This window comes from Cetorhinus maximus, chromosome 14 (genome assembly GCF_964194155.1).
Source record: "Cetorhinus maximus chromosome 14, sCetMax3.hap1.1, whole genome shotgun sequence".
NCBI classification, from domain to species: domain Eukaryota; kingdom Metazoa; phylum Chordata; class Chondrichthyes; order Lamniformes; family Cetorhinidae; genus Cetorhinus; species Cetorhinus maximus.
In genome coordinates, this window is record NC_135892.1 from 68,918,242 (window position 1) to 68,975,115 (window position 56,874).

The following is a 56,874-nucleotide window of genomic DNA, read 5'->3' on the forward strand; positions in this document are numbered from 1 at the left end:
AGGAAACGTTATGCCAGCATGATTTTACGGTCCTGCCAAAGTCAATAGAGTTTAGAATGACTCGCCGCATTTCACAGCCCGGTCCCTGCCACGATAGAGTCATAAAATTCTGGCCCATATTTTCCTAGCCTTTTAACGTGTTAACTAATTAATTTTATGGAATGTAGAGCCAGGATTTTAATTCCCCGGCTTCAACTGTATGGGCCCTGTCAGTCTTCCACCTCAATCCAGAAGGAAATGTTGGCTTCCCAATGGGCTGGTGGGGGTGTATTTCAGGCAGCAAGTAGTCGAAGCAAAGGGCAGCGACTGTCAGTAAGTGACGAGAAGGAGGCCAGAATGCCATCATGGGTGAAAAGGGTGGGGAAGCTTGGGCCAGTGAAAGCTCAAGGTTTCCTTGCCAGGCCTAGAGGAGCACTCCTGTACCTTCTGGCCCATAAGGAAACAGGAAGAAATTTAAGTTATTTACCTTTCTGTGGTTCTCCTGCCCCAGATCCAATTGCATGCCCCACTCCCCAACACCTCCCCTCACCCCCACCCCAGCCGGTTCACCTAGTAAGAAAGAAGAAAGCCATGATGGCTTCACTGAGCAGCCTCGGGTTAAAATTAGTCAGCCTTTGTTCTTCATCCCTTGCCCTAAACATAAGATATGCCTGCGTGATACATGATGCTGTTCTACTTGGATGTCATTGAGAGGAATGTGGTCTACAATTATGGGTTCTTACAAAAGTGATTGTTGCAAAGGGGATCCTTTTTTAAAAAATCTCCTTTTCAGCTGGAATGACCCATTTCTTACCCCCAAGGGAGTGGCAAACAACTGTTTTGAAATTCCTAGCTTCATGTGGGCCGGACATTCATGAAGCATCTAAATGGTGTGGTCATGCGCACTCCCCTCTATATAAATGGCTTATCCTCTGGATTTGGGACAGTCTGGCAGGTATCAGTCACACGTTTGTCAACAGAGCAGGGAAGCTGAGTGATGTGGATGTAAGGCTTCCAGCAGTGCATGAGGAGGAGGTGAAAATATAAATATGAAGTATGAGGTGTCGTTGATTGTGTTGGTATTCTTGAAAGAAGTAGGGTAGTGAAAACTGTGTTAATCCAGTGGTGCAGTTGGTGGGTATGTGACATTTACAAACCTTGAACGCTCTTGTGAAGTCATTCATCTTCTCACAGCATGGAATCCAGGTCCTTGCAGCTACACTGCTGACATTGGCCAGCTGTCTGCTCTCATCGTCTTCACAGTATTGTGACAGCTGTCTGTTCACACTGCCTTCAAGCGCCTCCTTTGGACAGAGGACCTCTCTCCTTCCATCCCTCTCTTGCACTAAGGCCTCCAGTGCTCTTTTTAATCCTGTTAACTGGTTCCAGAATGCTGCATGTGATTTGGTTCAGTATCTTTTACACTTAAACTAGAGTAATAGACCTGTGTGAAAGTTTATAGTCTGTTAGGCAATGTCTACTGTGGCTGGTATTTATCTTTCCAGGTAACCTGAGGCTTATTGGAAATCCTACCTGCTACCTGGCATCAATAGAAGTTCTCATTGTTCAACTGAGGCACATTATTCCAGACAATTTTCCACACAAGATCATGTTTCGATTCATAGAGTAAGAGCTTACCTACAGAAGTGAACTTTGCATTAGCTACAAAGAGAAAGTAAATATCTGGAATGAGCATGAACTCTAACATTGGTTTTACCTTATAATGTGGCCTGGTGGAAAACAATGTTCAAAGACAGAAAACTCCTTGCATTGCTCATCAGGAAGGGCAATTAGAGAATGGATTGCACCATGAAACCTATATTAACCATATGTACAGAAGACCCATTTATTTGGACAATCTGTGTCATGCCACAACTGTGGTCTCTTTCACAATTGCTTCCTAGGCTCTCATTTCTTTTTTTTTAAAAGTGAATCTGTAACTGAGAGACAATTATTTCAGTTTGTGCTATAACAAATTCATGTGGTTCTGGTTGTGTGGGTGTCTTGCATCATGTTGTGAAACTGAGTCCCGCCAGAACTACGTGGATGAATGGAATTTGCTCTACTCGTTTAGTACCACTGTGCAGAGATAAATTAATCTGATAGTAGCCTGTCAGACCTATGAATTTATGGCTTCCAATCAGAAGATAGCACCTTTAAATGCTACTGTTGGCAGTTGATGGCAGTCCCTTAACATAAAATGACGATAAGAAGCATTCTTCACCGACTGCTTGAGTGAACTGGTACTCTGACTTGCATTCTTGAGAAAGTTACACAAAAGGATGACCTCTCCTTTATGTTTTTTGACGTGTGACTTGAAATGCCAAGGGGGTTGAATAGTAGCATGGACTGTGTGAAGGATTCAGCCCGGACTGTTGCAATAAATCTCTGCTGTCTTACTGGTTCCAGAGTTCTACATGATGCAAATTTTGGCAGTCTCAAACCAGTTCCTACAGCTTAACTTGGCCACCAGAAAACTGATGTGAAAAATGGAAACATCTTACTCAAGTTACAATATCTTCCTTCTGAGGTTAAAGATGAACATAGCAACACAAATCAGTCTTTCAGTCCATGGAGCCTATTCTGCCATGCTTTATCTGTATTTCAGCTCTGGAGAACAGAGGGGGCTAAAACCCCCGAGAAAAGCAGTGAGAGGTTGGGGAGCAGAGGGACTAAAAACCCCCAAGAGAGAGAAGCGGGGAGAGGTTGGAAAGCAGGGGGACTAAAACTCCTCGAGAGAGCAGAGGGACTTTCAGCTGCCTCTGCTGCTGCTCCTGTGGAAAGTCAGAGCTGCATTCAAAAATAGAAATCAGGGAGTGAAATCACATAAAACCCGTAAACTGATTGGCTGGCGAGTATTGCTGTTTAGGGACTGAGTCTCAAAAGCTGGCAGATTAAAAATGCTAAAAATAACAAAGAATAGGCTGAATAACTCAATTTACCTTTGTACCATAAACCTCGATGGACTTACCTAACAAATCTATTGATCACAGTCTTTAAGCTTGTGACTTTTCAAGCATCCGTTTGGGGAAGATAATTCCATATTTCTGCTAGCCTTTGTGTGAATTAGTGTTTCATTTTTTGAATAGCCTAGCTCTAAATTTATTACACCCCTAATCTGCACTTCCTCACCAAAGGAAATCATTTATCTATATTTACCCTATTTGAATTTGTAAATACTTTGATCATCTGTCAACCTTCTACGCAATACAAGCCAAGGTCATATGGAACCAGGCCTCACAATTTAACCCTTTAAGCCATGATATCATTCTAATGAATTTCAGTTGTATCCCTTATAAGGCCAACATTTCATTCCTACTGCTTGGTGCCTAAAACTTAACGCAAACTCTTGATGGGCTCTGTGCACTGAGACATTACTTCCTTGCTTCTGATTTCCAATCCCCTAAAGACTAACTTTTCATCTGGTATTGAATAGTCCTCTGTTAGTAAGCTCTATGCATGGGAATGCTTAAGTGTTTGAATGCCATTTTGTCAATTCATGTACTCTGCAGATGCTCATGAAACAGGCACAGCTATGCCATAATAAAAATTTTAGTTTAATTTATGGCCCATATAAGCTCATTCTTTTTAACTGCTCCACAGTTCCAGTTTCAGACCAACACCTCTAGGACAATAAGCATCTTAAGGCACCTGCTGGGGCTGGTTGATGCTGCTGTTAGTTACATGAAATGACAAATTGTATCTGTGATATAACCAGATTCCAGCATCAATCCATGTTAACCATTTGACACCATAGATCAATCAAATCATTGAAGAAAAAAATATAACATGTACCAATCAGGATAATTCCAAGCTCATTGCAATATTACAAACAAGATGTTTAATATATACTTGGGCCCCTGTAATGTTGTGGTGATTTTAATCTAGCAAGAAGCTAAACCATTCAGATCACCCAAGGCGTGATGTCTGGTCTTTAATGTGTGCAGCTCAGCCAGGGTATCTACAGGAATGCTACAACAAGCCTATGCTCCTTGGGTTAAGCAGGAAAATAGTTAGGTGAGGGCAGAATGAGATGCAATTGTCCCACAGTTGAATAACCTGTCAAGACTAATAGTCAAGGCAAACACATAAATAATGGAAACTAATAGCAAGAACATAAGGAATAGGAGCAGGAATAGGCCCATCAAACGTGCTCCACCATTCAATAAGATATGGCTGAATTATTACATCAACTTCACTTTCCCGCCTTATCCCCGTACCCCTTAATTCCCTTAGTGTCCAAATGGGAAGGCACTGGTAGGTAATTGTCCATGTAACTGCTACCGAGTCTGAAGTAAATTATGTTCAGGACAATGATAATTGGCAAAAGAAAGAATCCATCCAAAAGAATGCATCCATGACTAGAAATCAATTAATTTAATACGATTTGACAAAAAAGAGAACCTGCCATTAAAATCTGAAGTCAAAATTATCAATATAGATACAGTATTATTCAAAACACATATTTTTGTTTCTATTTCTCCTTCAATTTTTTGTGGACTTAGTTTTAGCTGATGTTCAACAAAGATTCAGTATTAAAATATCTACAAATAGCTTCTTCCCTAAATTACATAATGACATCATCCGTTTTGACAACCGCACTCTCAGATTCAATCTGTGTTGCTTCCACATATGCAACATTGCTCATCTTTACCCCATTTCAATACCACCAGCACCAAAATCTTTATACATGCCGTTTCAGATTTGACCACTAATGGTGTCCTGTTACAAATTTCAAAATGCCCAAATTTTCGCTGTTCACATCCAGTACAAGGTCCCATTTGTTCATAACCACTGTTATCACTGGTCTTCACTAATTTCCTGTCCCCCAGGGTACTAAATTTTACATTCTGCTCTTGGGCTATAGATCTCTCTACAGCCTTGCCCACTAGACAGCTGAAAGCTCATGCAGCTGTATAAGTCCTCTCAAATATGTTGTTTCTCTGAATCATGCCTCCCATTCATCTCCTGCTCATTTCCATTCACCATTGGGTTCATTGATTTTACTCTCTGGATCTCTTTACCTCTCTATCTTTAAAAACCTCCTTAAAATCCATCCCTGCAGTAAAGCTTGCTAACATTATTTCTTATAAGGCCTTTTATTTCTCCTTTACATGCTGATGCATGCTAACAGCATCTGAAAATGTACCAGGTTCAACGTACACAGCTCTGTCTCATAATCACCAGTGTTCCCAAGAAGCTATGCTGCCATGCAGCAACCCAAAGTTGTCACACATGTTGTATTCAAGTCAGTCCCTATAAATAGCAATGTGCCCTCTGAAAAAACCCTAGAGGGAATGTTATCTTGAACCTTGGGCTATCCATACGTTGTCTGGCTGCTTGTTCAGCATCCAGCCTTACAGCATAAATTTACTCATTAAATATTGGAAAGACTGAAGCTATTATTTTTAGCCCCAATCTCAAACTTTGCCATCTAGCCATCAATTTCAATTCCCTTCCTGGCTACTGTCTCAAGCTGAACCAGATTGTTGTTTGGTAGTACAGAACTTGAGTATTGCTGAAAAAAGAGGCATGTCAAAGCTTTTCATCTTGCACTCATCAGGCCACTTAGCAAGCATGCTAACATATTGGGGAAACAACAATTTAAACTGTATGAGAAGAGAGTACTGATTGGTTGGCAAGTGGACTCTGATTGGTAGAGATGTTGCCATGGGGAATGCACCAACTGACGGTGTCTGACAGTCAACTGCCAAACATTGTTTGAATTTTAAACAAAGCAGCATGACCCTGATTGGTCAAGGCATTGCCCTGAGGAATGAGTCAGTGAATTATTTTATTTATTTTGTTTAGCTTAAACAGGCGCAACGTGTGTACAAGATGGCAACTGGGGAGGTAGGTGTAAGGTGGGGGTGGAAGGTGTAAGGGAAGGAGTTCGGAGGGGAGAAGCAGTACCAACAGGGGAAGGAGTCCAGGGGGAGGAAGGAGTGTGGAGAGGGGAGGGTGTCCAGGGGGAGGAAGGAATGCGGAGAGGGGAGGGAGTCCGGGGGGGGTAGAAAGGATTGTGGAGAGGGCAGGGAGTAAAGGTGGAGGAAGATGTAAGGCTGCATAAGGGAGTCAGGAAGGGGGAAGGAGTAAGGCTGGAGGAAGAAGTGAGGCTGGAGGAAGAAGTGAGGCTGAAGGAAGAGGTAAGGCTGGAGGAAGAGGTAAGGCTGGAGGTAGAGGTAAGGCTGGTGGAAGAGGTAAGGCTGGAGGAAGAGGTAAGGCTGGAGGAAGGAGTTGGGAGAGGGTGAAGGACTAAGGGTGGTGGAAGAAGTAAGGGTGTCTGAGGGAGTCGGAAGGGGGAGGGACTAAGCGGGGGAGGAGTCCAGTGGGGTGGGAGGGCTAAGTGGAGGGGGGAAGGAGTTCCTGGGAAGAAGGGGTCCCGAGTGGGGGGGATGTCCAGGTGAACATGTGAGGGAGGGGTCTGATGAGTCCATAACTACCTCCTGGGGAGCAAACTGAGGGTGGGCATGGTAACAGGGAATGTTGAGAATGGCAGAGGGCAGATTGAGGCAGTAGGGTGGGAGGGTGAGGGTTCGACAGTAGCGGTAGGAGGGACGGTGAGGGTGTTTGGTGGGGACCCGGAGACAGACATGGACCCTGGGAGTGGGAAGGAGGAGGTCAGGGAGGTGAACGTAGATGGAAGTGGGTTTTACGGGAAGGAAGGGATCGTGCGAGTTCACCTGGACATCCCCGAAGGAAAAGGGTTATGGCTGGTAGGTCACGGATGGGAGGTGGAAGTTGATGCCCAGGGTGGGGGCCAACTGTGATGGGGGAAAGGAAATGGGTGACTGGGGGAGGGAAAAAGATGGGGACCACACAAAAAAACCGAATCCAGTTGTCCAAATTAAAAGTGAAATGATAGTCATGGTGGGCGAGATCAGGTGCTGCACGGGAGTGCGTTCAGTGAGTGGGTGGAGATGCAGGTCAGCTCAGATGGACAATTGAAAGCGCCCCCAGCAGGCAGCATTCAAAATGCTTAGGAAACTGAGGTGAGTTTGATACGTGAAAGGTCTGTGTGCGTATTAGAGTGCTTGCACGAGGCTCCAAAAGGCTCTGCCACACACACACGTCTCCCTCCAGAATCACTCGTTGACCAGCTGCTCCCTCTGTGGTGACAGAGGATGAGGTTGAGGGGCTCAGAGGCAAAGGGGACTTGGAGGGAAAGGACAGCCTCTGAGGTTTGAGGGAGGTGATGGCGTAGTGGTATTGCCACTGTACTAGTAATCCAGAGTGCCAGGGTAATACTATGGGACCCAGGGTCACATCCCACCGCCATCCCGCAGATGGTGGAATTTGAATTCAATAAAAATCTGGAATTAAAAGCCTAATGATGACCATGAAACCATTGTTGATCATTGTAAAAACCCATCTGGTTCACTATGCCCTTTAGGGAAGGAAATCTGTCGTCCTTACCTGGTCTGGTCTACATGTGACTGCAGACCCACAGCAATGTGGTTGACTCTGAAATGGCCTCTGAAATGGCCTAGCAAGCTACTCAGTTGTAACAAACCGCTACAAAGTCACAAAAAAAGGAATGAAACCGGACGGACCACCTGGCATGACCTAGGCATCAGAAACAACAACGGCAATCTCAGCCCTGTCAACCCTGCAAAGTCCACCTTACTAATAGCTGGGGGCTAGTGCCAAAATTGGAGAGCTGACTCACAGACTAGTCAAGCAACAGCCTGACATAGTCATCCTCACGGAATCATAACTTACAGATAATATACCAGAAACTACCATCACCATCCCTGGGTATGTCCTGTCCCACCGGCAGGACAGGCCCAGCAGAGGTGGCGGTACAGTGGTATACTGTCGAGATGGAGTTGCCCTGGGAGTTCTCAACATTGACTCTGGACCCCATGAAGTTTCATGGCATCAGGTAAGACATGGACAAGGAAACCTCCTGTTGATTACCACGTACCACCCTCTCAGCTGATGATCAGTGCTCCTCCATGTTGAATGCCACTGGGAGGAAGCACTGAGGGTAGCAAGGGTGCAGAATGTACTCTGGGTGGGGGACTTCAATGTCCATCACCAAGATTGGCTCGGTAGCACCACTACTGATTGAGCTGGCCGAGTCCTAGATGACATAGCTGCTAGACTGGGTCTGTGGCAGGTGGTGAGGGAACCAACAAGAGTGAAAACATACTTGACCTCATCCTCACCAACCTGCCTCAGGCAGATGCATCTGTCCATGACAGTGTCGGTAGGAATGACCACCAGATAGTTGTTGGGGAGACGAAGTTCCAACTTTACGCTGAGGATACCCTCCATCATGTCATGTGGCACTACCACCGTGCTAAATGGGATAAATTTCAACAGATCTAGCAACTCAAGACTGGGCATGCATGAGGTGCTGTAGGTCATCAGCAGCAGCAGAATTGTACTCAAACACACTCTGTAACCTTACGGCCTGGCATATCCCCCACTTTACCATTACCATCAAGCCAGGACATCAACCCTGGTTCAATGAAGAGTGCAGGAGGGCACGTCAGGGACAGCATTCCTAAAAATGAGGTCTCAACCTGGTAAAGCTATAACACAGGGTTACTTGCGTGCCAAACAACATAAGCAGCAAGTGATAGACAGAGCTAAGCGGTCCCATAACCAACGGATCAGATCCAAGCTCTGTAGTCCTGCCACATCCAGCCGTGAATGGTGGTGGACAATTAAACAACTAACTGGAGGAGGAGGCTCCACAAATATCACCATCCTCAATGGTGGGGGAGCCCAGCACATCAGTGCAAAAGATAAGGCTGAAGCATTTGCTACAATCTTCAGCCAGAAGTGCTGAGTGGATGATCCATTTTGGCTTCCTCCAGAGGTCCCCAGTATCACAGATGCCAGTCTTTAGCCAATTCAACTCACTCCACGTGACATCAAGAAATGGCTGAAGGCACTCGATACTGCAAAGGCTAAGAGCCCTGACAATATTTCGGCAATAGTACGGTAGACTTGTGCTCCAGAACTTGCTGCCCCCTAACCAAGCTGTTCCAGTACAGCTACAACACTGGCACCTGCCCAGCTATGTGGAAAATTGCCCAGGTATGTACTGTCCACAAAAAACAGGACAAATCCAACCCAGCCAATTACCACCCCCATCAGTCTACTCTCGATCATCAGTAAAGTAATGGAAGAGGTCATCAATAGTGCTATCAAGCAGCACTTGCTTAGCAATAACCTGCTCACTGACGCCCAGTTTGGGCTCTGGCAGAGCCACTCAGCTCCTGAGCTCATTACAACCTTGGTTCAAACATGGACAAAAGAGTTCAATTCACAAGTTGAGGTGAGAGTGATTGCCCTTGGCATCAAGGCAGCATTTGACTGAGCGTGGCATCAAATAGCCCTGGCAAAACTGGAGTCAATTGGAATTGGGGGAAACCTCTACGCTGGTTGGAGTCATACCTAGCACAAAGGAAGATTGTTGTGGTTGTTGGAGGTCAGTCATCTCAGCTCCAGGACATCACCGCAGGAGTTCCTCAGCCCAACTATCTTCAGCTGCTTCATCAATGACCTTCCTTCCGTCATAAGGTCAGAAGTGGGGATGTTCGCTGATGATTGCACAATGTTCAGCACCATTTGTGACATTGAAGCAGTCCATGTCCAAATGGAGCAAGGCCTGGACAATATCCAGACTTGGGCTGACAAATGGCAAGTAATATTCGTGCCACAAAAGTGCCAGGCAATGACCATCTCCAACAAGACAGAATTCAACCATTACTCCTTGATGTTCAATGGCATTACCATCACTGAATCACCCACTACCAACATTCTTGGGGTTACCATTGGCCATAAACTGAACTGGACTAGCCATATAAATACTGTGGCTATAAGAGCAGGTCAGAGGCAAGGAATCGTGCGATGAGTAACTCACCTCCTGACTCCCAAAAGCCTGTCCACCATCTATAAGGCACAAGCCAGGAGTGTAATGGAATACTCCTCACTTGCCCGGATGAGCGCAACTCCCACAACAATCAAGAAGCTGGACACTGTCCAGGACAAAGCAGCCCTCTTGATTGGCACCACACCCACATTCACCCCCTTCATCGCCGACGCACAGTCGCAACAGTGTGTACCATCTACAAGATGCACTGCAGGAATTCATCAAGGCTCCTTTGACAGCGCCTTCCAAACCCACGACCACTACCATCTAGAAGGAGAAGGGCAGCAGATAGATGGGAACATCACCACCTGGAAGTTCCCCTCCAAGGCACTCACCATCCTGACTTGGAAATATATCACCATTCCTTCACTGTTGCTAGGTCAAAATCCTAGAACTCCCTTCCTAACAGCATTGTGGGTGTATCTACACCTCATAGACTGTAGTGGTTCAAGAAGCCAGCTCACCACCACCTTCTCAAGGACAACTAGGGATGGGCAATAAATGCTGGCTCAGCCAGCGAGCCCACATCCCGTGAATGAATAAAAAAGAAATTCCTGAGCGGATGACCCAGGGGTGACCAGCTGCCACTCCTCCTCCCTTCGGGTGTCGGGGGCCCCGGCCTGATTCCTTGAGGGCAAGAAGCACCTGGAGGGACACTGAGGAGCTCTGTTTCCCTCTCACATTGCCACTGTAGTAACTCATTCATGGCTCCAGCGATGGCGTGCAGGTCTGCACACATCTCCACGTTCTGCTGGACCAGTGTCTCCATCGAGTCTGCCATTCTGCCCATGGAGACCTCCATACAAGTACATGTGGGCACCACTTGATCAGAGAGCAGGTGGACGCACTCCACTGATTCACGTGCCACGCTGCTGAGGGCTTCCAATACCTCTGCTTGATGCTCCCACGCCTTCTGCTGACTCTCCAGGATGAGTTGGAAGGCCAAATCTAGAGGCTCGTCATCTGACTCGGACCTCACAGATGCCTGATCTTCAGCAGTCCTCTGAGTGCCAGGAACCTCAGCCGAACCTGCCTCCTGCTGCTTCTGACACGTGTCCGTGCAGTGATCACCAGATTATGAACCTGAGCCTGCTGTAGATCCAGGTCCCACTGAGGTGTGTCTCTCTGCAATGATGGAGGGTGTGGGTAATCACTGTGACAGATCTTCTAGGCTGCTTATTTCCAGCCCTTCAATGGAGGAGGTGTCCTCTTGGCTGGAGGTGAGAACCTGGATGGAGCTGAGGGTGTCAGTCGCTTGGCAGAGCTCCCTGTGAGCCAAAGTAGAGATAAGTAGTGCATGGCGGCAGAGTCAAAAGTAGGAGAGAGAGCACTCACATTTGTGTTGAGAGAGAGATGACGTGGTGCAGGATCCTTACAAAGGTGTTCACCGCCAACCTCACCGTCGCCGCAGGCATGGTCCATGAACTCACCAGTCAGCACGATGACACGCTCCTCAATCCGAGTGAGGGGCCTAATGTGGGCTACTCCAGCTCGGGTCTGGGACCTCTTCCTGCCGATGTAAGAAAGCTTCTATTGCATGAAAACAGATGGAGAGTGTGAGTAGGACATACGGCATTTCATGGAATGCTTGTGCGGTGAGTGGAGCCTGGATAGGATGAGGACACGAGCTTGGGAGGGTATGAGCCTGAAGGAGATGTGAGGGTGTGTGTGAAATTTAGTGGTGTTGATCCTTGAGGTGTGAGATCCGTGTGGATGTGTGAAGGGTTTGTGAGTGCATGAGTTGAGAGTGGTGAGTAGAGTGAATTACCTTTGCAGAAAGTATCAGACCCTTTATCCTGTAATGGTACTTTCCTCTTTTGCAGGACATTGGCACTGACCACAGCTGCCACTGCCTCCCAAGCCAGATTAGTGAGGTTGCTCACCATCTGCAGTCAGAGCTGGTGTAGAGGACATCATGGCAAGCTTCCACTGTGTCCAAAAGGCGCTCGAGGGACATGTCGTTGAACTGAATGGCTGTAGTCTTTTTGCCTTTCAAGGCCATGTCTTCTTTGCAGCAGTCATGGGCTGGAAGCACTGAGAGGTGTGCGCGCGGCTGGAACTTAAATATGGTGCCCGGCGTGCTGAAGCGGCAAGGTGACTGAGAGCCCGCCAGCCATTGAAATGGTGTGTTTCCTGGGAATGCATAATTAATGCGGCGAGTTTGGGGTGATATGGTCTGAAAAGCCACCGGTAAAACGTTACCTGCTCGCTACCACCAGTTTAGATTTTTTCCTCCACTTTTAGATTGAAATTATGATAATGGATTAAAAATCTGTTCATGACCTGAAGTTCAAGTTGCCAACTATTCATGCAATAATTCTTTGATCTATTGCAGCAGATACTTGCCAATCGTAAACTTTGTCAGATGATAAATTCTTTATATTTTAATAATATTAGGCTAATGGCATAATATGGAGCCTATTAGAGCATTGCAGTTTGTTAACATCAGGAAACCAAGTCCGAAAGAAATGCTTGTCTCAGCTTGGACAAACAATAATTGCAGTGATGGACATCCATACAAGTGTACTTTCCATCACATTATGTGAACAAGCAGGACCCTAATCCTTTTTCCTGTCCTCAGCCCAGGGGAGCTTAGACCAATTATAATGTTTCAACTGCAATCTTGATCAGCTAATCTGAGGCAGACCAAATTACTTGGGAACCTCCTAGTCTGAATGACTCAGCATCTCACCTCCAGAACCTTTGTAGAAAGAAAGATCCTTTTGTTGTGCTTCAATAAATTATCTCACTATAACTTGCACTTGCATAGTGCCTTTCATGATCTCAGGATGCCCCAAAGCATTTTACTGTCATTGAAGTGTAGCCACTGTTTTAATGTACAAAACATGGAAGTCAATTTGGGCACAGTAATGTCGCACACACTATAATAGATGACTAAATTATCTGCTTTAGGTGTTGGTTGGCGTTTAAGTTATTGGACAGGATACTGGTCTTTAAATAGTGCCATGTTATATTTCCATCCATCCGAGGGCACACAGGGTCTCTGTTTAACATCTCCTCTGAAAGACAGCACTTCCAACAATGCAGCACTCTCTCAGTAATGCAATGAAGTGCGTGCCAGCTTAGATTCTTCTTCAAGTCTCCAGACTGGGCTTAAACCCATGACCATCTGACTCAGCGGCACAAATGCTACCATCCAGCCAAGGTTCATACCTGAATAAGATCCTTCATCATTGGAGAGAAGCCCACAGACTTCCTTGGTTTTACTGAGTCTGGTCGAATGGATGGTGATATTTTCCTAAACATTGAGGCTACCCCTTCAAGTTCCACCTTCTATCACGCCTTTACTCTAATTTCTGTGTCAATCATTTTCTGAAGTCTCTTGGTATTTTCCTCATTGAAATTTAATTATTTCTTTCTGCCCTCAGTCCCTGCCTGTACGATTCCTTACTGTGGGAATTCAACCTTCATCTCAACTCCTCCTCTCTTACCTCCAAAAATATATTTGCCTTCCTCATGTCCCTCAACCTCACCCTCCATAGCAGCTCCTCCACCCACACAGACAGTCACCTCAATTATGGGACATTGAAATCCCCTAGATCTCCATCAATGATATAATGCTCTGGCTACTTTCTCTTCTTCATTTTATATACATCTCCTGAAAAACCAAACCTCCTCCACTTTTATTTTCTGCACATAGAAAACACAAAAAATATAAGGAGCAAATTTCCACGGAGATTCTGCTGTGCATTCACTTCGTTGAAACAGATACAGAAACTCCAGGAGGCATAAAAGCCTGTATCCTGGCATTAATCTGTAACTATCTCCTTTTGTCAGTTTCCTGCATTAAGATTGGAACTGTCAATGTATTTTTTGAAGTAACCTAGGATGCAGTCATTCATATAGTGCTACAAAAACAAATGGCTAGATTCCAATTTAGTGCTGGGAATAGTTTTAGTTAACATTCTATAGGACGAATTAGTGGGAGGTGATGGGGACGGGGGGGGGGGGGGGGGGGGGGGGGTGTAGTTCATGACAGAATAGGTGAGTAGGCAAGGCAACTTGCAGTCTCAGCTGACCTGACTCAGCCTTACCCACATCCTCTCTGTGCCATTTACTGCCCTATCCGCTCCCATGTCCAGCTTCAAGTTTGCAATATTCTGTCCACCTCCCCCCAACCAGGTGTTCCTAAGTTTCATTCTGCCCAGTCGTACAAAGATCCTGTCCCCATCCCCAACCTGTGAAACTCTTTGTCCTATCTCCTGCTTGCCAAGCTGATACTTTGTCCTTGGTATTTCTTCATCACTGTGTTTGTTGCCTAGCTCTAAAACAAGCTACTCTTGCTCGTTCCTAACCCTAAAGGATTCTGATAACATTTTAATATTAATTCTATGAAATTGTGCAAATTATGTGTTTTTCCCTGTCTTTGGACACAATGAAAGGTATCCCTCAAGTTTTTGAACTTATACATTTGGACTAATTATTACTGTTTTCCGCAACAGTAAATATTTATAAGGTGTTGTTACATATTAAAAATTTTATTGAAAATAAACCATAAACTTTTTATTTCCAGTTTTTGGACAGAATTTTATCAAAAGTGAAAAATGATACACAGTAAAAATTTTGTACCCCACATAATACATAATTCCGGATCAGATACTGAACAAGTGCAGAAGGAAGAGATCATTAGGCAGCTCTTTTAATACCAAAGTTTATGTCTGAATTTTGCTAACAAAGGCAGGTGATCGGAAGAGTTATTTTCATTGGGCAATCTATTTACAGTCCATAGATCCTGTTCAGTAAGCAGAGCAAGTTTTCCAAGAAGTTGCAAGTCACCATCATAGGGAGCACCTCCTACAGAAATAATAAAAAAAACATTACAGGCGAAGGTCTCCAAGAACAAGGTAAAGAAAATATTAAAATAGAATCAGCAACTGCATTATATAAAGCATATAATTTCTAAAACTGTACTGGATTGTGAAACAGGTTTGTGAAACATACTCACCCATGGGCAGGGATTTTCCGGCCCCATCGCAGGAGGGACCCGCCATGGGCAAGGCAGCGGCCCAGCCAGAAGACCACTGGCTTGAGGCAGGACCAGAAGATCCTGGTGGTGGGCGGGTGCGGTAAATCCCGCCCATGAAGTTTCTTTATTGAGGTTTTTGCAAAGTGTCACATCCATTAATTTTCCTTCCTTCCTTGTTGGTGAAACATCTGGCCTCCATGAGGGTCAGAGTTTACTGCAGGGGGAGATTGTGGACCTATGTCCCAAAATTCTGTCACCATATCAGCTCTACTATCCAGAGAGTTATTAATTATCACATGCACAAATAATTGAGCGACTATATGGTATGCCAATTTTTCTCCTAATTAGTTTATTTTCTTTCTCCCCTCAGCTTTTCTGGTTTCCATGTACCATCTTCAGTTAAGTAAACTTATTCTGAAACTTCAGTCAATGTTGTTTTATTGTTGGAAGTCAACGGGTCTGATTTTCATTAATGGTGTACATCTGGCAGGTGTACCACTTGTCCAGTGGCTCAAGTGAGGCGTCAGAACTATTTTTGTGGTCAGATTTCATTTGAATTGGTTAAACAAGCTGCAAATGTTCAACGGGCATGGCAGGAGGGAATCTGCAGGTACTCCATTAAGTCCAACTTGGAGTTAAACCTTAAGAAGGCAGGGGGGGCTCAATAACCTTGTAGGGCTAGGGGAAGCATTTATGCTGCACTTGGCCCCAGAAAAATTACTGGCATTGTGGGCTGCTGGGTTAAGCAATTTTTCAGTAATTAAAAATGTAAAAGTTTATCTTAACAAGAAGAGTTGATTCTTCCAGCAAAATTACATCTGGCAGGTTTAAAACATGAATTATTAATTGGAGGCTTCTATAGGGTACAATCATTAATAGCTTTCTATATCAAGATTAGAAGGTGCTCCAGTAAAATTATATTATGGTAGTTTTGGACCACTACAGTAACTTTAACAACACTCAAAAGCTCCAAATTTTCAACATTCCTTTCATTGCAGGCTATGTTTCTATCCCAAAGAGAAGGTTTGGACATCCATTAACACAATAGCTCAAAACCATATAACAGTGTTTTCACTGAAGTTCACAAGTGAATACTTTTCCTCTCAAAGTTCACTTGACACCTAAATTAGTTCATAAAACCAGGTTTCCAGGCTATCCTGGGAATTCCTCTATTTATACTCTTCAGCTGGCAAAAATTCCTTTCAGGGCCTAGCAAAAGCCTCAAAAGTCCTCCAGTCAAAGGTATTTGATCTCTGACCAGACTGATTACTTGTCCAGTGTCCTTCAGCTCCCTTAGGAGTGTTTTTAAAAACTTGGACCAGTTCCCCTTTGGCCCTGGTAGATCTTCAATCTGCTACTTGCAGTGACTCAGCACTACTTCATTTTTTTCAGGCTGAAGTTGGGCAGGCACCCACCAACCCTAGGTATATAACCTCATCCCCACAATTTCTGACAATACTTGTGTTCTGTTGGCAGCTCAGTAACTCATTAAATTTTGGCCCCTACGTGTCACGCCCACTAAGCTTCTCCCTGAGCTCTCCTCCCTCAGTGCCTTTTACTAGTTTTTCTCTGAGCTACCCACATGCCCCCACTGAGCTCATCTTTTCCATGAGATCCATCTCCTGCTTCCTTGACCTCATTCTCACTAAACAATTGACCATCCAACTTCCATTCCTAGGCCCCTTGCTAGCTGATATCATAAATTATAACCTCTCTTCATATACAGTCCCCTTCCTTCAAAAACTGCCAAAATTACCTCTCTCTTAAAACAATCACTCCTAACTCCTGTTTTCATGCAAATTATCATCACATACTCGACCTCCCTTTCCTCTTCTTTGTCCATGAACGCGTTCTTGCCTCCAAATCCATGTCCACTTATCCTGCAACTCTCCGTTTAAATCTCGTTCCTTGACAGAGTACTGAGGTAACCATAACCAAAGTCACAAATGCCATCTTCTGTAATTAAGACTATAGTGCATTATACTTCATCATGCTCTCTGTAGCCTTTGTCTTGGACACCCATATTATTCTCGACCAATGCCTCCCCACTGATGTCCAGCTCAGTGGAACTGTCTTCACTTGGTTCCACTCTTAATTAAGCTGATCTCAGCCACAGCATCACCAACAACAGATTTTCTCCCCACTCTGGGGGGTATTGTTGCCTCTGGAGTCCCCCAAGGATTGATCCATGGCCATCTCCCACTTCCTTATCCTCATATTGTCCTTTCCAACATTATCCACAGGCGTGGAATTAACTTCCACATGAACATTGATGATAGTCAGCTCCATTTCCCTACCTTTCTCTTGATCTCCATCACTACCTCGTGTTCATACTGTTTGTTGACGTCAAGTGCTAGTTAAACATTGTTAAAACCACCATCATGGCTGCTGCCACAAACTCTATCTTTGTCACCAATTCCATTTCCTCCCAAGTCATATTGTAGGCTGAACTGCAGCACATGGACTGCAGTGGTTCAAGAAGGTGGCTAATCACCACCTTTTCAATGGCAGCAAATGCTGGCCTTGCCAGCGATGCTCACATCCCAAGAAAGAATAAAAAATATAGCTTTTTTTTATTCTGCTCAGCCCCAAACTTAACTTCCATCCTCTCCATCAACATCTACCACCATCTCTGTAACAGTACTTTTCTTCACCTCCACATCAGCCTACCTGCTGCAGAAACCCCCATCCATGCCTTTATCACCCTCAGGCACAACTGATCTAATGATCTCCAGGGTCTTTCTGTCACTACCTCAATCCTCCCCTCCTTAGCCAATAAAACTCTGCTGTCCATATCCTATTTCACATTGTTCTGTTCACACATCACACATGTACCTTCTGATTTAGATTGATTCTTGATCCACCATCATGTCAAATTTAAAATTACCATCCTCATACTTAAATCTCTTCATGGCCTGCCCCTCTCTCTGTAACCTCTTACAATACTCCCACCCCAAACTCATCATCATACTGACTCTCACCTCTTGTCCATCTACCCCTCCCTTCACCCCACTATTGATGGCCACATCTTTAGCTGCCTAGGCTCTAAGCTCTGCCATTTTTTCCTTAAATCCCTCTTCCTCAGCATCTCCCTCTCCTCCTCAAAAGCAACCTGTTTAACCAGGCTATTGGTTACTTCTCCTAATAACTCCTTGGTTTGTGCCCATTTTTGTTTGATTACAGCTCCACCTTGTGAGATTTTTCCACATTAAAAGGTACTATATAAATACAAGTTACCATTGAATACTCTTATGTTAAATTCCACACTTCTCCAAATTGTTAATAAAAGGTGAGAGCATTAGGCTGAATCATGGGTAGTTTCTGTCACGAGCGTGGAAACGTGAATCGTAATGGGAAAGCTGAGAGCAGAAAGCAAGGGTTTTGCACACAGCTAGTGGTATAAATGCAAGGTTATTTTATTACTATAGATTGAAGCTAATCACTTAAAAGGGAAGTATAGAAAATACTTTTCCACATAAATGTTCCCATAGGTCTTGTGGTCTTTAAAATACATGTTCTTACCTTTTAAAGACAGAAGCAGAATCTTGGTGCTGTTTAATTTGGTAATTTTGTGGCAATGACATTACATTTGTTAGAAGAAAGGGAGCGTGAAGCCTTCTTACACACCGTGCTTTTTAAGCAGCAGGATCAACTGACTGTCAGAATGATTGCAGCGCAATAAAAGAAAATTTCAGGCTCCCTTCTTTTGCGCAGACTTTTGCAATAAACAAATTAAACCAATTCAATTTTAAATGACTAAGCTCTGTTAATAGCTTAAGTTAATACAGGTATAAAGACCATTTGGTTAATTTCCTTTTCTTGTAATTTTGTAACAGTTTTTGAAAGAAAGAAAAAAATTCATACAAGCTGCTGATATTGGTTACCTGAGTGTGTAGAGACATTGTGCTTTGCTGCTGAATAGAAAATATAATCCACAGTGACAGCAGATCTGGAGTGACAGGTGGTGACCTCAGCTTTACCACTGCCTGGTATATAATGGGAGTACACAGACATTAGCCTGAAGTTGTGCCGGATAGCGGATGGAGTCCTGCAAAAATCAGCAGGATGCATTATTGGTTTTCAATTGCCTGATTTATTAAAGACTGCTACGTACATTGTAATCAGCCTGGACAAACATAACCCCTAGCTTCTTTTTTCCACTAATTGCCTTCTTAACACCATGCTCACCTCCAACAAAGTACGAAGAGCTCACTGAGACCATCTGCTCAGCTGCTTCCCTGTCCACTAAGAAAACCCTCCTCCAAAGTCCCCTCCCTTCTCTAGTCCTGATCCACTGTCCTTCTCCAGTTTCCTTCCTAGCTCCCTAATCCCCTCCCAAAACCCAATTTGTACAAGAAAATACAGCTCTTACCTCCTTTACTATTTTCATGAAACTGCTGACTGCCAAACTTCTTGCCCATGATTCCAGTGAATGGTTACGTCAGGTAATATTAATGAGGCCTGGCTGTTAGGATCAGCATAGACTCCACTTTCTTGGACTCTCTAAGAGTGCAGCCTGTTTTAAGGTTCATGTGCACTGTACCCATTCCTCATTTAAAAATCAGGGTTTAAAGCAACATTTATCATCAAATCTGATTTTAAAATCAGCCTGGGCTCACTTAAAAATTTTCTCTATTTCTTCTTAACTATATTTATGCTCAGAAGTATAGAGCTCGAGAGCAAAAATGTCAGGTTTTATTTATTAGTGTTAAATTAAGTAGGCTGGACGTGTGAAGAATGAACTTCGCATCAAAATTCTCAACACTGAATCATTCTGAATTTTCAGCAGAAAGTTAACTTACAGTTCATCCAAAGGAGAATTCTTATTTGTGGCATATTTTAACTCTTCTGAACTGTCCACAGCATCCGAAGGATATTCTTTAAATTACAAAGGAAATATTACTGGAGTTAAGAAATGTGCAAATACTGAAAAATTTGGCTAAGTAGTGCAGCAAATTTCTTAACATAAACCCCATTTTTAAAGCAAAACCATTGTAAAAACAGTTTAAAACAAGCATTCCATCACACACAACACTCTATGTATGCAAGTATGGGCTCATATGGCAGTTTGACATCAAGAAGAAACTTGGAAATCAGACCTGCATCTTTCACCGTTTGCTGACAATTCAATGTTTCATATTGACATGCTGGTGAAATTCCAAGACTTGGTGGCCAAAGTGGCTTTGTCAAAGCTCTCTGCCCCCTGTGACTCTGCTCCTGACCTGATACCTATATGAAAAATAGCAAGTTATAAAGTGCATCAAAAAATTCCTCTAAAGTGGGACGGAGAGGCAGAGGTATTTAGAAGGAACTCTCCTAAACTTCTCTACCGCTCTTTCCCTTGAAAGCTCCTCAATGTCTTAATCGTTCAATTAAGCTTTGTACTTTCCCTCCCAATCCTGACTTCACTGGAGACTTCTGCTGTTGATTTAAAATTAGAGAATACCCAGAGGGAATCTGCAGCAAGAATGAGACGGTAGAGTTGCTATTTAATAATCACAACACTATATGGCTGAGGAAATGGATTATGCTGGTTGAAATAAGAAAGACAATATATTTTTGAATGCTTGTTGATATAAAGGCACGTGTTTCAGCATACTGTAGTTTTGTAATCTTAGAAAAAGATAATGGCCGTTTTAGGAATTTTAGGTAGCATCTTGGAAAACAGGTGCTAAGTCAGTCACATTGTATAAAGTATATACATCATAACTTCACCTCAGGTTAAATCAGTAAAATATTGATATGTATTAGCTGTGATGGAGTGAAGTGCAACTTAATATAAAAGGACTATATTTCTATTTCGCTTATGTATGGAAGTTTATGGTGAAACTGAGTATGCTCAGAAAGAATATCTATACTTTCAAAAAAGACAGACATATATTAATACTGTCATCCAATCTCTTTCTTTTTTACCAGAACTGGTGAGCTGAAGAGAACTGGGATGACATATAGTAAATTCTCCAATCCACACCTGGGAGTGAAAATCAGAAGGATATTTTAACTCTAGCAAATGGAACACATTTAGAAAATCTTGATGGCTTTGTTGCATAATAGCACCGTCAGAAAGTAAACAGTTAAGCATAACAAGCAATAGTCACTGCTCTAATGACAATTTAAACCATCAGGTGAAAAATGCTATAAACAAAGTTTCAACAGTGCCAATAAAATTTAGCTGTAAAAACTGATAAATACATATTGTACATATTTTTAACTGTGAGATTCCGTTACTGGCAATCTGATTGACCAATTAATTGAATTGCCTTCTATTAATCCAATTGGTCTAAAGTAACCACAAAACACCAGTTACAGTTACTTGCTAGCAATTCAATTGGTCAGTGGGTATTAGGTAACCCATGCTTCCAATTAGACACTTGCAGCACTTTGATTATTCACTCTGGCAAACTCCTAATGCAGCTTTTTCCGAAATTTACTGGAATACAATAGTGGCTATTAGTTGTCACATGGCCATATTCATGGAAGCAGCAATCATTTTAAAAGGTACAACCTATGTTTTTAATCTTATTTATAACAGCAACAGCTTCTATTTATATAGCTCCTTTAATGTAATGAAACACCCCAAGGTGCTTCACAGGAGCATTATAAAACAAAGCATGAAACTGAGCCACAAAAGGAGATATCAGGTCAGATGACCAAAAGCTTGAGCTTGGTTTCAAGGAGTGTCTTAAAGGAGGAAAGTGAGGTAGAGAGTCGGAAAGGTACAGTAAGGGTATTTCAGAGCTTGGGGCCTAGGTAACTGATGGCACAGTGAAGCAATCAAAACTGGGGATGCACAAGAGATCAGGTTAGAGGAGCACAGATATGGGGCTGGAGGAGATTATAGAGGTAGGGGAGTGCAAGGCCGTGGAGGAATTTGAAAACAAGGATGAGAATTTTAAAAGCAACACGTTGCTCGACTAGGTGCCAATGTTGGTCAGCAAGCATAAGGGTTATAGGGGAATGGGATTTGCTACAAATTAAGACAAGAGCAGCAAAGTAGTAGATGACCTCAAGTTTATGGAGGATAGAATGTGGGAGGTCAGCCATGAATGCATTTTGGAATAGTTGAGACTAGAGGTAATGAAGATATGAACAACGGTTTCAACAGTAGATGAGCTGAGACAGGAGTGGAGTTGGGAAATGTTACTGAGGTTGAATTAGGTAGTCTTTATGATGGCATGGGTTTGGGAGGCAGCAACACATTCAAGGGCTTTTGAGAGAAACAGGAGGTTGGAGATGGGATGGTAGTTTGCAAGGACAGTGGGATTAAGGGTTGTTTTTTGAGAAGCAGGGTGATGATTGCAGACTTAAAGGAGAGAGGGATAACAACTGAAGAGAGAAAACCGTTTACAATATTGGGTAACTTGGTGGCCAGAGGAGAAGTTGGGTGATCAGCAGTTTAGTGGGAATAGGATTGAGGGAGCAGGGGATGTGTCTCATCGACAAAATGAGCTCAGAGCACATGAAGGGAGATAAGAAAGTGGAGAAAATGAGAATTCAGGGCAGAGGGTGCATTGAAGGAAGTTTGGCCTGGGGACCAGTGGGTGGGAAGGAGGGACGGACAAGGCAGAAGCAGCTGATCAAATTGTTTCAATCTTTGTGACAAAGTCCCTGAGCTCTTCACACTTGTTGCAGGTGAGGGAGTAGCGAGGACAGCGAGAGGGGTTTAAGAAGATGGTTTGCAGTACAGAAAAGAAGCTGGGGTTACCTTTGCATTCCAGGATGATCATTGAATAATGAACAGTTTTAGCAGATGAGAGCAACACCTGATAGTGCAGTGCTTCCCAAATTTTTCCTGATGTAACCCCATTTTAATGCCTCCGACTTTGTGATCCCAGTGAAAATTTGGGAGGGGGACGAGGGTGAGGGAGGGTTGTTGAGTGGGATGAAGTGGTAGGGTGGGGGGGGATTGGTTGTTGAGAGTTTTTCAGCTGGGGGGATCTTAAAACTGTTGGAATAAATGCTTTTTTTTTTTTTACAGGCTGTGGTTGTAGCAGCAATTGAATCTCAAAGACAGATAATGAAACCATGCCCACCAACAGGCAAAATAACACAAACATTTAAAGGGTCCTCACAGCTGTTAAAACTCAGAATGAGCTTCACGGCTTCCATTGCTGCCTCGAACTTGTCACTCCAAAATCTCATCCTAAGACCCCACTGTTGGAGAGCTGGGGTGTGGGGAGTCATGTCCCACAGTTTGGGAACCTCTACGATAGTATTTTAAGTGGTCCAGCCAGATCTGGCACTGGGTGACTAAAACAGTTGTCCACTATAACCTTTCAAGTCTGCCTCCCTTGGAGTTAAAGGAGCAGAGATGAGGGCCACATGGGGAGAATAAATAGCAAGGATGAGAGAGAGAATGGTTTTTACTTTGTTCTTGTCTTTTTAAAGAAGATATTCATTCTTAATCCTAAAAGATGGTACAGAAAAGTTTATATTTTGATAGTGTTTTTTATATGGCCCTGATTGTTCACATAGATTTTCAGTATTTGTTCAGGAGGATGAATGCTCAAAATACCAAGTACTCAAAACCAACATTTTTTTCTCTCTGAGCAACACATCAGAGCTCATCTAATACAAATACTGCTGCAACATTTTCTTTGGCTACTAGGTATTACTTAACAGTGTCCAAATACTATAAATTAAGATTTTGTTTCTCCTGTGATCTCAAACTTTCTTTCGATAAAGTCTCATATTTCAATTACAGTGTGATGGTTAAACATGAGAGAACTTCAGAATTTTAAATTTCACAAGAGAAAGAGGTTGGCCTGATTTCCTAACAAAAAAGTACCTGTTAAGCGCTAACTATTCACCCACGTTTATGTTTTGAAGCAGTTTCCTTGAAGTCATAAGCCATACCTTTCCTATTGGAAGTCCATCATAAATCAGTTTCCCATTCCTAATGAAGTTGTATAAAGGAGATTCAGGGACAGAGTTAAAGTCTCCACACAGGATGATTGGCCAGTATCCACCTTTCCCATCAGATGCCAATTTGTTAATCTCAGCCAAGAGTATTGCAAGCTGAGCCAGCTTGATGTCCCCTCGACGTGGATTATACAGGAGATGAGTATTTGCCACGCACACAAGAGCGGCAGATTGTGAAAGTACTGGTTGCAATAGTAGTACAAGTCCTACATTGTCTCTGTCTAGTACTTGAATCTTAGGTCGATAGAATTCCACTGGACTAGCAGAGACCAGTGAAAACTTTGAGTGTTTAAAACAAATAGCACAGCCGTCTCTCTTGTTTCCTGTTCGCATTTTGTACTCGCAATGATAACCTGAGGAATAAACATCAAGACAAAATACATTTTAATTATAAAAATTGGCAAATGTGTATTGAAACTTGCTAGGTTAAATTTCAGAATGCTAAATATATATAACTGGTTGTATAACTGATTGTTTTATCTCCAAGCTAAGAAATAAAAAGGTCAATTTCATATATTTAACTCTAACAATAAATAGTTTTCATGTGATTGTTTCGAAAGAGAGAGAGAGAGAGCAGAAAGATAGAGACCTCAACCTTCAGCAGAGAAAATGCTGGCCCTGTTGGTCACCACATGAAAAGCAGTTGGGAACTAGCATTCAGATTGAAGAAACCGAGTTCGTGAGGAATTAAACAAGGTTGGAACATTTTCCTAGCTTGGCTAGAGGGAAGAATCTCCAATTTGTCCCTCACCATGAAAGTCAGTTTGGGGATTAGAAGATATCTGACTGGAAAAGGAAGCAAGTAAGCCATCAGGAGCTGAGAATAGCTTTGGGCTGGTTCCTGGAAAATTAAGTATAGTATAACCACAGAGGGGGCTTTTCTGTTGATTTAAAAGTAAACGTGGGGATCTTTTCTGTAGTTTAGAGTATAAATTGCCTACTGAATAGCATTTTGGCAAGGTTGCTTTATGCAGTAAAAGTCTTAAAGTTGAAATTTGTCAGGTGATCCTTCCAGTTGGCCACTGGAAATTCAAATATCTTTCAAAAAGTTATTGGTCTCTATGGGGATTGCAACAATACTGAGTTTCTTAAAACCTAGGAATCATAAAATATTTTCTCAATGTTCTTCAATCATGCAAGATAAAAAAACTGAGCAAAGTTCAAGACTTACTTTCTTTTAGGCTTAGAATTATGCAACACATACAAATGAAAGGGCATCTAGTGGAAAAGCATATATTTTTTCCCTAGTAGAGTACTGTACCTCAATGAGTCTTACCCAGTGATTCCAGTACTGGCTTCAGCTGCTGTCCGTAGTGGTTGTTCTGAACTTCTTGTAAACACAAGATCTAGAAAAGATCAATCAACACAAACTACAGTGATAACCCATTAGCAATCTGTTTATCATACATACTTGGCCAGTACCACTTAAATTGGTATACTCAGCAACTGATTTGCTTTTTTTAAAAGAAGCATTATCATTGCTTTTTGGAACTTCAGCAACTGTGACAGATGCAATTGCATGGAAACTGATTTCCTGCCACACTGGTAGACCTAAATTGTCATTTGTATTTTGAAATAATTTTAATTAATATTACGAGTAATAAGAAACAATTGCAAACCCTCTGGAGTTTTTATTCTTCAAATGATCTGGATCCTTCAAATATTGTTAGGAAGCCTAGCTTGACTGCCTGCTAGGCTCACACAGAAAATTATGTCATATGCTGCAGATGAGTAGTGTCATACATGGCCCCTTACTTCAATGCTGTATAAAGCCCAAGATCTGTGCCATCGTGCAAATTTATTTTGAATTGAAGCTAAACTGAAACTCTTATCCCCCAGTGAGAATAAGCCCAGAATGTGGGGCTTTTGGGGACATACGTGTACGTACTTGGTGTGTTGAGCTGGGGAGGGGCAGGTGATACAGAGGACACTTGAAGAACTATGATGCTACAATGCGAGTAACCAGCTCCCTTGCTCACTAAGTATTTTCCATACACAAGAGAAACAAGGAGGCACAAATGCAGTGCAATTCAGGCAGGTGATCTTGTGCTGAAGTGAAATCTATGCAAGATTTATTAAATGTGTAAATGTATGAGGCTGTCTATAGGAGCTATAAATTGAAATCTGATTAAAAGATGTCAGGAAGGCAGTGAATGAACGGCCTTTAACCTAACTCAGGCTGCGCTTTAGAGATGATAACAGAATAGCATGCCTTGCATTTGGCTATCTAAATTCACATCTTTGACCACCAGAAAACAAATACCTGCCAAGGCTTGAAATTCCTCCATAAAGCACAAATCATAGGGTTCAATGAGCACCTAGTGAAAACAACTGGAGGAATTTTAACCTCCAAAAATGGATATGTTTGGATCAGGTGAAAAGTAAAAATGTAAAAAATTTCAAATCCGTACCCAATCCTCCTTGACCCCACCCACTTCCAGTTTTAATATAAGGCTCCCAGGAAACCTAACTGAAATATTTTAATGAGGCTCTGTACCTTGCATTTATTCTCTATTCCAGTTTTAACACTGACTGGTCATGTGTGCCGAGCCAAAAAAAGCTGTTAAGCTCCTCAGCAATCGGCCCACCCGACCATTCATAATCCAATGCCCTCTTGATGTTCTCCACAACCTGCTTCTGACACCATACCTGCTCATGTCCTCCAAAGGCTCCCTCTGTGACTGGCGCTCTCCTCCTCTTGTACCCCCTGCCCACTCAGTGATGTACCCCCCGACGCCCTATCTCTTATCTATCACCGTCCCAACTCCTCCCTTCTGACCTCCCCATCTCATCTGGTCGTGCCATCAATACCAGCCTCACCCATTCACAATCTCTCCATGCTCCCTCATAAGTGTCCACCCTGACTCCCAATCTCTCCCTCCGGGCTCCCTGGCTGTGGCCTGGTGCCCCAATCTTTCAATCTAGCTGGCTGCAGCTGAGAAATGCATTTCAAAAAATGGTACTCAGATTCTGCCTTTAATTCTGTTTTTCTAGGTTCCCTGTCCTCAAAACTGCCTCTTCCTGTCTCATAAATATTGGAGCCAATGTTTTAGTTTTAACAACAAATCACAGATGGACAAGTGGCAGTAGTGGCAGTAGACAATAACTTATTGATCCATGTGAAACTGGGAAGCGGTTTAGGTAAAACCTCTGGGTAAGTTTTATGAACTGACTCATTAGAATTCCCAATCCAATATATCTGGCAGAAACATGGACATCAGCAAGAGGCGATTGTCAAGCCCAGGTATTCCACAGTCTTTTTAAATTATGTTTTGTGTCTGTCCATGGCATTTTAATGATCTATGTACATGGATACCAAAATCTCTTTTGAGCTCCACTGCTTCTTGCTTTTCAAGGTTTTGAAAGTTATCTTACCTATCCTTTTTGGATCCAAAGTGATGATCTCACATGTGTCTATATTGATATTCATTTGCTGCAGTTTTGTCCATTCGCTAAAGGAAGCCAAGGAGACGTTGGCATAATGGTAATGTCACTAGGCTTGTAATCCAAGGCTAAGGTTAATGCCCTGGAGACACATGTTCAAATCCTACAACAGCAGCTGGTGAAATTTAAATTCATTTAATAAATATTGAAAATCTGATATTGAATGCTAGTCTCAGTGATGGTGCCATAACACTCTCATTAATTGTCACAAAAACCTATCTGATTCACTAATGCCCTTTAGGGAAAGAAATCTGCTGTCCTTACCTGGTCTGGCCTACATGACTCCAGACCTACAGCAATGTGGTTGACTCTTAACTGTCCTCTGAAATGGCCTAACAAGCTACTCAGTTGTACCAAATCATGACAATAAAGTCTAAAAGGAATAAAACCAGACTACCTGCATCGATTTGAGCCTTAGAAACGACAATGGCACACACAGCCCTGTCGACCTGCAAAGTCCTCCTTTCTAACATATGGGGACTTGTGCCAAAACTGGGAGAGCTGTCCCACAAACTAATCAAGCAAATCTGTCATATTCTCCAAATCATGCCTTACAGTCAATGTCCCAGATCCCTGGGTATGTCCAGTCCCACAAGGAGGACAGGCCTAGCAGAGTCAGCGGCATAGAGGTAAGTAGTGGGGAAGGAGTTGCCCTGGGAGTACGCAACATTGACTCCGGAACCAATGAAGTCTCATGGTTTCAGGCCAAACATGGGCAAGCAAACTTCCTGCTGATTACCACCTATCACCATCCCTCGACAAATGAATGAATACTCCTCCATTTTGAACACCACTTGGAGGAAGCACACGGTGGTAAGGGCACAGAACGCATTCTTGGTTGGCGACTTAAATGTTCAATGTTCATCGCCAAATGTGACTCGGTAGCACCACTACTGACTGAGCTGGTCGGGTCCTGAAGGGCATATTTACAGACTGGTCCTGCAGCAGGTGGTGAGGGAACTAACAAGGGGGAAAAACCTGGTCCGCACTAATCTACCTCTCGCAGATACATCTGTCCATGACAATATAAATAGGAGTGACCACCACACAGTCCTTGTGAAGACAAAGTCCATCTTCAAAATGAGCATAGTGCCACACAACACAATGGAGGCTAACACGGTGCTAGATGGGATAGATTCAGAACAGATCTAGCAGCTCAAAACTGGGCATCCATGAGGCGCTGTGGGCCATCAGCAGTAGAATTATATTCAATCATAATCTGTAACCTCATGACCTGGCACATCCCTCATTCTACCATTACCTGTTTCAAAGAGTGCAGGAGGGTATGCCAGGAGTACTACCAGGCATGCCTGCAAAGTGATGGAAGTCGACAGTGCTATAAAGCAGCACTTACACAATCATTACAGCCTTGGTCCAAACAGGGACAAAGAGCCAAATTCCAGAAGTGAGGTAAGAATGATTGCCCTTGACATCAAGGCAGCATTTGACTGACAGTGGCACCAAGGAGCCCTGGCAAAATTGAAGTCAATGGGAATGAGGGGTGAAAACTTTCCACTGTTTAGAGTCATATCTACTGCAAAAGAAGACGGTTGCGTTTTTTGGGGACCAAACCATCTCAGTCCCAGGGCATCACAGCAGGAGTTCCTCAGGATAGTGTCCTAGGCCCAACCATCTTCAGCTTTGTCAATGACCATGCCTTCATCATAAGGTCAGAAGTGGGATGTTTGCTGATGACTGCACAATGTTCAGCACTATTCGCTACTCTTCAGATACTGAAGCAGTCCATGTCCATATGTAATAAGGACCTGGACAACATTCAGGCTTGAGCTCATAAGTGACAATTGACATGCGTGCCACACAGGTGCCAGGCGATGACCATCACCAAGAAGAGAGAATCTAACCATCTCCCCATAACATTCAATGGCTTTACCATGGCTGAACCACCACCACCACCATCAACATCTTGGGGGTCAACATTGAGCAGAAACTGAACTGGACCAGCCATAAAAATACTGTGGCTAAAAGAGCAGGTCAGAGGCTGGGAATTCTGAGGCTCGTAACTCACCTCCTGACTCCCCAAAGCATGTCCATCAACTACAAGGCACAAGTCAGGAGTACAATGGAATACTCTCCTCTTGCCTGGATGAATGTGGCTCCAACAACACTCAAGAAGCTCAAGAACATCTAGGGCAAAGCAGCCCACTTGATTGGTATCCCATCTACCAACCTAAGCAATCGCTCCTTCCACCACTGACGCACAGTGGCAGCAGTGTATAAGATATACAAAACACATTACAGTAACTCACCAAGGCTCCTTTGAAAACATTTATCAAATCCACGACCCCTACCAGCTAGAAGGACAAGGGTAGTAGATGCATGGGAACACCACCACTGCAAGTTCCCCTCCAAGCCAGATACCATCCTGACTTGGAACTATATTCCTGATCCTTCACTGCCGCTCGGGCAAAATCCTGGAATTCCCTTCCTAACTGCACTCTGGGTGTACCTACACCACATGGACTGCAGCAGTTCAAGAAGGTGGCTTACCACCACCTTCTCAAGGGCAAATAGGGATGGGCAACAAATGTTGGCCTTGCCAGCGACATCTGCATCCCATGAAAGAATATCTTTGTAATTTTATGCTTCCATCTACATTGCTTTCAATGATGCCTATTTCCGTGTCTTTGTAGCTCTCTATCTCATTATCTGAGTTAATGTTATGGGGCATGGAGTAGACAGTCTTTCTAATGGAGGATATGGGATTGGTTTTCAGAGAGGTGATGTAGAACTGGATGTTGTCAGTGTACATGTTGAATGTGATGTCATGTCTTTGGATGATTTTATTGAAGAGAAATAGGAGGGGAACAAGGAAAGATCTTTTAAGGGTCTCCAGGGGTAATGGTGTGGGGTGGGAAGAGAAGCCATTGGAGGAGATTCTTGGGCTACGACAGGATTCAAGGGAGCTTTTGTTTGACAAAACTGCTTTAGGCATACTATTAAAATTTCCCTTCCCCACCCCATGCAGTCAGCAAAATCTCGCTCGCAACTGGCTTTCATAATAAGAAAGCTCTTCAGCAGAGCCTCAACCCTCCACGGGACAAGGCAGTTGATGAAAGCATAGATTTTATTCTGTTTGTCTGCCTGGATTACCTCATTAAAAGAGATCACCCTTTTAGGGGTGGTCAATAAAGCCTGTCTTTGTTAGCTATGCTTAAAAGCAGTGGGTGGGGTTGTGTATGGGGGGAGGTGGTGGGAAATGGATAGTGGGAATAAAATCCTTTAATGGGTGCAAAGTACAGGTCTCAATTGACTATTGTGGAGAAAGAGAGAGAGAGAGAGAGAGAGAGATGCAGACCTGGAAGAAGAGAGATTTGTATATTTCACTAGATTACTTAGAAAGAAATTGTGACCCAGTTTTTCCTGTGCAAAATATTCAGGTGCAAAAATGTGATTTTGCTGTGGCTAACAATGAGTCAATACTAATTTGTTTCCTTTTGTCTATAGAACAAAGCTTGCACTTTGACATTCTTGTTAATCCCCTTTGTTTGTACTACTTAATATTAATGGACTATTTTTCAAAAACAGAATGCTATGCTCAGTTCTGGTTTCCATATCAGAAAATACTGAACAGGTTGGGGTTCTTTTCCTTAGTTAAGAGAAAGCTGAGGAATGACCTAATTGTCTTTAAAATTATGAAGACATTTGACATGCAGGAATAGAGATTTCCACTCATGAGGGTGTTAAAAACTAGGGAACATGAATATATGAGTTACTAATAAATTCAGTAATGAATTCAGAAGAAATGCTTTTACTCTGAGAATGGTTAAACTGTGGAACTTGCCACCAGATAAAACAGCTGAGACAAATTATATAGTTGTGTTAAAGGGGAAGCAACATGTGGGAGAAAGGAATAAAACAGGGCAGATGGGCTGATCAGTGGCAAATAGAATTTAATCCGGATAAGTGTGAGGTGATGCACTTGGGCAGGACAAACAAGGCACGGGAATACACGAAGAACAGTAGGACCCTGGGAAGTACCGAGGATCAGAGGGACCTTGGTGCGCATGTCCACTGATCCCTTAAGGTAGTGGGACAGGTTGAAAAGGTGGTTAAGAAGGCATATGGGATACTTGTCTTTATTAGCCGAGGCATAGAATATAAGAGCAGGGAGGCTATGCTGGAACTGTATAAAATGCTGGTTAGGCGACAGCTCGAGTATTGCGTGCAGTTCTGGAATCCGCATTATAGGAAGGATGCGATTGCACTAGAGAGAGTGCAGAGGAGATTTAACAGGATGTTGCCTGGGCTGGAGAGTTTTAGTTATGAGGAGAGATTGGATAGGCTGGGATTATTTTCCCTGGAGCAGAGGAGATTGAGGGAGGACATGATTGAGGTGTATAAAATTATGGGGGCATAGATAGGGTAGAAAGGAAGGAACTTTTCCCTTTGGTGGAGGGATCAATAACCAGGGGGCATAGATTTAAGGTAAGGGGGAGGTTTAGAGGGGATGTGAGGAAGAACTTTTTCGCCCAGAGGGTGGGTGGGAATCTGGAACTCACTGCCTGAAAGGGGGGGTAGAGGCAGAAATCCTCATAACATTTAAGAAATATTTGGATGTGCACTTGCGATGCCCATGGCACACAAGACTATGGGCCTAGTGCTGGAAAATGGGATTAGAATAGTTGGGTACCTGTTTGTCCGGCTCAGACTCGATGGGCCGAAGGGCCTTTTTCTGCGCTGTAGACCTATATGACTCTATAACATGATCGTATTAGATGAAGTAGGGTGGGAGGAGGCTCATGTATGGCATTGACCTAATGGCCTGTTTCTGTGCAGTAAATTCTGTGTAATTTTGACAGGAAATCTGAGAATGTCTCAAAATGGAGATGTCCCCAAAATACTGGGGAGGTTGCCCAATCTAACTCAAGAGAGTATGTCTGAACAAACCTTCTCCCGCAATCCCAGATGCACATGCAACACTGTTAAGTACAATGGCCTTGTCTGTACTGGAACCATATCTGTGTGACTTCTCATCCTCTACATTGCAGATTAGAAGTACAGAGGCTGGGAGTTTTAGGCATATTTTCCTGAGTTATAGTTTGGGTGGCTTCCCAAATGCCCTCCTCGAAGAGATATTTATATTTATTTTTATAATATATTTGGGACCATAGGCTGAAGTCACCTAGGAAACTTCAAAGTCCTATTGGTAATTTTTGTAAAGGAGACCCCCATCAGTAGCTAATCTCAGCCTAGTAGATTGATAGCTCTCATGCTGGAGGGATTTTCAGGTTTATTTAGTAACCCTAAGGACAATCTAGCAGGTCACAGAATTGTTCTATAGCAATAAAAGGGAGCATTTTACTCAAGAAGCACAAGCATGTGTGATTGCCTTTTGTACAATGCTTAAGGTAGATATCCTGTCACAATTGGAGGCTCTTAGATTTGTTAACTAACTTTTTCCTTGGTCTTTCTTGACCACAGCCCAAATAGGTGTGATGAATGCAAAATTCTAGTTTGTCCCCCTTTGTATGCCAACACTTGTTCTCTTTATTTGCGGTCTATATGGTTGTTTAGATAATGTGTGGTTGGATGGGGTTCCCCAACAAAAAGCCCCCAATGGGACCTCAATGTTTTCTAGGATGGGGTTCTTGGGAAACTGCAAGATGCACTTTTACAGTTTTCTTCACACAGGACGACATCTCAGAATAGTTCACAGGAGCAATGCTAGTCAAAAGAGACCCAACCAACCTGAAAAAATTAACCAATTTTGTAGGCAACAATTTGCCTTAGTGTTTTTTTTAACAACCTGTCATAATGAACAATAGTGTGTGCCTGCAGGTCTGTTTATTAATCTGTTAATTAATTAATTTTGCTCAGTGATATACGGTTGGTGAACATGTGAAAATGGCAAGAAAGTAAGGTTCCAGACAATGTGAGTTTACTTTCTCTTTAGTATTTCACAACATTCTCATGACATAAGTTAATATTACAAGGCATTATTGTTCCTTTGATCACAAATGATCCATAGCCTATTTCAAAGGAATTAAAAAGAGCTATAAAATGCAAGATGGAGGGCTGGATTTTCACTAAGTCTGGATGACGAGGGAGTCCTTTAAATATGGTGGACAAGTCCCAATTCCAAGATTCCTGACCCCATTCCTGGGGATTCTGATTTTTGGGAGTGCCTTTGAAAGGTGCAGGCTGGTTCAGGTTGCCAGCTCACACCCTGCACTCCCGGCCTGGTCAATTCCATAGCAGGGACAGGCATGTCCTAGTTCTTTGCAATTTTTGTGGAGGCGGGCCAGCTTTTCAGAGTCATGGTTCAGGGCACCTCAGAGGTGTTGTGAACCACAGTCTGCATGAGGGAACCTTCTGAAAGGTATGGTCCCTCATGCCTAGGTACGCCCCCCACAAACAAACCCTATGGCCCATCATTCCATGGTATGCCGCTAAACAAACCCAATTGCCCCTCATACCAAGGTATGCCTCCCACCCACCCCCTATAACCCCTCATGCCCCCATACCAAGCTAGGGCACTTCCATACTCATTCGCCCACTATACACTGTATCAAAGCAGTGAACACCATAGTGACACTAGGATGTGTAAAAAAGGCTTTCCAAAAACCCAGTCATTCATTGATATCTTTCCACTTATAAAACACCCTTTTACTACAGCCCAATAAAAGTGTTAATCATACAGAACATTTAAAGTATCAATACCTGAAACGCAAGCACGAAAATCTTGTGTAAACATTGTGCAATTGACAGCATAGATCAGAGAGCCAGAGCTGTCAATCAAGAAATGTTTTCCCAGGGGCATAGGTGTTTCAACAGGCTAATGGATTTCTGGGCTCTCAGCCAAGCCTCATTATGTATTTCTGGGAGTTTTTTTAAAAAAAAGTTGGCAACAAATGACTGGGTTTTTTAAAGTTTTTTAAAAAAAATACATCCCACTGTCACTATAGGGCTCATTGCTTCTTTACAGTATATAGTGGGTGAATGGCCATGGAAGCGCCATAGCTTGGCATGGGAGGGCCATTGGAGGTGGGTGAGGGCATGAGATGGTATGGATGGGGCATGGGGATGAGGGGCGGAGGGTCTGTTTTTATTATAACTGGGATGAAGGCCACACAGCGCTGAGATGGTCTTTTTAAACAGCTCACCTCTGCGCCCAGCAGCTCAAGCAGCTGCCTCAGAACTTTCACCTCAGGTCGGCTGACCTAACTGTAGCCTGCACCCACCCCACCAGGATGAAAATCCCATCCTTGCAGGCACTTTTACCCTGAAGCGGGCAGGCCAAACTGGGAATTTCCCCCAATTCTTGCTGCCGGCCTCGAGAATGGAAGTCCAGCCCTGTGCTTAGCAGTTCAGGCATTATCAATGGGTCTCACGTATAACATTTCCACCTGGAGGCCATACTTCAAAACTGTATTCTTTGTTTACCAAGGGACAAAAGAAGGTTCATGTATTTCACTGTAAGACACTGTTGCATGTTGAGAATTTTTGAAAAGCCACCTTTCAGTATTATTCATTAATTAGTAGAGATAGCTTGTAATAGGCAGGTAGCTGGTATCATAATTCCTGTCTTCCCACTGACAGAAAACCTAAGATCATACAAATTCCAATGGTCAGCAAAGGCTTTCTTGAGGGAAGTCTGGTATGTATCCACTGAAAAAGTGTTTACATGGTCCAGGCGTAACAAGAGGATTTGAGAAATCAATTCTGCACATCATAAAAACTCACAAATTAGGGTTTGAGGAACTGGTGAGGTGGTGTGGTGGGGAAGAAAGAGAAAGAAAGAGCATACATATGAGTATGCACAAGCAGAGGTTTCAAAGTGGAAATTGCAGTCTGGAAGATTGACTGGATACAGTGCAGTAAAGGTCAGCTGAGGTTAGAGTAGTATGACAAGATTATGCAACATTTGCTTTAGCCTAAACACACAGCAGGGAAGCTGGAGGAGTTGGAGCAAATGGCAAACAGATGCCAGGTGCAACCAAAAAGATTGCCTGCAGTTTTATGCCATACAATCTAAATATTTATTTATAAATATTATTGTTCCCCTCTTGCAGAGCCTATTAAAAGGCTAACAGCATCAATTTTAATTTTATTTCTTGTATGTCCTAATACAGGCCAGTCACTCTTCAAAAACAAATTGCATTTACATAGCACTTTTAATGTAAAATAAAATCTCAAAGAGACATAAACAAATTAAATGGATACCAAACCAATGAGACATTAGGAAACTTGGGTCAAAGGAGTAGATTATAAGAAGGGTTTTATAAGGAGGAAAGTTGGAGAGGGTCAAGGAGGAAATTGTAAATCATGGGTCTAGGTAGCCTAAGGCACAGGTATGACTATTGATAGTGAGCTGGGGATGGAGGAGAGGATACAAAAGAGACCAGAATCAGAAAAAGGGAGAATTCTGAGATGGGATCCAAATTTAGCGAAGACAGAAACAAGGTAGTGATTTAAACAAAAGGCTGAGAATTGTAAATTTGAGGCATTATGTTGCAGGGGGCCAGTGTAGGCTGGTGAAGAGGTTGTTGGGGGGGGGCGGTGGGGGGGTGGTGACAGGCAGGCAGGATTTGTTGCAGAAAAGGATGTGATCAGCAGATTTTTGGATAAGCTGAAGCTTAGAGGCTTGAAGACGGGAAAGCAGTTCATAGAACATTGGAATAGTCAAATCTGAAGGTGAAAAAGGCATGGACGAAAAGTTATATCATGGATAGGATATGGAGTTGGAAGCATAGCTTGATGTTGAACTGGTGGTGTACAGTCTGGTGCAGCTGCAATGGTGGCCAAGAAGTGGGGGTACAGTGTTCAAAGTAGAGGCTGAAAATGATGGCTTCAACATTCCCAACATTTAGCTGGAGGTACCACAGTTCATCCAAGACTAAATGTGAGACAAACAGTCTTACAGCCTAGATTGAGAAATGATGTCATGTAGAGATACAGCTGCTCACCCTTGGAAGCCACACCATCACCAATCTGCACCTCTTCGACCCTGGCCTCCCATTCTCCTTATAGCTGCCTGCTTCCCTCCTCAACAGCTCTTGAAAAATTTTGTCTCCACTTGCCTTGGCCATTGTGAGATGAAGATGGGGCAGAGAAGCATCTGGGTAACAAGAGTGTGATGTTCATGTTAGGGAGGGAGGAAGGGAAAGGGGAGGGGAGGAAGGGAGGGAAGGAAGGGAAAGGAAGGGGGAGGAAGGAAGGAAGGAAGGGGCAGAAGAGGCAGAAGACTGGTAGGAAGTAGAGATTACAGTGAGAGGAGAAAGGGCAGTAACCTACAGTGGCTCCCAGTCCACCAATGCCTTGAATTAATCTCAGGCCAAGGCTTAGCCCCTCCCTATCTCTAACTTCCTACAGCCCTATAGGCATCGAGAGCTTTGTGTTCCTCCAATTCTAACCTCCTGCGCCAGTCTCCCCTCCAAGCTCTTCACACCTTGGAACAGACATACTGGTTAGTTGCTTGGAGACAAGGACTACCCAATTAAAACATGACTATTATGCATCTGCAAATTCCTTCACCCCACTATTAATAGCCATTCCTTCTGTTATCCAAGGCCCAAGCTCTGGAAAAACCCCCAAACCTCTGTGTCTTCCAAGAAGACCCTTCTTAAAACCTCTCTCTTTGATCAAGCTTTTTGCCATCTGTCCTAATGTTTACTTCTTTGGTTCAATGTCAATTTATGTCTGATTACACTCCTGCAAACCATCTTGGGATTTTAAAAACTATATTAAGGGTGTGTTAATTGAATATCAATTGTGCTTAATTACATGTAAGTGGACAGCATTAATTGGGGTTTCACTTGGACATGTATAAAAAGAGTCACTTATTAAAACTGTGATGTGGCTGAATTAGGAGGTGTATGCTTGGTAATTTTTCACTTTAAGTAAATGAAAAACTGAATTAAGATTGGCTCAAGCACTATCCTTCACCAACTGGCTTTCTGGAATAGAACCAGGGGTGCTATATAAGTGGAAGTTATTGTTACTATGAGTCAAGGATAATGTTAAGCCACCAGAAAACATGCTAAAGCTTACCTTCTAAAAATGCAGTAGGTAAATAAATATATGTAAAAAGAAAACATATTAAAGGTCAATGAGAAGATGAATGGGATGAAGTGAGTTGATCTTTCAGAGAAACAGATCAAATGGTTTTCTCTGCTATAAGTTTTCATGACTGACAGATTTCACATGGACACATTAGATAAGCATAGCAGATAAGTGGCAGATGCAATTTATTGCAGAGAAGTGTTGAATGATGCATTTTGAAAGAGGATGAATGGGATGATGCTGGAGTGTGGGGAAACAGAGCCACCTACTGTTGTAAATGCACAATACCTTGAAAGTGCTAATGCACAGATAAAGCCAAAAAAAGCCTAAGTATTTCGAGCTTTAGAAATAAGGTATAAGAGGACAAGAGGAAGGATATGATAACTTTGCATGTGGCAATGATTAAAACACAATTAAGATACTGTGTGCAATTTTAGATTTACCTAGATGAATACTGGGATGAGAAATTGCAGTTATGAGATTCTGAGACTGCACAATGGACCAGAAAATGATAAGAAGAGATTAAATTATCAAGGACTTTGAAAGGAAAATAATATTTTGTCCGCTAGTTGTGTTAATGACAAGTGGTCATCAATTTTTGGCTCCAAGCAAGGCTGAAGTGAAAGGCAACCTAACTGGGGATGCTTTGCACAAAATAGGTATCATTTTACAACAGAACAAGAGGCATGAATCTGGACTGGAGAGTTCAGGTCATTAATCCATGCTCAAACCAAACCCATGACAATTATGGTGCCTTGTAGTTTCCGTCTAAAAACAGATCCACCTATCCTTACCTTGTCAAAACTGATACTCTTCCCGGCCTCATTAGAGAGGCATTCTTGTCCTCGAGTCTGCTGAAGAGGCAAGCAATCTGACACCCTGTCCCATGGAAAAATCCCAGAAATCTCAAGGTGTGGAATTACAATCTCACAGGTCTTCATTCCTTTTCGCTTTATTATTGAATCTGGCAACTAAGCAGCACTCATAAATAAAATTACATGATAAGCAACAGTGTTCCATACTGCTGCAAATGGTCCATTCTGAATGTATTTCCCCAATTTGTCTGTTGCATTAAGGTGTCCAACTGAGCAAGGTTAGTTCCAAGAATCCAAATATTTTACTTCATGATAACTTTGCATGTGGCAATGATTAAAACACAATTAAGATAGTGTGTGCAATCTTCAGTCCGAGGGCATCACTGCAGGAGCTCCTCAGGGTAATAGCCTAGGCCCAACCATTTTCAGCTGCTTCATCAATGACCTTCCTTTCATCATAAGGTCAGAAGTGGGGATGTTTGCTGATGATTGCACAATGTTCAGCACCATTTGTGACTCCTCAGATACTGAAGCAGTTCGTGTCCACATGCAGCAAGACCTGGACAACATTTAGGCTTGGGCAGATAAGTGTTAAGTAAATAGTCATGCCACACAAGTGCCGGTCAATGACAATCTCCAACAACAGGCAATCTAACCATTTCTCCATGACAGTCAATGGCATTCCCATCACTGAATCCCCTACTATCAACATCCTAGGGGTTACCATTGACCAGAAACGGAACTGGACCAGTCATACAAATATTATGGCTATAAGAGCAGGTCAGAGGTTGGGAGTTCTGTGGCCTGTAACTCACCTCCTGGCTCCCCAAAGTCTGTCCACCTTCTATAAAGGCACAAATCAGGACTGTGATAGAATGCTCTGTAGTTGCCTGATTGGGTACAGATCCAACAATACTCAAGGTTAGCTCAACACCATCCAAAAGAAAGCAGGCCTCTTGACTGGCATCCCATACATTACCTTCAACACTCACTCCCTCCACCACCGATGCACAGTGGCAGTGTCTACAAGAAGCACTGCAGCAACTCACTATAGCTCCTTCAACAGCACCTTCCAAACCTGCCTACCACCTAGCAGAACAAGGGCAGCAGATACATGGGAACACCACTACCTGCAAGTTCCCCTCCAAGCCACACACCAATCTGACTTGGAACTATACCGCCATTCCTTCACTGTCGCTCGGTCAAAATCCAGGAACTCCCTCCCTAACAGCAGCATGAGTGTACCTAGACCACATGGACTGTAGCGGTTCACCACTACCATCGCAATGGCAATTAGGGATGGGCAATAAATATTAGCATAGCCAGCAATGCCCACATCCCGTGAAAAAAAAATTTAAAAATTCAGTAACTTGTCTTACATAACTGTGATTGCACTTCAAAATAAATTAATTGGTTGTAAAACAATTTGGACCATCCTAAGGATTTGGAAGGTACTTTATAAATACAACTTTGCTGCTCTCTCTTATAAACAATTGACCAGAAGTTGCCTCGACTAGTTTTGCTAACGTTCTAAAGTCAGAAGAATACACAGCGTTATGTCAAAGATATTGGGCAGAATTTTCTGCTCATCGACCAGGCATACACCCGATCTAAACGAGGGTAAAATGACGCATGATGATGTCGGTCAAGCGTCTCAATGACATCACACACTTGCGCGATATTTTGGTCGCTGGGCACGCGGAGTTGGCAGCATACCTGCCGACAATTAAAAGGCCTATTAAGGCCATTAACAATATAATTGAAATAAATTTTTCACTGCCCGTCCAACTTTACGGTTGGTGGGCAGGTGAAAAGGGCAAGCAGCCTTTGCATTTTTTTGTGAAACCTCATCGAAAGGCAGGATGAGATTTTGATCCATCGTTAAAAAAGAACTAAAAAATTTTCATCCTAATTTCTAACATGTCCCTGCTCATGCGACAGCAGCAGCTTTCTCCTCACAGACATGCCAGTTCAGAAGAGCCAATAAACAGAGGTGTAGTTCGCTGGAGGCGATATCTGAAAGATAGGGTGTACAAGGAGAGGATCAACTTCCTGGACAGTCACACGAGGGGATGTTTTTTAAACATCTTAAAATGCTTTATTTTTAATTTTTTATATCTGCATCTCCCTGAGGCAGTTCTGTGCCTCAGGGAGCTTTTCCTGCACGCACTTGCGCGAAGTTCCCTGTTCGTTGGCCTCCCTCCCCCACCACACAGGGAGCACTGAACCATGTGTTTCAAGCTGAGCGGGCCTTAACTGGTCCACCAACGTGAAATTATGGTCCGGCCCTGATCACGGGTGGCAGTCGGCTACCCGACGGCTCCTGCCGAGGGCAAAATCCTGCCCATTAGCTTTGGAACATTTTTAAGAAATTGTTCTGGCTGCTACCTTGTTTGTCATTAATTTTTAATATTGAACTCTATTTAAGATTTCTGACAACACAAAAAAATTACATAATTCACAATAAGTATTGGATTTAGATCTGTTTGAAAGGTCTTCATTGAAACTTCAATTTGGAAGTCTTCTCCAGTCTCAAATTTCAGCAATTCCATTTTCCTGCTAATCTTTTGTACCCACTTTCTACTTAATTTTCTTCCACAGCTGGTATCTTTCTTCTTTGCTTTTTCACTATCACAGATTCTATATTATCTTGTATTTTAAACTTTTTTTTTTAAAAACAAGTTATTCAGTATATTAAACCCATTCGTTGCCACTTGCTGTCCCTCGATTAGAGGATGACATCTACCAAGAGCCACAGGTTTCTGCCATGGGTCTTCATGTGACTGAACAGGCCAATCCTCGACCCACAGATCTTTGGGCACACGGGGCAGGGTGTCTCACGAGGTAGTGGGAATCGGAGTGTAGGATTTGCTTCCTTTCTTTCCTTCTCCACTGCCACTCTGCCTTATCATTAAGACTTTATGACTCAGTGTGATGCATATTGATGGATAAATTGTTTTCATTTTGAAGATTTCTAGCAAGTTCCTCCCACTCACTAAAGTCAATGCCGCCGCACTTCAAGGAGAGCTTCAAAGCACCGTTGAAGCGTTTTAATTGTTCTCCCTGGGACACTGGGCCATTTGAGAGTTGAGAAAACAGGACCTGGTGGGGGGATTGGGGAAGACGTTTTTTGGTTATTCCGACAGTATCCAGCTCACCGAAGTTGGTTTTGCAGTTTTCCCTCAATGCTTGTGGAGCTGGCTTCACGTTTGTTTGACGGTCCTCCCATTTTACTCACTTTCCTGGCCTGATTAGGTAATTAACCCGCTTCTTGCACAGAATCGAGGACCATGGCGCCAAACACTTGCAGCTCACTTCCTACGCAATATCTAGCCACGCACACCTGTTCTTGGTAGCAAGTTTTTTCCTCCTGTTGGCAGGGAGGCCTGTCTCCCTGCAGGCCCTTACAGACTGTAGCATCAGATCTAGAGAGGCATCAGTGAAGCGAGGCGGAGACTTGCCACATTGTTACTCCACAATGACACTTACTTCCTCTGCCCCCCGACCTCACCAATCCACCAATTGTCATCTTTGCAGTAACTCTTTAAATAGTTTATAGATAAATTTGACTCATGCAGATTATCGTTATGCCTGCTCACGCTAATTGATTGGGAAACCTGGAAGTCAAATGCAAGTTCAATGGCTGGATTAAAACCTACTAACAGCTGCACTGCAATCGCTTGCAGGTTCCCTGTATGCTGTTGGTCCCATCCAACCCATTCCCAGCATGTTACCACATCAAAATACCCCATATCGTGTCCAATTCTGGGCACCATACTTTAGGAAATATGTTAAGTCTTAGAGAGGGTACAGGGAGAATTACTAGAAAGGTACCAGGGATGAAAGACTTCCGTTAAGTGGAAAGACTGGAAAAACTGGGGTTCTTCTGCATACAGCAGTGAAGGTTAAGTGGGGATTTGATCGAGTTGTTTGAAATCACAAAGGGTTTTGAACACAGTAAATAAGGCGAAACTGTTTCCAGTTGTAGAAGGATCAAAAGCCAGAGAATACAGGTTTAAGGAAACAGGCAAAAGAACCAGGCACACATGAAAAAAAATACGCAGTAAATTGTTATGATTTGGAATGCATGACCTGAAAGGATAGTGGAAGCAGATTAAAAAATAAATTGCAAAAGGAAATTGGATAAATTGAAAAATTTGTTTTGGGAAAGAGCAGAAGTGGGGCTAATTGAATAGTTCTTTCAAAGAGAAAGTACAAATACGATGGACGAACTGGCCCCCTTCTGTGATATATCATTCTATGATTCTAAGTTAGCATACTCGACTACCCTATTCTGTTATGGTCTTGTTTAGTTTCTAGTTCTGACAAAAGGGTCTGCACCCAAAATGCTAACATATACACATGTGTCTTTACAGATGCTGGGATATTGAAAGATCTATGATATGCTTTTAATATTTGACTTTTTTGCTTCTATGTGAGAGTAGACAAGGTGTTGAAAAACTAAATTATTCATTTTAACAGTTCAGGTCGATTTGTTTGTTTGCTCCTTCCACTTTTACACCAGCATGCATCATATATTAGAAATAATTGCAAAATACACATTTCATCTATTAATTTTAAGTTTTTTTTACCCCCATTATGAGAAGGAAACAATAATAAGAACATAAGAAACAGGATAGGAATAGGCCGTACAGCCCCTCATGGCTGATCCAATCTTGATCCCAACTCCACTTGCTTGCCCTGATTAGGTCATTAAACTACTTCCAAGTTGCTCTATAACACAATTGATTTGCCTTCTGCTCTTCTTCTCCAAAGGAATATTCAAGTTTAAGAATAGGAACTCCATGAATGTGAATGGGCATAAATTGACCAGTGCACAATACAATACACCAATGCACTGCATTACTGAACAGCTATAGCAAGTGTCACTTTCCGTCTATATCAACCTCCAAACCAAATTCTCTATTTCTTCTCTCCTTAAATAAGTTACTTATGTCCGAGTACATGTCCAGAGGCACAAGCCTCTTTGACTTACCCAAGAAACTATTTTTTCAAGTGTAAATTCCAACACTGGGCATCATCTTGGTATTTAACAATAAAATCAAAAGCCAAGACCAACCCTGTGTCCTTACCTGATGCATCTTTTCAGTGTGGGTGAGTGAACAGAAGTAAGCAAGAACCCTGGCTGATTCTTCCTTAGGCCAGGGATACAGAGGCAAATTGTGTTTCTCTCCTTCCCGTTGCCCTAGCAAAGGTCAGCTTTAAGAATTTCCCAGTTTGTATGGTACATCACCATGAAATGCATTTATGCATTAAACCTTCGGGAAGATGTACAGGTAATTGAACTACTTACATCTGCATCCAACTGTTTCAGTTCCTTAAGGATGTTGGGAAATCGGAATCCCCACTGCAACAAGGGCTGACTGCAATGTTTATACAAGTGACCATTGTCCTCCAACAAATCCTGTGCCAGAATATTGTACGACATCACTGAAAAATCAAAAACTTCCTTCTGCTTTCCATTTGAGGTTTCTTTTGATTCACTAGTACCTTGGTTGCTCTTGTACAATGAAGTAAAATCCTCCCATTTTCTATGTACTGCCCCTACTGGAAAGAGATTACAAATGAGAAAAACTAAATTGCAGCATTCTACAGCATAATTACACAGCAATGTTATGTGCTTGTTCTTCATTAAAATCCTTGTTTTCAGGTACTATCTTAATGGCAATAGTCGAGAATGCTCCAATTTATTTTGACAGAGTGGTTTCAGGGATATTGCAATGAGTAGTGGAGGCCAAGAGTTTCCCATTTTCCAGAGAGAGAGAAAAGGGGGACACACAGCCCACCTTGGATGATGTACATATACCTCTTAAGATAGGCAATTATAGAATGTCCCAATTAATGCCTGGGAACGGATCTCCTCTTGGATGAAGATGACAATTGTTGCAGGAGAAGAAATGGGGAAAAAAAAAGTTTTGCAAATATAAAAAACTAGTTAACTAGTGTTAACCCCATTGATATTCCAATCCCCGGAGCTTGGTTTTGGATAAACTGCAGCAGCCTAAATAAGAAAGTAGTTTGGTAATTCAGTAAATTTACTATAGTAATATCACATAATCGACAACTTATATTTATATAGCACCTTTAACATAATAAACATTTCTGAAGCATTTCATAGGAGAATTGTAAAACAAAATACGACATGCAGCAACATGAGGAGGTATTAGGCCAGATGACCTAAAGCTTGGTCAAAGCAGTAGGTTTTAAGGAGTGTCTTAAAGGAGGAAAGCAAGTTAGAAAGAGACAAAGAGGAGTAGGGAGGGTATTCCAAAGCTTAATTCCAAAGGGCTGAGGCAACTGAAGGCATGGCCACAAACAGTGGAGCAATTAAAATCTGGGATGCTCAAGAGGCTAGAATTAGATAGCAGCAGATATCTTGGAGGGTTTTGAGGCTGGAAATTACAGAGGAAGGGATAAGAGAGGCCATGGGGATGTTTGAAAACAAGAACGAGAATTTTAAAAGCAAGACATTGCTTAACCCAGGGCCAATGTAGGTCAGGGAGCACAGGGGTGATAGGGGGATGGCACTTGGTGTGAGTTAGGACATGGGCAGAGTTTTGGATAACTTCAAGTTTACAGAGGGTAGAATGTGGGAGACCAGCCTAGTGTGTATTGGAACAGTGAGGTTCAGAGATAACAAAGCCACGAATGAGGATTTCAGCAGCAGATGAACTGAGGCAATGACAAAATCGGGTGATGTTACGGAGTTGGAAATAGGCGGTCTTAGTGATAGATGAGCTTCTGACCACATGTTTGCACTCAGGATCAAATATGACACCAAGGTTGTGGACAGACTGGCTTAATCTCAGACTGTTGCCAGGGAGAGGGATGGAATCAGTATCTAAGGAATGGAGTTTGCAGTGGGGCTGAAAATAATGGTTTCAATCTTTCCAATATTTAAATGTAGGAAATACCTGCTCATCCAGTGCTGGATGACGGATAAGCTGTCTGATAATTTAGCAACAATGGAGAAGTCACGAGATGTGATGGACATGATTAAAATATCATACACATTACTGACACTAAAAGATGCAAATTTCAGAGAGCTCTTTAATACTACTTAACTACTTCAGAAAATTTTAGGTAGCAATAATTGCTTTGAGAATAATGAGGCCATCTGGAGAAACAAATGTCTGCCCATCTGTTTCTGTTGATACAGTTGCCAGTTGGTCTCATTATGAATGACTGACTGAACTCCAAGTCTCACTAATGGAATCAGCTCAGCAGGGTTCTGTTCACAAAGGTTGAAGGGGAGGGTTCACTCTGACTGATTGACAGCCTTGTGTTTATAATAAGTTATTATTTCTTTGATGTGGCTTGGTGTGACTTTTCAATGTCTGTATGTTTATTTGGACATGTTTAAGAGGTATGGAGTGAGGTAAAGCTTCTGTTATTGATACGATGAATGTCTGTATTTGATTGCAGCTTTTACACCCTATAAAATTGTCAGCCTTATTCCAAAGGAGATTTGCTTAATGAGCATTTCAAAAACTTGCCAATGTTATTTTATGGCTCACTAAATCTATACATAGTGCATACTGGGCGAATGAGCATGGAAAATGCAGGGAGGTCATGGAAAGGGCATAGGGGTAATGGAAGGCGCATGGCGGGAACATGGAGCACATGAGGGTGCATGGGTAAGACGTTTTAAACTTACTTGTCAAAATGTTCTCAAATCCAGACTATGATTCAGGTCTCCTCTCAAGGCCTGTAAACCATAAGTCCTCTGGAAGCTGGCTGGACTCCATGAAAATTTCAGAGTGGGGTTATGAGATGCCTAACCCAGCTATGGAACCAGCCAGGTTGGGAGTGCAGGGGGCAGGGCTGCTATCTGTGCACTTATCCCACGCTGGTGAAAATTGCCAGGAACAGGAATGGGAGCAGGAATCCTGAAATCAGGTCTCACTCACCATTTTAAAGGCATCCGGAGTCATTCTGACTCAGAAAATCCGGGCCCTCATTTTTTGTCTAAAAATCCCTCAATAACTTGTTGAAACCCAATCTCCAGATGCTTCTTCCATCTCTACACCCATCAACTTCTTCAGCCATTTGATTCCAATGTTTAATTTATTATGTGCTCCCTCTGCTCTGTAGGCCTCATGAGAGCACTCTGCCTAAATCTATCTTTTCGATTGTAGTTCCTAAAATTTATCTGCCTTACTTGGTGTTCATTTCCATTGTGTATCTGTGAATTGTATTGGAATATTTTGTTAAAAGCTTTAAATTTAAATGGTGTAACACCAAGTCTCAATATCATCCTTTCTGGATACTTGTAGCACATGTAAAGCCATTCCACCAAATTTCTAACCAGTTACAGCATACAACTTTTCAGTGATTCCTCATATGTACCTCCTTAAAGGGACAGCTATAGGTCTATGAACTGACAAGAAAACTAAGGACTATTCCAAGAAAAAACTGTTAGAATGCACTTAAATTTGTCTGTGATCTTCACATCACGTTAAGTGCTCTAGGTCCTGAGCCAATATTGAAAGTTTGCTATTCATGTCATTAACCATGAGGTGCATGAATAGGAATGAAAAAAACGTGGACAATTTAGGATGCGGCATACGCTCACAAGGTGGTAGCCAAGACACTCACATCACATTACCAATGTCTGTTAACCCAGAGCTACATAATTTTTGACATTTACCATATTCTGCCAAGCCCTTTTCTATGGACATTTCTTGTCCCTATATTAAAACGCACTAATTTAAAGATAGATGCAGGCATGCCAGGATACTGCAGCAATTGATGGTACATGCATTAGATTCAAGAGCTGAGCATATGGTGCATAGGATGCTACTCAATTGCATGGCATTGTTATGCACAGCTGAGAACTGCAGCCTCAACTTCTCCATTTACTCTTGGGATGGCACTGGCACTTTTGATAGTTAGAAAAATCTTATCGCGATCATAAAGAAAGAGTCAGCAGATTAATTGCAGCATCCTTAGAACATAAAGAATTACACCATAGCTAAATAGCTTTAATGGCATGTAGCAGGAGTGGTGGGGATGCGGGGGGGAAGCAAGTGTGTCCATCCAAACAGCAAATTTGGTGCCTTTACTCTCATTTCAGCATGAAGCCCAATAAACTACTCCACTTCTTCCTGGAAGTTAGGAAGCTAAACTTATTCTGAAATACGTTCAAAGGTGCTCATTATAACCTATTCCACACCACATATAGGAATTAGTAGCAACAGCAACTTAAACAGTTCTCATTTTACCCACCCATTCAACCCAGTTTCTCAACCTTCATTTACGAAAAATCATCTACCAGTACAAGATCTTTCAGAACCTCAAGACATTCACAATGCGGTTTTCTGTAGTCACTGTGCACTTATGGATACAGCATCCCATTTGCATCCATATTTGGATGACTAGTTGGTCAGGTCGTTGAAACTGTTGCTCAACACCTTCCCTGCGTTTCATAATCATTGCGCAAAAACATATTTTTTCAGGATGCAATTTTGTTTGGTCCAAAAGAAGGAGTTCTCAGAAAGACTTGCTATAAATAGAGCTGGTATATTTATAGCTAGTGCATGTATGGTCAGGATCACCACATCTCATGGGTGGGACCTCATAGCAGGAAGACAGCAAGGAGGAGAAAAAAATAAGATTCTACTCCCAGAATCAGAATACTCCAAATTGACATGAATATTGAACACCAACAAACAATAGGATGAAAATCTTATTAGTGATAGCTGATTAGCTCCCATAAAACATTCACAAATAGGGTTATAAAAGATAAAACACTTGTTGATAGAAGTGAAATCTTTTGGCCTGTAACCCTTCCCATTCCCAAAAACTATTATTAGTGATCCTGTACAGCATTGTCCACCTTTACGGCAATAGGTGCAAAATAAACTAAAAATGATTTTGAGAATCATGACCATATTTTTGATACAATTTAATATCAGTGTACTAAAACACTCATCAGGACAGCAAAGAAACATTTATTGCAAAAATGTATCAGCATAGAGAATGGACCAGGTTTTACTATCAAAATATCTGCAAGGCTAATGCTGCTCTCTGTCAATTATGTCTAGGTGGTACAGGAACTTCAGGCAAGGTCAAATGCCAATATCCAAAGCTTGCTGTCCGAGTTACGCTGCTCCACTGTTAACATTGCAAAAGCAGCAATTCACTGTCTGACTTACTGTTGGTATGAACTGAATGTCATAATGTTGCTGTATTTGCAATGTACATACCAGCTAAACTCACCACAGCAAGTTTTGTGTTGTTATTTAAAGCACAAGTAACCTTTGAATGATATGATTATTAATTATTTTCAATGATCCTCTCTGTCACTGAAAATGTCCCATTACAAGTGTAGAGTCACATTAATTCAGGTATTAATCTGTGTTCAGCTTTTTCACAATTCCACTTTAATTATCTCTAATAATCAGTTTTCCAGTGCTTTCCAGTACTGAAACGGCCCTTATCAAAGCCACAAATGACTTTCTTCGTAACTATGAGCATGGTAATCTATCTCTCCTTATCTTTCTCAACCTAACTTCAGCCTTCAACACAGCAGACCACAGCATTCTTCCACACCTCTCTATCATTCAGCTGGGCGGAACTGCCCTTGCTTGATTGCATTCTCATCTATTGAACTGTAGCCAGAGAATCACCTGCAATGGTTTCTCTTTTCACTCCTCTACTGCTACCTCTGGAGTCCCTCAAGAATCTATGCTTGGCCCCTTCTATTTTCCCTCTACATTTTGCAAATTGGCGACATAAAATAAATACACATCAGGCTCCACAGATACTGATGACAACCAGTTCTATCTTACCAACACCTCTTTGGAGTGGTCCACTGTCTTTAATTTGTCACACTTCTTGTCCAAAATCCAATATTGGATGAATAGAAATTTTCTCCAACTAAATACTGGAAAACTTGGAGTCGCTGTCTTTGGTCTCTATCTCAGATTCAACCACTGTTTTCATCCCTGGCAACTGTCTAAAGCTGAGCTAAATGGTTCGTAATCTTGATGTTGCATTTGATCCAGAGGTGAGCTTTAAAAACACATCTCTACTCCATCACTAAGAATGTCTACTTCCACCTACGTAACACTGCACAACTCTGAACCTGCCTAAGCTCCTTAAAGCCTATATGTTCAACAAAGCTTTTAATCATCTGTTCTGATATCTTCTTCTGTGGCTCAGGATCAAAAATGTTTTATTGATATTGCTCTTAGTAAAACATCCCAAGTACTTAACATGTTAAAGGCACTATATAAATGCAAGTGTTGTTGATTGTTATGGGAGATTTAAAGAATGATAAATTTAAAAAATATATAGTTTTTAACTTTTCCTTTGTCTCATTTCCCTGTCTCTCAATCCAATGTTTCTTTCCTTTATTTATATTTTTGGGGCTGATTTAATATTGAATTTACCCATTATAATTTACACTTCTCAGTCCTCACACTGAATATCTCTCAATTCTTCAGTCTGATTGGTTAAGGAGATATAGTTGGCTACCTTTTTCACTCAGGTCCCTAATGCCCTGTTTTCCTCACTGTGACATCAGCTTACACTTTCAGCAACTTAGTGGGCCAAAAAGGTTGCAAAGGCAAGTCTAACCAATGGCAGATAATGTCACATGCCATTACAGAAAATTCTAACCCATTTTATTCACCTGGCATAAATCTTTAAATGGGGGAAAGATTTGGGGTGATGTAGTGTTCATATTAAAAATAGGGCATGTGGTCCCAAAAGTACTCATGGAACTATACACCAAAGTTTCACTCAAAAAAAGGACAAAACTACTAAAATAGAATTGTATCTTCTGCAAATTTACAGTTGCTGTGCCAACTAGAAACACAACCTAATGAATAAAAAACTCAACTCCTTAGAAAGTGTTAGCAACTCCTTCTGCACAATCTTTAATTGTACAAAATAGTTAAGCAGGTACCCTAAATATAGTGAAATTCAGTAAAGTTTAAGCTTTTGGAAAACTTCTGGAAGCTCTGTTTCTCCCATCCCAACACACATTTCAATATGATGTTTAACCAACTTTATGCAAACTCAGGGTCATTCCTGTACTCACTTCCAGTTTTAATGTTTCTTTCTTGAATAAAAGTTTTTTTTTTATAACTATACAAATAGTGGGGGGCCAGTAAAATTCATTTAAGATTTTTACAACAAACTGAAATAAAAACCTTGCCCAAAGCCCCAAGAGCTTATAAGCATGCTTATAAAAGAGAGCTTCCTAATTTTGATCATAGAACAACATTGTCATTTCATCCCTCGCTGTAGTCCTTGAGATCTTGGAGAGAAGGCAAGCCTCTTGTGAGTACAGATAGATATATTTCATAAAGGAATTGCCATTATATTTACAGATATTATTCTAAATCATTATTTTCCTTCATCATGAGATATTTTACATCAGAACAGATTAATTGGATTAAATATTAATCAGTGTTACCTTTTAGGTATGTAGTTTCTTGATCTTCTTTGGAGACACATGAATTTCCCACTTCATTGCCTGGAAAAGTAATATTGCCAGAATTCTCCTGTGTTGCACGATTCGTGTTATCTGATTCTGAAGGGCTCCGTTCTGTTTGATTTGTTGGATCATGCTTCCTTCGTTTAGATTGAGGGCTACTGTCATTTGGCTCCATAGAACAATGAGATGATTGATTTATTGAATAAGAAGTAAAACCTTGTTGTGAAGATCTGCCTCTTGTCCATGAACCACTATAAAAGTTCAATGGTGGTCTCCAATGGAAAAATGGTCGCCAGTGGAAAGGGGGTCTCCAGTGGAAAGGGGGGGGTTGCCAGTGGAAAGGGGGGGGTTGCCAGTGGAAAGGGGGGGGTTGCCAGTGGAAAGGGGGGGGTTGCCAGTGGAAAGGAGGTTGCCAGTGGAAAGGAACAGGATTCCCAAAACCTTGTAGATTCAATGTCTCAGGAGCAAAACCGGATGACCACCGAGGACAGGAAAGGTTTGAGGTCCTATGGAACCATTGTGGGATTTCTGAGCGGACTATGCAGCTCCTGCCAAAGCTTTGCAGATGATGAGTAAGCATGTGGTTGCTAGAAAACACAAACACATATCATCTACTTAATATTTCATAAAGGATATCTCATCAAAACAAACTGTGGAATTTACATCTAAAATCAAATAAAAGTTGTAACAAAGTGAAAAGATGAATATTGTAATTTCTAAATATGACAGTGAAGCCTTGAAATCATTTGTATTCATCGTTAACCTGTTTAATTACTATAAGGATTTGCAGAGCAGTGTACAGTGCAAGTAAATTTTGAAGAACTAATTTCTGAATCAATCTGCAAAATTTGCTATTTCATCAGGAAATGAAATGAAAAATTTTAAATTAAATAGCATGCATTCATCTGGAAGATTTAAATAGAGAAAATATAAAAAAAATGAAAGAATGAGAGATCACTGTAAAACTAATGCAGAAAAACTGCAAATGCAGGAAAACAAATTAAAACATTTGCATTGTGGAGTCAGAATCAATGTCCCCAAATTTTCCTGAAAGCAACCACAAGTTTATTTTTACTTCATTCTGGAGCTAGCATCATCAGCAATTGAGGGTGATACGGATAGGGTGATCACTGATGAACAGGTTGGTCTTTTCTTGCCCCTTCTTTTTCAATAGCTCTCTTCAGAAATGCAAATGCTGTTTTCGGTGCCAGGCACAACATCAAATCAGTATGCACAACAAATTTGTACACGCCTTTACAGCTTAGGCATTTCTCCAACAGCTAAATGAAACAAAATTTTGTCCATTTTTACTCCCTTTTGAAAACTAAAATCTAGACGGCAGACAACAGTTTAACTTTATTGAATTGAAACAGGCTGTTGCTGTTTTGTCAAACATGGCAGACTATTAAATTTACCAACCCAATCCTCTCAAGATCCCAAGAAAATTTACACGATGCCTATTCTATTCATGGAACTCCAGTGACCTTTGCAAGATATTGTAAACAGAGGGTATGAAGCTTGTGTGAAAAGGCACTCTGTATGGAAGATACAGTATGACCAAAAAATGGATTTAAAGAAAAACGCACTACAAGCCATGACCAAACCTGAAGTTTTGTTTTCATCCAAGCTTGACATTTCTATCTAAAAAAATAGGACGCAAAAGTGAAACATTTTATACACCTAACCAACATCACCAAAAATAAATTTTGGTCATTTATCACATTGCTGTCTGTGAGACCTTGTTGTGTGCAACTGGCTGCCATTTCCTACATTTCAATAGTGATTTCATTTCAAAAATACTTAATTGGTTCTAAAATGCCATGGCACATTCTGAGGCTGTGAAAAGCAACAACGTTGAAACATTTTGAAAATGCCCACGCATATGCAATATACTTTTTTTTAATCCAAGTTAATTTTTAGGTTGCAGCTGATTCAGCTTAGCAAAGTCTTCAAAACTCAGGAATATCTATGGTTTCAGTTTGACAAGGATCAGCTAATGGGCAAGGTCAGTGTTTAAATAGAAAATTTTTGAGTTTCATGTTAACTGAACACAGCCACAATGGCATTGAGATCAAAAGATAATTCAATTAATATGAATGCGATCCCAATACGTAACTTGAAAGCGATGAAAACATTTCTATATTTCCAGTTCTGATGAAAAGTCATCATTCAAAATGTTAACTGCTTCCCTCTCCACCAATGCTGCTAGACCTGAGTCATTTTTTTTAACCTTTTTGTTTTTATTTCTATACTCCATGGCTATATTTAAATAGGGAATTCACATCTATCGTATTAAACAATAGAAAACAAAACATGAAATTGTGAAAAATCACAACTTATATAAGTGCTTTAACCAAGTCCTTGTGATTGCATTAGATTTTTTTGTATAATTTGGCCCCATCAAAAAGTGTATTTATTCGTATTCTGTACATCAGCTGAATAAATTGAAAGATTGTACGCTGTCCCAGATCAAACTAGATGGGGAAGAAAAAGTGCGCTGTCCAAGGTTGTAATGAGAAAGGAGTGTTAGCCAGGATTCCCTAATGCTATTAAGTATCTAAGCTAAAAATGTGCAAAAGGCATTATTAGCTCAGCCTCACACTGGTTACTGTCACTCACTGCCCAGAACCACACAGGATTACCTGCAGCCCAATACTCATAGCCCTGTAAAGCTCTACAATTTCAGAGGAAGACTAGCACAAGGAAGGAAGACTAGCACAAGGAAGGAAGACTAGCACAAGGAAGGAAGACAAGCAACAATATGGTAGGGACTAAAAAGTGTAGCGTTTTGTGCTAATTTAATGCTGGACCTTTCCATTTGAAAGATTATGCTAGTTCGTGTGGATATTAACACTAAGTGAATTCCTACCCTCTTATGTTCTGTGTATTCAGCCTAGCAGAGTACCCAAAAGGTGTGAATCTGTTGGCATTCATTCTTCAAGAACTGCAGCAGAAACTGTTCTTCCAGGAGCTACTGAATCAAACCCACAAGACAATATACAAAAAAAATTAAAACAAAAAAACTATAAAAGTTTTACATATCTACCATTTAATTATACAATTTTTATTTATTCTTTCATGGCATGAAGGCATCAGCCTTTGTTGCCCAACCCTCTCTCTTGGCAGTCCCTCAAAGCAACGAGGAAGCTTGCCACTAAGTAAATCTGTGGCAAGCACCTGCATGTGGAGTCTTTTAACGTGGGAAGGCTGCTGCACTACAGCTACCACAATGTTGCCCATCCCTAATTGCCCTTGAGAAGGTGGTGGTGAGCCAACTTCTTGAACCACTGCAGTGATACTCCCACAGTGATGTTAGGACTTTTCTGTAGTGGCCTGGTACAACTGAGTGGCTTGCTAGGCCATTTCAGAGGACAGTTAAGAGTCATCCACATTACTGTGGGTCGGCAGTCACATGCAGGCCAGACCAAGAAAGGACAGCAGATCTCTTTCCTTAAAAGAGCATTCGTGACAATGATGGTTTCATGGTCACCATTACTATGGCTGGCTTTCAATTCTAGATTTAATAATTAATTGAATCTAAATTCCACCCACCAGCTGTGATGAGATTTGAACTTGTATCCCCCAGGATATTAACTTGGGCCCCCTGATTACTAGTCCAGTGACATTACAACTACGCAACCATCTCCCCACTTCAATTTTATCAGTCTTTATTGTTGGAAGGATCATGGAATTCCTACTAACTAGATGTGTTGGGAAATTAAATTCAAACTGAGCTGCATTTATTTTTGTGCAGAGATGTATCACAAATAAGGATATAATTTAACCAAAATCAGCTGGTCACTCTCACTCGAAACACGGCACTTGGCTGCTTTGTTCCAGTAAAAACACTGACTCAAATCTCCCGATCAGGGTCAGTGTTAATTGATGATGTCTGCAAAGATTTCTGTGACCCAACCCTTTTTATGAATTTTCAGCCATATCTTCTGATGCCAGCTGAAGCAGCAAAGGGTTTGTGCAGGCTCTCCAGGAGGAGGCTGTTGGATGCAAGGAGAGATGGAAGGGCAGACATGCCCCTTTTCATAACAGCAATTGGGTAAATTTTTAAAGGTCCAAGTCTTTCAGGAGGTGAGTTAAGTGAATGGTGTGGTGGGGTAGTTGGGTCAGGGAGCATAGTGGAGTCTAGTTTGGGGGGGGGGGGGGGGGGGGGGTGATGAAGGGCATGGGGCAGTGGATATCAGAACATTGGAAGTTTAAACTTCCCGGACAATTTCCGCATATGTCAGCGCATCAGGACGCTGCGGAAATCCTGACTCCCAATTTAGGTCCCAACTCAGATGATCCAGAGGCCGGAAAATTTGGGCCAATTAGGTAATTAGCCATAGTCCACAAAAACCATAGATATCTCTCTCCAATAGAGAGACAGTTGGTTAGAAAAAGCTTGAGGGGCACCACACCACAAACGTAGGAGAAGGCAAGGAGGCATAAACATCCCTTCCATGAATTCCAACTTTAGTAATAATTCTTTGTTCTTCTATTTAACTTTTGTAAACACTAAACATTTTGAGGAGAAACGTTGATTCTCTGCTGTAAACATTTCAAGATTGGCTGAGTATGTGGGGCAGGACAATGAAAGGCTTGCATTTATAAAGCACTTTTCATGACCACCAGGCATCTCAAAGCACTTTACAGCCAACAAAGTGCTTTTGAAGTGTAGTCACTGTAGGGAACACAGCAGCCAAGATGCTCTCAGTGAATTCCCACAAGCACCAGTGTGATAACGACAAGATAATGCTTTTTTTTATCGTGTTGATTGAGGGCCTGGACACGAGGATGACCCCTATGCTCCCGCAGCACTGCCACTGGAGTGTCAGCTTTGATTTTTGTGCTCAAGCCCTGGACTGAGACTTGAACCCAGAATGTGATTCAGGAGCGAGAGTGGTATCACCTGAGCCACAGCTAACACTACTCACTGAGCAACAGGATGCAAAATTAAAAACAATAAACCACTACATACGGTGTCACCAACAGGAAGTTTTTGTGTTTACTTCAAATCCCATATTGGTGATGGTATGTCCTTAACTGTTCAATCAAAGTGGTGAGACGCCAGCCGCCCGATTGATCCAGTTCCCGCGTTGGCGGCTCCAGGCCTCGGCTTCTCTCTCCGATCGAAGGCCGCGGGGAGCGCAAAATGGCCGTGCGCTGGACATTCTGGGAGTTGTAGTCTACCAGTCCCGAGTAACCGCTTCTGGGCAGTGGGATGGCGCCACCCTAAAAACTACAGCATACACATGCGCGCCAATCATTACGGCATACCGCGAGGTTCAATCTAATAAACAAAATCTCAGCGCACGCAGAGCAAACAAAAATCAAAATACGATAATAAATTCAGGCCTTCATCCAAACGACAGATGTTTATTAGCTTAAGAATCAGAAGCAAAATAAGATATAAATTCTAATTTTAACTTACATGTGGAAGTACATAATGACTGAGCCGGTGTTATCCTGCGTGTCTAGCGTTGCCAATCCAGCAAAGATGACAATTGAACGAATCTTTTATAAGATTAACCTTTTTACCACTTTTCCAAGAGGTACCAAGTCTACTGAAAAGATGCGTTCCATTACAAGGGCCGGCTTAAAATAATACCCGAGGTATCATTAAAAATGATCGAGACAAACGTTTGCAAAGACACCCCAGACTCGATTCCGTTTAGTCATAATTAAATTCACTTTGATTTTTTTAAAACCCAATGTTGAAATACTCACCCTGCTACTTGCTTTTTCAGTTATTTTGGATATCTCATGGATTTGTGACGATTTGAAACGATCCTGCCCGAAAGACTTTTAATTTCTGCGTGAGATTACATTTCAAACGGATGCACGTTGATTATATTAAACGTACATGATTTAAATCCTCACTTATTCGCAAAAACATTCCCAATCAAATATTTTAATATATTTTAACCCGTGTGTTTTATGCCCGTTACAGTTACAATCGCATCGTGTCATGATGCTTAATGCATAACAAAGCTTCGTCAAGTAACATTTCATGCATAATAAAGGACAGTGGAGTAAATAAACCAGTGTTAACACTGTTGTTTAAAATTTTATCTCAATGAACCAACTAGCAATTAACAAAAGCTTTTGTATCGTTAAACGCTCCATAGCTAAGGATGAAGTGTATTTAAACATTTGCTAAAAGACTATTTGCTTTTTTTGACAAATACATAATACTGTTCCTGAATATTGTCCGTGCTTTGAAGTTCTGAAGAAGTCATCCGGACTCGAAACGTTGACTCTGTCTTTCTCTCCACAGATGCTGTCAGACCTGCTGAGTTTTTAAAATATTTTTTTCAAACATCTACGGGACCTTGCAGACTTCCCCGCT

At 42.0% G+C, this 56,874-nt stretch overlaps 1 protein-coding gene across 7 annotated transcripts; it reads right to left on the reverse strand.

Annotated features, from left to right (window-relative positions):
* Window positions 1-14,365: 14,365 nt before the first annotated feature.
* angel2 (angel homolog 2 (Drosophila)) lies at window positions 14,366-56,311 on the reverse strand. Of its 7 annotated transcripts, XM_078557046.1 has the most exons (10): window positions 55,570-55,742; window positions 53,398-53,499; window positions 50,508-51,115; window positions 43,374-43,627; window positions 25,054-25,123; window positions 23,712-24,130; window positions 19,955-20,084; window positions 19,658-19,733; window positions 18,740-18,903; window positions 14,366-14,683 (listed from the first exon to the last, which is right to left on the reverse strand). In XM_078557046.1, the coding sequence occupies exons 2-10, from the start codon at window positions 53,460-53,462 to the stop codon at window positions 14,529-14,531; spliced, it is 1,941 nt and encodes a 646-aa protein (XP_078413172.1). In that variant the 5' UTR covers window positions 53,463-53,499; window positions 55,570-55,742; the 3' UTR covers window positions 14,366-14,528. The 7 variants fall into 7 exon arrangements, with proteins under 7 accessions (XP_078413172.1, XP_078413177.1, XP_078413174.1 ...); XM_078557051.1 differs by lacking the exons at window positions 53,398-53,499; window positions 55,570-55,742 and adding an exon at window positions 56,253-56,311; XM_078557048.1 differs by lacking the exons at window positions 53,398-53,499; window positions 55,570-55,742 and adding an exon at window positions 55,957-55,985.
* Window positions 56,312-56,874: the final 563 nt, after the last annotated feature.

What these genes read in the sequence shown, in the direction of transcription:
- angel2 (XM_078557046.1), bottom strand. Translation starts at nt 53,462, where the DNA reads ATGAATGCCAACAGATTCACACCTTTTGGGTACTCTGCTAGGCTGAAT. An exon ending in AGAAACTACATACCTAAAAG is followed by an intron (nt 43,628 to 50,507) that starts GTAACACTGATT and finishes ATCTCTTTCCAG; the next exon opens with TAGGGGCAGTACATAGAAAA. An exon ending in AATTCTCCTTTGGATGAACT is followed by an intron (nt 18,904 to 19,657) that starts GTAAGTTAACTT and finishes TGATTTTTGCAG; the next exon opens with GACTCCATCCGCTATCCGGC.